Source organism: Thamnophis elegans, chromosome 10 (genome assembly GCF_009769535.1).
Source record: "Thamnophis elegans isolate rThaEle1 chromosome 10, rThaEle1.pri, whole genome shotgun sequence".
NCBI lineage: Eukaryota > Metazoa > Chordata > Lepidosauria > Squamata > Colubridae > Thamnophis > Thamnophis elegans.
The window spans coordinates 584802-656890 of record NC_045550.1 but is presented as its reverse complement, the minus strand read 5'-3'; the positions used below and the strand labels follow the sequence as shown (position 1 = coordinate 656890).

The 72089-nt window shown below is 40.9% G+C and overlaps 2 protein-coding genes across 2 annotated transcripts; one reads left to right on the top strand and one right to left on the bottom strand.

Moving 5' to 3' along the window:
• The first annotated feature begins 18598 nt into the window (after positions 1-18598).
• Positions 18599-51913, top strand: PPP2R2D (protein phosphatase 2 regulatory subunit Bdelta). The gene is made up of 10 exons (XM_032225281.1): positions 18599-19119; positions 19285-19398; positions 36633-36730; positions 37318-37483; positions 39811-39923; positions 41601-41778; positions 43544-43708; positions 47545-47714; positions 47803-47894; positions 49807-51913. Exons 1-10 carry the CDS (start codon positions 19113-19115, stop codon positions 50084-50086), a joined length of 1383 nt encoding a protein of 460 aa, XP_032081172.1. The 5' UTR covers positions 18599-19112; the 3' UTR covers positions 50087-51913.
• A 2601-nt stretch (positions 51914-54514) lies between these two features.
• BNIP3 (BCL2 interacting protein 3) lies at positions 54515-69923 on the bottom strand. Its single transcript, XM_032225010.1, has 6 exons — positions 69682-69923; positions 63616-63793; positions 59823-59907; positions 58264-58370; positions 57999-58148; positions 54515-56260 (listed from the first exon to the last, which is right to left on the bottom strand). The coding sequence occupies exons 1-6, from the start codon at positions 69707-69709 to the stop codon at positions 56209-56211; spliced, it is 600 nt and encodes a 199-aa protein (XP_032080901.1). The 5' UTR covers positions 69710-69923; the 3' UTR covers positions 54515-56208.
• Between the last annotated feature and the right edge of the window lie 2166 nt (positions 69924-72089).

The following is a 72089-nucleotide window of genomic DNA, read 5'->3' as shown; positions in this document are numbered from 1 at the left end:
TTTTTAAAATGAAGTTTTTAAATTGAGATCACTTTAATAATTTCTTTTTCTTACTAGCCAGTTATCTCATTGGTGGAATAAAATACGGCTGCTGGAACCCACCCCTGATCGTCACCCAATTCCAGGGGAAGGATACTGTAAAATCTCCCTTCCCTCCCCACTCCAGGGGAAGGTTACTGCAAAATGCTTCTTCCCTCTCGATCAGCTGGGACTCGGGAGGCAGAGAAGAGATGGGGGCAGAGCCAATCAGAGGTGGTATTTACCGGTTCTCTGAACTACTCAAAATTTCCGCTATCGGTTCTCCAGAACTGGTCAGAACCTGCTGAATCCCACCTCTGCTTGTGTTTTATGCCAATGCTCATTGGCTCTGGATCCAATCCAGAAGTACCAATCGCCTGGGCATCTGATCACTGCCCTAACACTTGACCTAGCAATGACACAGTAATCAAAGAATATTTAATATTGAAGAATGCAATAAGGCAAAAAGGAAGGAAGGAAGGAAGGAAGGAAGGAAGGAAGGAAGGAAGGAAGGAAGGAAGGAAGGAAGGAAGAAAGAAAGAAAGAAAGAAAGAAAGAAAGAAAGAAAGAAAGAAAGAAAGAGAAAGGCTTTAGGTCTCTTCTGTCAGTCAGAGAATTCTGAAGAGATTACAGCAAGTGGATTTTCTTTCTTTTTTTTCGTTTCTGACTAACTTGACTAGGCTCCTAACCACCATTACTCACAGCCCTTTTTGAAGGCCTCGTCACCCCCTGGAGTTTCCCAAGGACAAACTAATCTTATGCGCCTGGAATGCTCTGTCCAGTTCTACCAAAAGAGAGAGAGAGAGCAGAAGAAATATTAAAAGTTAAGAAACATTTGTTTTGGTCAGATAGCAATAAAATCATTTCAAGGTTAAGAAATGTTTGTTTCCCAAGGTTTGGGAATGGATAATAAGAAACATCATCCTACTCTACACAGATGTCCCATCGAGGACAGAGCAAAAAAAAGTGTAATCCAGGAATAGCCCTTTAGTATCTTAAATAAATGTTTGCTTAATTCTGTATTACCATATTTTTGGAGTATAAGACGCACCGGAGTATAAGACCCACCAGGATTTTGAAAAGGCAAATAAAAAAAAGTTTTTGCACTCTGCAGACCTCCCAAAAATGGCCGTGTTTCTGTGATTTCCATGGAAGCAGGCCCATTTTTGTCAAAAAAAAATTAGCATGCATAGCCTTTAGGGGGTTTTAGGAGGCTTTTCACTCATTTCTGCCCTCCCCAGCCCCCAGGAGCACTCTGGAAGCCCCCTAAAGGCTATGCACAACGATTTTGATGAAGAGGGCGGGGTTTTGGGAGGCTAACAATGCTGTATTCAGTGTATAAAGCACACCCAGATTTTCAGCCTCTTTTTTGGTTGGAAAAGGTGCGTCTTATACTCCGAAAAATACAGTGCATACTAAACTGCATGAAAATATAAAGTTCTCTGTCCATTGCTTTAAAAGAAAATAAATATATACCACCATCTAATTTCTTCTCATAAGTCTTCCAGTAAAACTACAGGTAGTCCTTGACTTAAAACAGTTCATTATGTGAACCATTCAAAGTTACAACGCCACTGAACAAAGTAATTTATAACCATTTTTCACACTTATGGCCGTTGCAGCATCCCCATGGTCACATGATCAAAATATAGACACTTGGCAACTGGTTCTTCTTTAGGAAGTTTGCAGTGTCCTGACTGATGAAACCAATCAAACAGGGAGACGTGAAACTTTCCGGTCTCTTTCTATTCAAGACTATTGGATACATCATATTGGCACAAATCGAAGCAACACACAACTCTAATTAATCCCCAGGGGTTTTGCATAGTTAAAGAATCAAATTCCCCTCCCCTCATTAGTTCGAATCATATTGTCCAATTAGCAGTCCAAATTGTATTTGTATTTAATGAATTTATAGGCCACCCAATCCCGGAGGAATATTGTTTTAGCATCGGTCCGGACCTTCGTAACACAGATGGCTGACAGACCTTGGTTCCCAAAAAACTGGCTTCTTGTTGTTGTCTACTATCTGGAACCGGCCTTCTACAGGTAGCTCCCCTCTCCCCCCCCCCCCGGTCTCTTTGGCGATGGAGAAGCAGCAACATTTGCTCATCAGCACCATTTTGCTTTGAAGCTGACAGATTCCCTTAACAGCTGCGGCAAGAAAGGTCGTCAAATGGGGCAAAACCTATTAAATAAGGGTCTTGCTTAGCAACAAAAATTTCTGACTTTCTGACAGTGAAAACAATCAACCGATGGAACAGCTTGACGTCGGAAGTTGTGGGAGCTTCATCACTTGAGACTTTCAAGAAGAGATTGGACTGCCATGTCAGAAATGGTGTAGGGTCTCCTGCTTGAGCGGGAGGTTGGAATAGATGATCTATAAGGTCCCCTTCAACTCCATTAATCTGTCGATCTTCTGGGGGGAGAGACAAATTGCAAAGATGCCATGGCAATGCATCTTTGTTTGGGCAGCATGATTCCACACACACGCATGAAGGAACTAGTGCTCATTAGGACTAAGTTGCAGGAGCCTGCAAAACAAGCACGCCATCGTAATGCAAACTCCGCCCCTTTAAAATATTGTGTCGGCACATATATCTACAAAAGGAGCAGAGCTTGCACCACATTGGTGCAATTGCCATGCTGTCATTTCGATGAACTAGCACATTCAGTGTCGGGACTCATGGGAAATAGAAATGGCATCGTGTGGTTTCAACCCATAGCTTTGTAAGTATTTCCAAGCATCTATTAAAAAGGACAAACTGTCTTCTTCTGTTGGGAGAGAACAATCTGTTGTGAATGAAGTTCTACTGAGAGCATTTTGCATCAGTTTGCTTTCTAATCAATAATTGTTTGAGATTGATCTCAGATACACAATTCGCCAGAGACTAAAATCCTGTTTGCCCTACTCTTACAGACTCAGTTCCCACACTCTCAATGTTGTCTAAACATGGCTTCCCATTTATAACCATGTTAACCCCAAAATGAGGAAATGGGCTATAAGACAACATAACGCAAGCTAACACCTTAGTGTACCTCCATCATATTTGGAATGAATGGAGTACTGTAACATTATATCTTTTGCCATTGGCTCCTTCCTATGCTCTCCCCAACCACCCCTCCACCATGGATGCATATGTGCCTGATTTCATGCTTTCACATCGATGCATTCTAGCGATGGGTTAGGGACTAGAGTGAGAGAGAGAGATGGATGTAGAAGGAATTCTATTTTTTTTTAATGATTTGCTGAAAAGAATCCCTGGGGTGGAATAATTTATGGGTCTATGTGACAGCCTCCGTGGTAGATAAACACCAACCTCTAGAGAGGAACCAACTACTGATATCAGATTGTAGTGGGTCATTGGTGTTCTGCACTGAGATAAGGCAAGAGCTACTGGGATACGTAATATAAATAAATAAAATAAACATTCAACATTCAACATATAGAAGTTGGTCACAAATGTAGAGCCTGTTATATATTGGCAAAGGATTTAGCAAAGAAGGAATTTCTTTATAACTGATAAGAAAGCAAGATAAACACACAGGAAAAGCAGCTGTGAAAACATTGCAGACATATTCCTAGAATGGCAACACACTGTAGTATCTTTGATATACAACTGGTGCCAAGCCTCTAATTGATATTCTGACAAATAGTCCATGAACTCCACTGCAAAGAGAGATAAGGAAGCATAGCAGTACATATATTGCATCTTCTCAAGGCATGAACTGCGTAATCAATTGGTCACTAACAAAACTGGCACAGCAAGAAACTGCATTTGCAAAAGTGTTTCATGAGAGATGCAGAAGTCTCATACGAATGCAATATTTGTACAAGGAAACACCTGATTGCATAATTACTTCACCTGAGTTCAAATTCCAACTCTCCACAACGATCCAAAATGCATTCACACGTGTAAGTGCACACCTCTTCCAAATGTCCTCTTTAGTCATTCGCATTTTGGTCATTTAGTCCAGTGTTTCTCAACCTTGGTGACTTTAAGTCCTGTGGACTTCAACTCCCAGAATTCCCCAGCCAGCTATGCTATGCTGGCTGGGGGATTCTGGGAGTTGAAGTCCACAGGACTTAAAGTCACCAAGGTTGAGAAACACTGATTTAGTCACTTCCAACTCTTCCTCTAGAGAAGAAGCCTCAGGGACACCAGATCCTCAGGGCCGCCTGTGAGTTACGGCTGCCTCGGGTTCAGGTAAGCATGTGCTTGTCTTTTTTGATGTGCCTCTCTTTGCTTAAAACCTTTCTTTGTTTTCCATAATCGTTTTAAACAAATAGCTTGATAGTATCTTTGCCGTATTATTTAGATATGATTCTTTGTCTCCTTGTGCTCTTCTCCAGAGCTCATATTTATATAGGCCAGTGTTTCCCAACCTTGGCAATCTGAAGATGTCCGGACTTCAACTCCCAGAATTCCCCAGCCAGCATTCTCTGGCTGGGGAATTCTGGGAGTTGAAGTCCGGACATCTTCAAGTTGCCAAGGTTGAGAAACACTGTTCTAGTGTCTACATCGGTAGACAGCAGATGGCACTATTATACATTTTAAATAAATGCTATCTCTACAACCGCCTCGATGTCTGCAGTTGACTTTCAGCGTTTCAGAAGGTAGGCGAGAATGGGCTGGCCAAGGTCCTTTTAGTTCAAGAATGTCCCTGGGGAAATTTCAAGGCGCCGGAGATGATCTCACTGCAGTGCACACCAGAGGAAGCTAGATGGTGAGCTTCCTCAGATAAGAGAATTATAACTTCTGTCCCACTGCAATTCCACGACTCCGTATTACGGTGTTTCTATCTCCTATATCGTATCATCCACATATGTAGGTGTGCCTGTGTCTTTGAGTATGTTTTATTTAAACTAAATTTGTATATCAGTGATTGCAGGACCTCTGTAGAAGCCATAGGCTGAATAAATAAATAAATCCTTACACCTTTTCATCATCTATGTTTGCAACATCGGAAGAACCCACTAAATCTGTGCAGATGCCTTTAACACAAAAAGTGGAACCAGTCCCTTATTTAAAGCCCAACTGCACTGGATTCCTTCCTTCTGCTCCCTTAACAACAGTGGTGAAATTCAAAAATTTTCCCTACCGGTTCTGTGGGCATGGCTTGGTAGGGATGTCTTGTGACTTTGTGGGCGTGGCCAACTCGACATCACCTTTGATGAGTTGAGCGGGCAAGGTGACTGGCGACGCGATTAGCTGGGTCATGTGGTGAAGGCAACCAATATAGGAGCGGCCAGAAAGGGTGAGCAAACAGCCAGGAGGGGTGAGTGGTGACGGGACCAACCAGGGGTGATTTCTACCAGTTCAGCCACCTGATTCAAATCACCCCTACCGGTTCGCCCGAACTGGTCCAAACTGGTCGGATTTCACCCCTGCTTAACAATGTCATTCAACACACCTGGAGAAGGGATCCTTGGTGCTCTCTGAGCTTGGCTGTTTTCTTGCAGATGTTCCATTAGCCAAAGCACCAAAGGCCCTTCATTTCAACCCTACAAATGTCTTCCTTTATTGACACCTGGAAAAGTTTGTAAACTTCCCCACTTCTCATGCTTATTCTCTCAATTATCAACTCCTTAAGGCAAGATTTCATCCCAGGTGCTCATCCCTTTAGAATCCTAGTAGTTCCTAACTCTTGAGTCTCAATTTATACACACACAAAAATCTCTTCCATAACTTTTAGACTGTATTAGAGAGCTCCAATCTCTCTCTCTCTCTCTCTCTCTCTCTCTCTCTCTCTCACACACACACACACACACACACACACACACTTCTTGCATTTTGTGGGCAGCAGCTTTTGGGGGAACCAAAGTACAGAAACCTGCCTTCATATTCCTAAGAGATACGGCTCCAAACACTCTCCTCCTTTGCTCAGAGGTTAGTGTGAGGCTGATCTAATCAGGCAGGAAAGCAAGGTTTGAATATGCTTCTATCCATATGCCATCTGTACCTTTGAAATATGAAAGCCAAAAGGACAGACAAGGCAAGAGTCTGGTCCAATTGCTAATAGTGATATAGTTTAGGTTATACACCACCCCATAAGGCACAGCACTCTCTAGGTTTATAAATGTCAGCATATTGCCCTCAACTATCTGGGTCCTCATTTTATCTACCTTGGAAGGAAGGAAGGCTGAATCAATCTTGAGCTGATCAGAATCAAACTCCTGGCAGTGAGCAGTGACTTATATTTCAGTGGTAGGATTCAATTTTTTTTGCTACCGGTTCTGGGGGGGGTGGCTTGGAGGGCGTGGCTTGGTGGGCGTGGTAGGAGAAGGATACTGCAAAATGTCCATTCCCACCCTACTCCAGGGGAAGGTTACTGCAAAATCCCCATTCCTTCCCGATCAGCTGGGACTCGGGAGGCTGAGAATAGATGGGGGCGGGGCCAGCCAGAGGTGGTATTTACCGGTTCTCCGAACTACTCAAAATTTCCGCTACCGGTTCTTCAGAGGTGGTCAGAACCTGCTGAATACCCACCTCTGTTATGCTGCATTCTAACCACTGCACCACAAGGCAGTGCAATTTGTTCAGGGTGCACCGGTGATTGTTCCGACTTCTTCATCCCAATGTGCTGGTAGGGTGATTCCATTCAGTGCAGAGGCAATGTGGCCCAGAGAGGAAAACTCCCTATGGGCTGCCTCTTCTGATATAAAACAATTCAACAGAGCCTCACTCTAAGGGCAATCTAATTTGGCCTGGGAGTTTTTCTACATGGGCTCCAGCTGACGTCTCTGCTTCAGAGTTCTGGGTTTTCTTGTAAATCAAGGGACAGTTTGATTTTATTAGAACGTAAAGGGATCTTGGGCGCAGGAGTATTGATCACTCAGCCTGACTCAACATTCCACTGCTTCATAAAATATGGACTGCATTACCAACAAATGATGTGGGAAATTTCTCAGGCTCACTCAACAAATCATCTGGATCCATCCAACATCTACGTCCATTTTAGTTTACCCTCTGCCCCTTCCTTTGTCTAAAACTAATTTCACTGACTTTTTACTTGTGTTTTATTTTATGGTTTGGACGTTTCTATTTCCGTTTTGTGCACCATCCAGATTAGCAGCTACAAAACAGATGGCTCTATAGATCCTTTAAATTCTATTGATCTAAAACTTCAGAATGAGTGATAGGTCTATGACAACACAATTTTTTTTTTATTGCATTTATATGCCGCCCTTCTCCCAAGGACTCAGAGCAGCAACATTAAAAAAAACACACATATTACAAAAGTTTTTTAAAAATCGATAGAATATCCAAAAAACAAACCCAATTAAGATTAACAATAACATTTTTAAAAAATTGATTAAAATTAACAATGATCAATAATTTATTTTGTTTTGTTCAGGCCAGGCTGGCTTGCTGGAACTTTTTAGGACGTCGGAAGGACCGGAGGTCGGGGATTATACTAAGATCTGGGGGGGGGCAGCTCATTCCAGAGGGAAGGCGCTCCCACAGAGAAGGCTCTCCTCCCCCTGGGGGTCGCTAGCCGACACTGTCTGGCCGACGGCACCCTGAGGGGGCCCACTCTGTGGGATCGCACTGGACGGTGGGAGGCTACCGGTGGCAGTAGGTGGTCTCGCAGGTACCCTGGGCCTAAGCCATGGAGCGCTTTAAAGGTCATAATTAGTACCTTGAATCGCACCCGGAAGACAACCGGCAACCAGTGCAGGCCGCCTAAAAGGGGTGTAACATGGGAGCACCTAGGTACCCCTATGATAACCCACGCAGCCGCATTCTGGACCAGCTGAAGCCTCTGGGTGCTCTTCAAGGGCAGCCCCATGTAGAGAGTGTTGCAGTAGTCCAGGCAAGAAAGGATGAGGGCATGAGTGACTGTGCACAGAGCATCCCGATCCAGGAAGGGGCTTCCACTAGGGCTTCGGTCGAGTTGTGAGCAAGGGATTCAGGAAAAGTCCCAAGCTCCATCAGGAACCTTTTAGGGTCCATCAGGTCCGTGGGGCAGAACCATGTAGTCGGTTCCGCCTCCCTGCGGTGAGGGGTAGCAGTTTGGAAGTCAAGCCTGATGAGGAAATGATCCGACCATGACAAGGGTTGGGTAGAAATATCCCCTAAATCTAGATCATTCATCCACTGCCCAGAGACAAAAATCAGGTTGAGCGTGTGTCCCCCATTATGGGTGGGGTCTTGAATTAACTGAGTTAGGTCCATAGCCGTCATGGAAGCCATGAACTCCCAAGCTGACTCGGATGTCTCACCAATGGAAGGAAGATTGAAATCCCCCAGGATCAAAAGCCTGGGGAAATCAACCGCCAATCCAGCTAACACATTTAGCAGCTCCGGCAGGGCCGATGAAACGTAGCAGGGAGACAGGTATGTAACAAAAAGGCCCACCTGAACTCCAAGGCCCCATTTACACAAAAAGGGACTCACACCCGCCTATCTGAGGCACAGTGGCCTCCTGGGATGCCAGACTTTCCCTACAATCACAGATCCCTCTAATTTCAGAACATCAGGGAGCCCTTTTGCCACCAAATGTTAGCATAGCATTTCATTTGTGTGTGTTAAGTGTGGAATTGGGAGAAACTTGCCTTTTAGAGACCTCTTATTTCCATTCCCACCATTAGTTGGTGAGGGGGGAGGAGACTTAAAATTAAATGAGAAAAACCTATTTTGCTGCTAAGTAGAATACGCTTAAAACTCAGTCATTTCCAAAGCTCTCCTCACCAGGATGAAGTCAATCGATTATGTTTCCAAATTTCTTTCCTAGGTTTTTTTTTTTTTTAGCTTTTACAGGATATCCATTTTGGCCTTCAAAGAGAAGAGGATTTTTTCCCCCTCTCTCCTACTATATGCATCCTATACATAAATCTGTGGGTTCTAATAACAACCCGATGATGATGGAAGTGAGTCATTGTGTAAAATCTTCAAATGCCTCCTATTTCCCTTCCAGCTGATATTCATTCTTTGTACATTAAGTCCTTCCCACACCTTTTCTCATTATTCTCTCCACATCTTTTCTTCCTATAACTTAATTTCCTTAGTCACTTTCCCAAGACGTGTATTTTCTGTTGGGGGAAAATATCACCATGATTGGATGACCTCATCAAAATCCTAAACATCTCTAGCTTGAATCTGCTAATACCCAAACTCTTCCCAGAATCAAAAATACAAAAGGGGAATGCGAAGTCAGAACTAAAATACTATTTGTCTGAGCTTGCTTGTTTTCTTGCAAGTATTTTATTACCCAAACTACAGTAGTAACATGATGTTGTTACATAGTTGGGTGTTGTGACTCAGCAGATGTCTGCTGTGAGTCTTTTCGGGATACAAGATTCATTATGCAGCTGGGGCTTGTTAGGGGCAGGTTTGGAGATAAAAGGACGGATGCTGCCATGCCCTAGTCGCAGGAGTCAACGTTCCTTGGTTCGTACAACATTGCTTGATACACTTGGATAAGTGCTTTGTGTTTCCTGTAACCCTGATTCAAGGCTACACTTGGATAAGTGCACTGCTTGTAAGAGTTGTTTTGTTTTCATTCCGTTATCTGGCCAGAGACTGTATTTATGTTATTTTTGGGCTCGAAGCCAGTCTGAGCCGAGAACTGATAAAGGAAGTTCCTTTTAAGTTTGTCTGCTCGCCGTTTGTTAACGAGCCGTGAAGAGGGGACAGAACAGTTGGGTAATGAAACATCGGCAAGAAAATAACCAAGCTGAGAGATCACCAAGGACTCCACACTTCAGCCCTGAGCTACAATTATTCTTCTTTATTGGAACTATTTGTCTGTCTGTGCCTTCATCAGAGGAAGTACTTGTGACTACGCCTTTTGATTCTGTCAAATTAAATGCAATAAAGATAACAGGAAATATTTTTTTCCATAACAACCACCCTGTGAAGTAAATTATCGGGAGGGAGAAAGATTGGTCCATGGTCAAAGTAATATGCAGGGGACTAGGAATTTTGAAAATGATTCACTTTAATAAAGCATAAATAGTAATAGACAAAACAAAAATGAAAAGAGTGGAGTCTTTCTACACCCAAGGCCAGAGATAAGTGATGCAATATAGAAGCTTCTTGCTACAGCAGAGGTGAAAAACGTAGCATTTATTTATACAGATATATGCTAAATCTTTTCTGGGTAAACACCCTTTTATTTGGAATTCTGGGACTTGAAGTCCGGACATCTTCAAGTTGCCAAGGTTGAGAAACACTGCTGTAATTATTAGTGATGACTGATTTTTCATTACATCATTCTTGAGCTCAGCAAATGTACACTATCGTACTGTCTCAGGCCTTGGGAAATTTCATACTAACAGAAAGGTGCAATAATAAATGGAAATCAAAATGCAATAGGAGGCTTTCAAAGCATTCTGCAGATTCGGCATATGTTGGCCCTCTCCATGTGTCAACTAAGAGAACACAGGTATTAGATCATTATGAAGCTGTAACTGTAACCAATTGTAGAAATGCATTTATCTGAAATACAACATAAATGGGGCTGTGCCCTTCTGGCATGTTGGAATCAGGTCATCAGCTAGAAAACAAGACAAGTACTTTGCAAATCTCAAAGAAGGTGTAGTCCTCTAAATAGACAACTCATGAGATCAAAATAGCCTTGCCAAGATCTTATTCATCTCAACTTTGCCAAAAGGTTTTTAAACCTTTCCAAATATCACGTGCTTTGGAAATCATAGATCAAAATCACTCACAGAAAATTTTCAATTTCTAAATTTATCAGCCAGCTTTTTGTTCTGCCTACGTCATCCTACTAGTTCAGTAGTCAAAACTATTATAATTCCAAAGTCCTGATTTCTTTTAGATTTTTCACCTCTCTTTTCTTTGTTTTTTTTCCCCCTTTGTTACTACTGAGTGCTCTCCGCCCATCTTTGACTCAGCACCAAACAATGCCAGCCTAAAATCTGCCAATCCCCATCCTATCCCTATTGCCCATGTTTTGCATTATTGTATCTGGATTTGCAAATGTGCTGGTTGTTACAGGTAAAGCGACTGGTTTCTCCACTGGCTAAGCTGCTATTGCGAATTGGCTATGCATTTGTAGGTGGAAAGAAATTGCGCAGTGATGCGCTTGGAAAACAGTTTGCACCAACACGAGTACAGGACCCCGGTCACTTCTCACATGCACAAAGACACGGTGTAACTCTCTATCTGGTTCCAACTCACTGAAAAGGCAACTTTTCCCCACTGCTTCTGGCTACACATGTAGTGTCTTCTGACAGGCACAAGCAATTGTGTCCAGTTGGCCCAGTGTGCTTCATTTCATTGCAAAAAATCCATCTCTAGGCCAACTGGTTATTCCATACTGTGGTTATGTTGTCCTCAAAGCCACTTTCGTTTCTATGAATTTCACAGTTCACCAGTATGGTGGCATTTAATTTAAGAAAAATGTAGCATGCAAATAAACAAATACCTGATACCTATTGTTCTCATGAACATCAGTTATACCTGACAGGTTTAAGTAGTAGCTTATTTTCTACAATAGGGAGTTTCTAAGATCCTCTTACATAAAATGAACGATGAGATTTTATGAATAAGCTCAGACTCAAGAAACAAGAGCTGTAACATTTTGAGAAAGTCCTTATTATACCAAGTAAATCCCAAATATACTACGTCACTACAGCATATATATTGCTGGAATGCTGAACGAAGGTATTTCAGGTGACACTGAATCATAAGCAATATTTAAACAGCAGTAGAGAAGACTTTACAGCATACCTGATCACTTTAATGCCAGCCGTCGCCCTAGGAAAATGAACTTGGTTAAAAAATTCTTTTTAAATTGTTGTGCTTCTAGCACCATCTCATAACCTTTGAAGAATTCCTGGTAACAATTAGTCAGTAATGATGCCCTCACCTTTTATCTACTGTAGTGAGACAACTATATCAAATCTCGTAATTTATTTTATAGCAAATGTTATGTTTTCTTGATATATTAGCGGTGGGCTTTATACACAGAGCTTTGGCATAACAATGAATATGAGTTATACAGCCACCATTATATAAGCCTCACCACTAGGGAGAGGAAGGGAATGCCTGGGGCAGCTTCACACAAGCTATTTATAATGCCAGCGCGACAGCAAGCAGGGAAAATTGGGGTTTGATTTTATGCTTGCACCTATCTATTAGTGTACAGGAGACAATTTTCCTCCACGATAATACATTATATTTTAAACAGGAGCATGCTCTGTCACATTCATGTACATTTTATTACCCTTGAGACACTATTAAAAATCTCCTGATCCAAGCAGGTCTATGATAGACTAATGAATATCATTTTCACCGAACATCAAGGGTTACCCTTCATTACATTAAAAGAAATGGTCTTGGTGTATAAGAATACATCCTAAATATCTCTCTACTCGGTTCTTTCTACCACAAGGCACTTCACTAGGGATAGAGGTACTATTACGGGATTTTAAAAGGGCAACACTTTTATGGAAAAGTGCTATGGTTTAAATCCATTTGAGAGCTGTAACATCTGATCCACCTGAGAAGCCCTAATACTTCTGAACAGGTTCTTTGTACATGCTCTGGAGTTATTCTTACTCCTACTAATATCTCCATAATTTCAAATAATATGACCTGCGTTAAATCTCATTGTTTTCAATAGTTGGTTTGCTTAAGTTACAGCAAGAGTGGGGAACCGAGGCCCTGTAAACCCCCCCCCCCCCCAAAAAAAAAGGCCATGCTGATTACGGCTGACGAGAATGAAAATGCAGTAGCAACTGGAAGCCAACTCATCTCTATCCTTAGGCTACAATCTCAGCCTCATACAGTTCTTAGGGCACTGGAAACATATTTCCATGACATGCTGAAGCACAATCAAGGAAAACTTGTTTTCAGCTTAGTCCCATTGTGCAAATTCAGTCCGTAAAGTTCATTCGTGGTTCAACAAGTTGGGCAAAACCAGAAAATGAGGTTGCTTAAACCGTGGGTGTGGTGGTATAGAAACATGTTTCTAATGTACCTCGGAGTCCCATCCGGAAAACGGAATATTTATTAATTCAAAGAGGAAACTTTCTCAAAAAAAAAAAAAGGTAATTTTATTTATTTCCCGCTTTTTAGTATTTTAACAAATAACTCAAGGCAGCCAACATACCTAATAATTCTGCCTCCTCCTATTTTCTCCACAAGAACAACGTGAGGTAGATTGGGCTGAGAGACAGCGACTAGATCAGTGTTTCTCAACCTTGGCCACTTGAAGATGTCCGGACTTCAACTCCCAGAATTCCCCAGCCAGCATTCGCTGGCTGGGGAATTCTGGGAGTTGAAGTCTGGACATCTTCAAGTTGCCACGTTTGAGAAACACTGATTTAGGCTATAGCAATGTGTATTTATACTCTATATAACTGTCATTGGCTAACTGGGAGTTGAAGTCCGGACATCTTCAAGTTGCCAAGGTTGAGAAACACTGGACTAGATCAAAGTCATGGCGTTCATGGCGGAATTAGAACTCAGCATCCCACCTTGTTCAGGATAATTCCAATTCTGTGTGTCTAATAGCCTTTACCGTACAACTTTGCTTTTGCCTAATGCACCTCCCCCGCAACCCAAAATTAATTTCTGGTTTTAAAACCTGTAAACAGGAGGTGGAAATTTTGATTCTCCTCATAGCATCTCTCAGTACTAACTGGGTATTATATCCAGCCATATTGAGGAGGACGTAGTTATTCAGTTTTGCTTTCTTCTCTCTTCTTAACCAGGAACCATTAAGTGTTAAACAAGAAGCAGATCTAGGTTATAGCTGGGTTTTTTTTAAAAAAAATGAGGGATGATGCCAGTCTTTGTCCCTTTTGCTTCGTAATCCAGGATGTCATCTCACAACTATGACTAATTTATAAAAAAGATTCATCTTCATGACAAACTACAGAATTTATTGGCATAACATCTGGTCTACTTCTCTTTTCATTGGCATAGAACAGTGTTTCTCAACCTTGTCAACTTGAAGATGTCTGGACTTCAACTCCCAGAATTCCCCAGCCAGCGATGCTGGCTGGGGAATTCTGGGAGTTGAAGTCCGGACATCTTCAAGTTGACAAGGTTGAGAAACACTGGCATAGAACTGAGTTGACCTTGAAAAAGCTAAGGTATAATCATCACCTTTACATCATCGTGTCTTTTAAATACCTTGCAACACTTCAAATGTTGAAATAAGGAGGCAGGCATGGAGGTTTTGGTCCGGAAATCCATATTTAGTTTCAGATTATCTCTTTAGCAATAGAACTAGCCACTAATTGCTAGTGGACGTTACCAACGTGGAAGAAAACTTCAGAGGAAAAAAAATGTTTAAATGGACTGCCGATTGACTTTGGGATAATAGGATATAGTCAGGTTAAAACTTCCATAAAAGAATGCAAAATGAACAGAGATTGATCAGAGGCCCAAACTGTTTTAAGAGTGTGAGTTGTAGATTTATAATAGTGTCTGCTTTCTAGCTAACCTTTTTTGGGGGGGTGTGAGTGGTGGGGAGGTGAGTCAGTCTTGACTACAGATACAATTTGTCCCTACAGTTTTCTTAGCAGCATTTTTTACAAGCAGTTAACCTCCTTTCTTGAGCTGAGAAAAAGTGACAGGCTGAAAGTCAACTATCTGGTTTTGTGGTTAAGGCAGGATTAGAATTACGGTTTCCTATAAACACCACACTAAAACTTACTGCAAAAGGGCCTGGATGCCAACACGTTTTAATGCCAACTTCTGAACAGGGACTTTCCCATTACCCACCAGGCAACTAAGTTCTTTGAAGCAGCATATAAAATACAGAGGAACTAATAGCCAGGAACAATTACCATATTTTTCGAATTACAAGACGCTCCGGACTATAAGACGGACCTAGCTTTTGGGGAGGAAAACAAGAAAAAAAAATCTGCCTCCTTGGAGCAAAGAGCAAACAGCCTAGTCAGCTTCAGCACAGCCTGATTTAGCATGAGCAGCTGATTGACGGCTGGATCGGCCTCCCAGAATACCGCCTATCAGCTATTACAGGTTGCGCGGATCTGCGCTATCTCCACTGGGTTTGAAAACAGGCAGTACCAAAACTGGTAGAAACCCGTGAGAGGCATAACAGAGAGCCGAGGTGGCGCAGTGGTTAAATGCAGCACTGCAGGCTACTTCAGCTGACTGTTATCTGCAGTTCGGCTGTTCAAATCTCACCGGCTCAGGGTTGACTCAGCCTTCCATCCTTCCGAGGTGGGTGAAATGAGGACCCCGACTGTGGGGGCGATATGCTGACTCTGTAAACCGCTTAGAGAGGGCTGGAAGCCCTATGAAGTGGTATGTAAGTCTAACTGCTATTGCTATTGCTATAACAGAATAACACCCACAGTTACTATAACAATGGACTTCCAACGTCCCCATCATGCTAGGTTCTGCTTCTCTAGACTGGGCCTGCAGAGGCACCTCCTTGTCAGATAAACTGCACAATAATGTGTGTCTTTCAAACCCAAAGGACTAACATATAGAGTTATAGACCTATTTAGACAGATAGTCCTTGACTTACAACAGTTAACTTGTAAACAACAGCACTGAAAAAAACCTGACTAATGACCATTTTTCACACAACCATTGCCACTTCCCCATGATCAAAACTGAGGTAACTGGTTCATATTTATGACGATTGCAGCGTCCCCGGGTCACCTTCTGAGAAGCAAAGTCAATGGGAAGCCAGACTCACTTAACAACCATGTTACTAACTTATCTACTGCAGTGATTCACATAATTGTGGCGAGAAAGATCATAAAATGGAGCAAAACTCACTTAACATTTGTCTCACTTTGCAAAATAAATTTTGAGCTCAGTTATGTTTGTACATCAAGGACTACCTGAATATAGTTAGTTTTATAGCGGTATAGATGAACTTATCTGTAACTCTTAATTTTATCAACTTTAAGCACATGGCTATTTTATAATATAAATTTAATTAATAAGTCTATTAATATTAAATACTGTTTTTTTAGTTTACAGCTCTTAATGTCAGACATTTTCTGGTAAAGGCATTATGTATACCTCGTATTTACTTCACAAATCTTAACCTACGATGTTTTGTAGCAAATGCTTAGCTCAGTTATTAGGAATGCCATTTTATAATAAAGAAATATAATTTTGTGATTAATTTTCCATTTTCAGCTTATGCTGCTCCAATGCTAAAGCAAGGTTGATTGAAATGTCTAAGCACTTGGATCCTAGAAGAATGCCAAAGCACTTCTGAACACTGTTGTCAAGAAGCCACATGGACTTGCCTGCACAATTCATGGACTAATTTGAAGACACACACATAGACAAAAGAAAAGATGTACAAGTAATAAAAAGAAATGCCACAAAACCCTTTCATATTATTGCCCAAGAAAACCCCACAGATGCAGCCCTGTGAAATCCCCGAGAACGGCAGCATTCAGATTGAAAGGATTACCTTTGAAGATCTTGCATTTTGCTTCTCCCAAAGGTGCTTTTTTCAAAAGGCAACTAGACTTTCTTGTTTTTTTCTTTGAAGGTGCATCTTCAGCTCTGATGGGATGGTGAAGAATAGGAGGATTTATCCTCCTTGCAGACTGCTGGTCATTTGCATCCTTTTAGAGTCGTGGGGGGGTTTACCTGTGTCCTCGGGATCACCTGAATAGTTCAAATGGGTGTGGAGCCTTCTTGGAACTGTTGAAAAGAAAGACTGCATTGTACACTGGAAATAGACGATGTTGTATCCCTCCTCTGGACGGGGAGATTCTATTAGCAACAAGCAAAATGTCTATGAAGATTTTCTCGGTCATCCAGGTCATCATCGTCTGTGCTGTGGTCTGTCCCCATCTTTGGGACAACTGTGACCTAAATGACCGAGTCTCTCTGGAGACATTTCTATTTTGTTTGTTGCTTTTTTAAGAAAGGCAGCCTCAGCAGATGGCAGCACCTGGCAAGCTTTAGTCCCAGGAGGAGAGCAAAATCAGAGATGATGGAAGAGATGCAGGGAACCATCAGGTTTTAGGCTGGGCTGGGAAGTTGGGGAAGGAAACATCCACAATCCAAGAGGTGTTTTTTTTCCCCCCAGGAGGCAATTGGGCTTCCTTGGGTTTTTTTTCCTGAAGATGTTTCGCTTCTCACGCCAGAAGCTTCTTCAGCTCCGACTGGAGGGTGGGGGGAATGGAAGGAGGGTTTATACCCCTTGCAGGCAGCTGAGCATTTGCATTCTCTTTAAGGCCCCTTTGAGGTTTATCTGGAGATTCGAACCCTCACCACCCTCCAGGCCTTCCGCAAAGCCCTCAAAACCTGGTTGTTCCGACAGGCCTGGGGCTAAAGAGCTGTTGCCCCCGTCTCGAATGGTATGACTGTTGTGAGTTTTAAATTATATATTGTTATGCTGTTGTTTTAAAATTTCTTGTCTGTATCCCCCTCCCCGGTTCGAGTTGTGAGCCGCCCTGAGTCCCTTCGGGGGAAAAGGGTGGCATATAAATTTAATAAATCTAATCTAATCTAATCTAATCTGCGTGGTCAGGGCCACCTGAGCAGTACAAATGGGCACGGAGCCTTCTTGGAACCGTTGAAAAGACCCTGTTGGGGATTGGAGGGAGATGATTTGACCCCTTTTTCAAACCTCTCTGTCCAAAATAAGGACAGAGAGGTCCAGGGTTGCTAGGGAGAGGGAGGGGTTCGTGAAGTTACTTGGAATCGACTCATAAAGGCCATTCTCCAGCTCGGGGCGAGGCGATTTGTTCCCTCCCGGCAGCTTAGAAAGCCGAAGCCGCCTGTTGAACAGGGGAAAAGAAAGGGAGGGGGGGGGACGCGGCTAATCCATAACAACAGACGACCCTCCCCCCCTCCCCTCCGCCTCTTACGTAAGGTGACCAGACGTCCCGATTTCGGCAGGACAGCCACAATTTATAACAATTTGTCCCGTGTTCTGGTGGTACAGTGACCAAAGTTACAACGGCATTGAAAAAAGTGACTGATGACCATTTTTCACACTTAGTGACCATTTTCACACTTAGCGACCGTTGCAGCATCCTCATGGTCATGCGATCAAAATTTTGATGTTTGGCAACAGATTCGTATTTATGATGGTTTCAGTGTCCTGGGGTCATGTAACTGCCTCTTTTGTGACCTTTTGACAAAGTCAAATGGGGAAACCAGATTCACTTATGCTACTAACTTATCAGCTGCAGTTATTCACTTAAGAACTGTGGCAAGAAAGGTGGTATAATGGGCTTAGTGACCAAAGTTACAATGGCATTGAAAAAAGTGACTGATGGCCATTTTTTCACACTTAGCGACCATTTTCACACTTAGCGACCGTTGCAACATCCTCATGGTCACCAGATGAAAATTTTGATGCTTGGCAACAATTTATATTTGTAAATTGTAGTTATGTTGAAATAGAAAAAAAATATTGCAATGCTATTTTTGCATTGTATTAAAACATTTTGTTGCTCCGTATAAAATCTTTAATCAACCCCCCCCCCTTCAAAGGTCTCCCCCTGTACTGAGAATCTGGTCACCTGACTCTGACGGCGGCGAGACCCTGGTTGAGCTCCAGGGGGCGGGGCCAGAAGGAAGCCCCGCCCCGCCCTCCCCGCCCGATCCCAAGTCCCGCGGGCTCTCGCGGGCGGGCGGGCGAGATTTGCGGGCGTGAGTTCGGCGTCCTCGAGGTTTGGCGAAAGGGCGCCTCAGCTTCCTTCCGTGGCTCCGCGGGGAAAACCCCCCCTCAGCCCGCGCGGGACGGCAAGGCCGGCGGCCCCGGAGCCCCGAGCGCCTCTCCCGCCGCCCCCCCCTTCGCCCGCCAGCCGCCCATCGAGGCCGGCCGGAGCCTCCCGGAGAGCGCGTCGCCCCGGGGCGCGTCGTCCTTTCCCGGCCGGCGGAGGCTGGCAGGAGGATGACGTCACCGGATCAGGCTGACCGGCAATGGGCGCCATTTTGAAACCCCCGAACCTCCGGCGGCCTCGGCGGCAGCGGCGGCGGCGCTGGCTGTGGCGGCGGCCGCTCCTCCACCCGCGGCTCCACCGGCAGCACCGGCAGCGGCGGCTCCCCCGAAGGAGGCGCTTGTAGCGGGTTTCCCCTCCGTCCCCGTTGGCCCTTCCGCTCCGCGGGCTTTTGCAGCCGGCGGTCTCCGCCAGCCTCACGCCGCGCAACATGGCAGGTAAGGGACACGAGTGGCGGAGGGCGGAGGGAGGCCCGGGGCCCGCAGGGGCGGCCTTTGGAGGGGGGCCGAGCGGTTCCGAGGCCGGGCCGGCATCCGGGCCTCCTGGGCGGGCGGAGAGGCTGAGCTTTGGCCGGCGCTGACGGCGCTTCTCATCCCCCGCAGGGGTGGCCGGCGGCGGCGGCGGAGGGAGCGTCGCCGGCAGCGGCGGCAGCGGCAACGATTTCCAGTGGTGCTTCTCGCAGGTGAAGGGGGCGATCGACGAGGACGTGGCGGAAGGTAAGAAGCGGCGGCGCCGCGAACGACCCCCCGGCCTTGGCTTCCCTTCTTCCCCCTCCGCCTCCCGCAGGATTTTCGGTCTGAAATAGCTTTTTTTAACCAACCCCCGAATCCCTTTTCCTTCCTTCCTTCCTTCCCCCTTTGGGCTTTAATCCCAGGGCACGTGACGGGGCTGAACGGTTCCTCCTTTCTCCAGCAAGCCAGAAAGACGCTTAAGCAGCACTGATTATGTTACCTAGTTGGGTAATGAGACGTCTGCAAGGAAGCGAGTCAGCTGGGAGGATCCCCTCCTGTCATTTCCACCCCCCCCCCAAGCTGCAAATACTCTCCCTTTATTAAGTATTGTTTGTATTTATTTATTAAGTATTTATTTATTAAGTATTTATTAAGTACTGCTTGTCAAGTGTGAAGATGCAGAAAGTCTTGGCTTTGATGGCTGGGTGCCTTTAGGAACAGTGTTTCTCAACCTTGGCCACTTGAAGATGTCTGGACTTCAACTCCCAGAATTCCCCAGCCAGCGAATGCTGGCTGGGGAATTCTGGGAGTTGAAGTCCGGACATCTTCAAGTGGCCAAGGTTGAGAAACACTGCTTTAAGGACGAATGCAGCCTGATTTATTACAACCCTAGTTGCAATAAAAGAAAATAAATCACACCCAAGACATTTGCAGGGTATCGAGACCCCCGTTTTTCTCAATTACGAAGCCGGCAGGGATAATGAATGGGTGATGCTCTCCAGTAGCTTCCGTGATTTAGGTTGGAGGCCATGAAGTTTTCAAAGGTCGCTTTAAGAAAACTTTTATCAATCTGTCAGTACAGGTGTGCCTGCTTATTTTTTGTGTAATTCTTTCCCCCCCATATCTCTGGTCCTTGGGGAAAGAGTGGGGGGGGGGTGCAGGGTCTGGCTGAGCTGCTTGCCGTCTCTCTTCAAAAGAAAGCTTTTTTTTAATGTTCTGGAGAAACGACACTAGAATTGGATAATGGTAAGAAAGGGATGCAGGAATGATTAGAATAATAGCTGTCAGTATGCCTGGTTCTAACTGATAATGCAGCTCTTTGGTTTTAATATAAACAATTAAAACACGAGACTGTCTTTCTGGCATTGCAGATTTTTTTACTCTTTAATATGTTGATTAAGCCGATCAGTTTAGAGCAACAAAAACCTTTACCAGTATTAATAGTTTAGCCTCTAACATAATTGAGACACATAAACTAAATTCACTGGTATTTATTACCTGACAAATTTACTTAGAATAGCAGGCAAATTACCTCCTTAGGTTCACAATTGCTGATTTGCTTTCTTTGCATCACTTCTTGGAACTGTAATAGTTCAGGTTATCTTTATGATATATTCAAATGTATTTTTGAAAACAGGCAGCTTCTAAAATTATATTGTCTGAAAGATGTTGATTTTACTTGTACTTTGCTGGAGTTTAGACCTATTGCAGGAAAAAAGAGAATAATGCAGGGTGTGGTCTGGATGAAGTACTAGAATAACTTTAAATACTAACAATGAAAATAGTGTCCTTTTCAAATTACTGTATTTGATTTTTATCAAATAGAATTGAATTATTTAGTATTTATAAACAGGTATGTAGGGGTTTCCCTACTTCGTTGAACACTTACGCTTTGCAAAAGTGACCAGTTGTCCAGGAAAGTTTATTTGAACAATGCTTGATTTTTTTTTTCTTATTGTTTATGCATAATTTAAAACCTTGTTTCTATGAATCATAAGGGTGTGCATACTTCAATGGTGGTAAGTGTAGAAGAACTGTTCCCATTATCTATCTCTTGAGAGAGCTTCATAGGAAAGTAATACAGCATTCCTATACAGGTATTGCTTTTAGACACTACAATGTCGTTTGATAGTCTTCACACAGTTCTGTAATTGAATAGCAGGTAGCCATGTAATGCTAGTAACAAGCTGTCTGCATGCTTTCCTATTGAGCATAGCTAATATTTATGTGGAGAGTAGTATTTGGAGTTCTATTTATAGCGGAAAAAAGCCCCACCCATATTTGTTCAATTCCAGCTATGTTGCATAAGAGGTCAGAATTACATGTATAATCACCTGGTCTTATTGTACTAGGAAGCCATACTATTGAGAATGTTAAGTGCTGTTGTGTTTTGTGTAGTAGTGGGGCCACAGAACCTGCTCTCTCTCCAGTTGTTCCTTGCATTTAAAGAAAGAGTCTAGCCTATTGAAACACACTGGGTTTTGAAGGTGGGTTGGAGAGAAGATGGTCAGCATTTTGAAGGTCCCCCTCCCCCCGGATTTGCTAATATTTCTGATTTATGGGCACTAGTTATGGGTTAAATGATAATAGATTGCAATGTAGGCTGTCTTTATGATATTCAGAATTGCACGTTTGGAAAGAAGTAACTTTTTACACTTTGCCTTGGGTGATGATTATGTAATTTTGAGGGAATATATTAAAAGTGATTGGTGCTTCTGTATACTATATTAGACTTAGGTTCGTGTGTGGTGCCTCTTGCTTATACATCTGGGAAGCAATAGACCTGCTTTCAGAATATACGGAGGTGCAGTTAAAGAGGCAAGCTGCAACTTGCAGTAAGAGGTGCGATTTGAACAAAAATGGCCTGTTGTGCATTTAATTGGAGTTTTAATCCCAAATTGTTCATATTTGAAAACATACAGTACAGATTGTCATCGACTTTAAACAGTTCATTTAGCGACCATTCGAAGTTACAATGGCACGACCATTTTTCACAGTTATAACTTTTGTAGCATCCCCATGGTCATGTGATCAAGGTTGAGGTGCTGGTTCATACTTAAGACGGTTGCTGTGTCCCAAGGTCATGTGATCATCTTTTGCAACCTTTTGACAAAGAAAATCAGTGGGGAAGCCAGATTCATTTAACAACTGGATTAATAATTTATCAATTGCAGTGATTCATTTAACAAATGTGGCAAGAAAGGTAGTAATTAAATTATATATGGATACTTATGAAATTACTCTTTTGTTTTATTTCTGATTTGTGGATCACACCCAAGCTTCCTTATTCACACTGAAGTGCTGTGCTTCTTAAAGGAGTTTACACTGAAGTAGTAGGAGTGTTGAACTGCAGTTAATCTTGGGCTGTAGGAATGTAAGGACATTATGCATGTTCGGACTGCAATAAATCCAGATGAGTCCTAAGTGAAATTACAATAAGAATATAGAATAGTATCCTATAAAATATAAAATGTTTTAAAGCGGGTCTTTACAAAATAGTTTATATTAGCTTTAACTGTTTTCATGAAACATAACTTCTGCTAAGCAGCCTACGGTGCTACCTCTATGCCATAAATGCATGGTGTATTGAAAATTGCCCACTTGCTTAGTCTTGCTCTACTTATTTAATTGGTTTCACTTATTTAGGCGTATGTAGTTTCCCAAGAATTTATCTTTCAAAAAATGTTAGCTTTTTTTCTGAAGTTTGTAATCTTCCATCTCTACTAAGTTTTGAATTTTTTTAATTTGTCTTTCCCATAAAGTGAGTTTGCAGTGGAATCTGTATGTATCTGATTCAGACTCCATGTAGGTGTTCTAATGTGGGAAAGAGAGGACAGCGACCACAAAGGCAAGTTTCAGTATGTCCACCAGGATTATTTTGCTTCTGCCAAACTAAGACGGACTTCCTTGACCTCTGGTTGCTGTTCTATTATTTGAAGACATGCAACATTTGTTAGAGGGCAAAGAAGTCCTGTTATATTCTGCAGCAGAAATTCTCAGACGGTTTCCCCAACAGGTCAAAAGCCACTTAGAAAGATGTCAAAATGTTCATTACCTGTTCAGACTTGTGCAGGTAAAGTTCAAGCACTGTTAAAACTCCCTATGGGCTTTGGCTGTGCAATCCGGGTGCGTGTTTGCCCAACCAGAACAGGGACAAGTTTTGACAACGCTCCTCCCTTGCAGGGCAAGCAGAGCTAGAGCCTTGTCAAAAGTCACTTTGATCTTTGGCTGTCATTTTGTTTGTGCGAGCCTGCAAGGGACAGTTGCATTTTAAAGTATGATAATCTCATGGTATATAGACTAAAATAAAAAAATAAAATTTTGCCCAATCCCAACACTACTATGATCAATGATTTCATTTATTGAAGTAGTCATAAGAACTCAATTTCCATTTTAGGGTATTGCAGAGCTGCAAAGTTTAAGAGCCACTGTCTTATATACACTAATGATGCTATATTGTAATCTGCATGTGGAATGAGATTGGTGGCTGTGTCAGGTGTACATATGTTAGAAAATATTGGCCACATGTTCATGTTGGTATTTTATCTATTGTGCAAATATTGTTTAACATAAACTATAAACCTTCCTATCAAATATGGAGCTATCATTATGATGGATACACAGGATAAGATAGTAAGACATTTTAGGCCACCTAGTGAAATGCCCTGTCCTGCTGTCACTTTACACTCTATAAATGTAAAGCTCGCTTGCTTTTGTGTATCTACCGATAGAAAGGAAAGAAGCAACTTATTCTAAGCAAACAACAGGTCTAATAATTATTTATATAAGTATATCATCTCTTACATAAAAATGCCCCATTATGAAATATTTTCTGATTAAAAAAATCTCATTCCTTTGGTAACAAAAGGTTCTCTAAGTTCTGTACCTCAGTTTATAGTTTATAAGAATTATTCATCTTCCATTCCGTTATAAAGAAGCTTCCCAAATGCTTGGCAATCCATTATCTGGTTCACAGTCCAGCAGATTTTTAATGCTGAAGGGCTCCATTTGCTCCCCCCACATCCACACGGAGGATGGTTGCTGCGTGCATTCCAGTATCCTCACGTGGGGGTTGGGGGGTTAGGGGCTTTGGGGAACATACATGTATGGCTTTGCCTACCCATGGCCTGAACAGAAATGACTTACTAGCAAGACATTGTTTATTCTAAGCAGTGCATCTTCTTCTGTATTTTGACAAACGGGCATCTAGGAGAAAACCGCTTTTGTTTATCAAGCTGCTGAATAATTGAGTGCTTTGGGACGGGAATTTTTATTTTGCCACATATCTTTCTCATCTAGGGCCTACTTATCTAATGTGCTAATTGATTTCAACATATGCATTCAAAATAGATTTTATTGTATGTTTCTTTAAGTACCAGTAGCAGGGTGGTTATTTTGTTAAGTATCTATTGTACTGACTCACACACTTAACTTTACTTGAAATTAAAAATTCTAATAATTAAATTAGAATGCTCCAAAGTGCCATCTCAAGAATGCCCGTGGGTCCTACATAACCCCCGAGGAGATTAATAAAAATAAAACCAAGTGTGCTTACTTGCCAGGAAATGCATAGATAAAACTGAAAGAATCCTGTGAATTTAGGAAAATATGTTAATTAATTTACCTAGTGTGTTTAGTTAGAACCATCATGCAGCCATTTTGTGAATATGTCACTCCTATAATAACCCTGATGTATCAATGTTCTCAACATTTCCTCAATATCCCAAGTGTGCCCACAAGCCCAAACAACTTACCTGCCTGCAATTTAGGACACAGAAATTTCAAACTAATAACTAGGCAGCACATTATACAAATAAATAAAATGTTACTAATGGGGTATAAATCTCTCTCGGACTCACAGGATAACAATACAAAAGTATATAACATCAGAAAAAGCCACCAATAGTAAAAAGACATCCTTTGCAAAGCTAAACAGCCACAATAATCCTGTTAAAACATTTGCAAGAAATAATAAAAAAAATAAGGCTAGTACTGGTGGCCTAAGCTGTTTACTATTCAGCATAGTGGTATGTGTTCTATTTAAATGAAAGGGAGGGTTAGACTAAAGAACAGCATTGAAGCACTGATCCTAGCAGCACAAGAACAGGCACAACGTACCAGGTCCATAGAAACAATCCTACCACATTAGTCACATCGAAGGTACAGACTGCAGGCCTCAGAGACAGTCCAATACATAGTGGCAGGGTGTAAGATACAGGCAGGAGCCACATATACTAAAAGACACAAGCAGTAGTTGGCATTGTTGATAGGAACAGCTGCACAGAATATGCACTAGATACTCCTTCGTCAGACAGGAGGTCCCACAGAAGGTGGTGTAGAATAGGAAAGCTAAGATCCTGTGGAACTTCCAGGTACAGGCAGACAAGCAGGTACTGGCCAATCAGCCAGACATCATAGTAGTTGACCATAATACCGTGTGGGTGATAGATGTAGCAGTGGCAAACGGCAGAGCATCAAGAAGAGGGGGTAAGAAACTGGAGAAGTGCCAGAGCCTGAAGGAGGAACTGGGAAGGATGTGGAAAATAAAAGGTGAAAGTGATCCCCAGTGGTTATAGGAGCACTTGGGTCTGTGGCTCCGGCAGATCCCAGGGACTCAATCAGAGCTCTGTCCAGAAGAGTGCTGTGCTGGGAACAGCTAATCCCAGGCCTCTGGGGGAGCACCCGAGATTGAGGAACACACACACACACAAATGTATTTTTAAAACTTCACTTAAGGGCTTTACAAAGATAACAATAAAACAGACAACTGAAATTCAACACTATTGAATTGGTTTCTTTGAGACTAATGCAATAAGAGAAGATGCATGCTATCTACAGAAATCCATAGTATGTAATTGCCATGTTATTACCCGCCTCTGTGCTTCTGTTGCTAGCCACTCCAATCCCTCATCCAGATGAAAGAGCTTCATCCACACCCTGAACTCCCCACCATCCTATCAGGTTGGTTCTTTTTGGACCCTTCCACCTACCAGTCAGTGCCCAAACTTAACAAGTAGCCGCTTCATCCATCTATCAAAAGCCACACTATACAACCACCACTGTCCTTCCAGGTCTCCCCATGGTGGACAGAGATAAAATGAAGTAATTTTCAGGGAAACTAGAGGAAGCTTCCTTCTCCCTTTTACTGGGGGCAGGGGAGAAAGTAAGCACCACCGCAGAAAATCCCAGACCAACAACACTTGTCTACCAAAGTCAAAACTGAGCATAAATCCACTGTTTTCATCTCCATCTCTTGCTAACAGAGTTAATAAAAGCATCCTATGAAAAGGTAAGGTATCAATTTGGCATCTCAGATTATTTACGTTTATTAAATATTACGATTAAAAGGATAAAAACTAATACAAGCTAAAAGGTGAACTATATTAGTCAAATTTTGATTGAAATTAAATTAAATCTTTAATTAGAAACGAAAATTTTGGTTCTTTCTGGTTCCTTCTAGCGTCCAGCTTCCCAAGTCCATTCAATATTTTTTAAGAATTCCAAACAACAGCGTTTTCTCATACAAAGAATTCTTATAATTACTTTCTAAATCTTATTTCAACTCCATCTGGATCTTTAATCCATTTATGACTTTCCAAACATATCCTAATCATCCTGTTTAATCCAGACAAAGACATTTATAAGTCGTTAAACTTGTATTTGCAACTTCTTTTTTGCCAAGGATTGACAAAAGGTCACCCAGTTTTGTCAATCCAAAAATCGTCAATAGCTAAAATCAGTTAAGTACCGTATTTATCGGCGTATAAGACACACCTTTTTTCTTCAAAAAAGAGGCTGAAAATCTGGGTGCATCTTATACATCAAATACAGCGTTTTTTGCCTCCTGAAGCCCTGCTCCTTCACCAAAATGGCCGTGCATAGCCTTATGGAGGCTTTCAGAGTGCTCTTGGGGGCCGGCGGGGGTAGAAATGGGCCGGGTTTTGCCCCAGTCCCCAGCAGCACTCTATAAGCCTCCATAAGGCTATGCATCCATATTTTTTTTGCCAAAAAAACGGGCTCGTTTTTGCCCCCCCCCCCCAAGCACTCTGCAAGGCCTCCCCCCCCCCAGGCTATTCATGCCTTTTTAAAAAAAAAATGGGCTCGTTTTCATGAAAAACAGGCCATTTTTTAGAAGGTTTGCAGTGCAAACCTTTTTGCCCCTTTTGGAAAGCTCTTTAACTGATTGATGGGAATTACATTGATCAAATGCTGTGCCAGCAGGAACAAAGTCTTGGGTGCTGCAGATTGTCAGCGATTTCCTTCTCCAGCACATGGATAAATACACCTGGAAACATCTACCTACCTACCTACTCTCTCTCCCTACCTGCCTACCTACTGTATTTTTCTCTCTCCCTCAATATACCTACATACCTACTCTCTCTCTCCCTACTTATCTACTGTATTTCTCTATTTGTCTCTATCCCTCTACCTACCACCTACCTCCTCTCTCTTTCTCTCCCTACCTATCTACTGTATTTCTTTATCTCTCTCTATTTCTCTATCTACCTACTTTTTTAAAAAAAAATGCTCCTCTAAAACCTTGGTGCGTCTTGTACTCCGATGCGTCTTATATTCCAAAAAATATGGTAATCAAAAGTGATTAGTGAAGGAAATAGGCAAACCTAGTGTCCTTTTTAAAGGTGCTGACTATGATTTCAGCAAGATGGTTTTTCCTAATCTCTTAAGAATTCTAAACTTGCCAAGGACCACCCTCTGGCGGTCTCTTCATGAGGACCAACTGTCTGGAGCACTTGTGGGCGATCACAAGCCCTCTCCTTCTCTGGAGAGGAATTACGAAGACCCATTCTGCTTTGCTTTCATTCTACAACAATCAGCTCTGCTTTTAGCAGAGCCATTTTCAGTTTACCATTTCTTCCCTGGAAGTTCGGTATCTCAGATTATTCATAGAATAAATCTTAAATATAAGGAAACTACTAAGTAAACTTAACAAACTGAAAAGATTGTGCATTACCTAGCTTGGTAATGAAACGTCTGCGAAAAAACAGCCAAGCCCAGAGAGCACCAAGGACTCACAAATCGAAAAGAACTGTATTTGAAGAGCATACAGATAGTCGTCAAATGTAAATGATCATTGGAACTGGAATTTCCATTGGTAAGTGATGCAGTCACAAAGCATGGCATTACATCATCGCTTAGCAACTGCAACCATAGCAGCGTCCATTCTTCTTGTTAACTGAATCCTGCCAGTTGTTAGTCTTCTGAAGCTTCTGAATCCTACGACTTAACAGGCATTTCTTGGGCTTTGCGAAGCATTGTGAGAAACGGTATACGCAGTTTGGAGAATGGTGGGAGTGGCCTTCTTGCAAAGTTTCCGGAGGCCTCTGAAGCTTTATGAAACATCGCGGAAACGGAGTGCGGTATTTGGAGAACAATGTGAGGAGCATCGAGAAGGAAGGCTGACATGGTCAGCAGTTGGCTCACGTAGGGCCAGGCTGGGCACACCTTTTCAGTGGGATGGAGGAGACAGTGAAGGTCAGCTGGGCATAGTGGCGCTTGTGGAGTTTGACACTGTGGAATTGGGATGGATGGATGGATGCCACAGAGCTGATGGTGATGCTGTGCGATGGCCCTGAGGCGGCAGGAATAGAGAGGTCTGGCAGCCATGACGGCTGGATGAGACTGCTGAAAACACTGGGCCTCTGGTTCAGTGCCACTGCTGCTAAGGAGTGCCAGTATGCAGGGCACCAAAAAAAGGGGGGGGAGTGGGTGGGTGTAGCCAGTTGAAGCATCCCTGCGGTAGGTAAGTGCAAGCAGGCTGCCAAGCGCCCAAATTTTAAGCATGTGGCCATGGCACTGCAACAGCTGTAACGGAGGCCCAGGTGTTAGTGCCGTTTGTTAAGCACCATAGCTTCAAATGGTTACTAGTTAATTTGCCATTGGAGTGCAACCTGTTTTTCTTAGTGCCTCACTGAACTTAGGCCAAAAGTACAGGTAATCCTCGACTTACAACAGTCCATTTATTGACCGTTCAAATTTACAACCGCACTGAAAAAAAGTGACTTAGGAGTATCTTTCACACTTATGACCATTGCAGCATCCCGATGGTCATGATCAAAATTCAGATGCAGCCGGCTTATATTTATGACAGTGGTAATGTCCCGGGGTCTCGTGATCCCCTTTTGTGACCTTCTGACAAGCAAAGTCCGTAGCAAGAAAGCTCATAAAAGGCGGCAAAATTCACTTAACAAATGTTTCACTTAGCAATAGAAATAAATGTTGGGCTCATTTGTGGTTGTAAGTTGAGGACTGCTTGTAGTTTGCATAACCTGCAGTGGAAGAATATACTTAAAGACGCAGTTTAAAAATATATTTCCTAAAGCATGTTTCTAATTACATCTTACTTTTGGTCTAATTTATAAACAATGTGAAGATATTTAGTAATCAAAGTAACGTAAACTGCTATCTTTAGTATTACATCTAATGATGATTTTAGTTAATACTTATGGATAAAATTATTAATAGAATCTCTGAAGTATAGAAAGTATACTGTACTTTCAAGTACAGTTCAACCATGTTAAGACATCTCAGAGACAAATCTTACCTGCTTGCCCATCACCTGTAGCAATTATTTTCACAATTTCTTGGCACATTTTATATTTTCTTACAAATATCCTAGAAGCAAATTCATTCATACACAGAATTAGTTTTAAAATAAAATACCAAACAGTATTCATAAATCTTTAAGGCTTGATATAGGCATTTTGGTGACAAGCATCATTCATCATCACTACAATTAAAAGTGCATCTTTAACATACCAGTTAGGGCCCCCCCTCCCCCTTTGGAACAACAGTATTACAGCTTTAAAGGTCATAGCTAGAATTAGATCTAGAATTTCACCTGGAAATGAATTGTAAAGCAGATCACCAGGCATTGAAATGATACTTGACTGGTAGCTGTCAAATTTTAGAATTAGTATTGTTGGTGGGGGGAAATGCAAGCATTCTGGGATTTTGAAATTTTTAATAATGGACAAAATGTGTACCACATAATATAGACAAAAATATACTTTAAAAATGATAGTTTTTAATATATAAAATCATAGTTCTTAATATATCAGTAGCATAAATTACATAGCTCTTAAATATCAACATACAGTGAAACAGGTATAAATCCTTTAAAAGTCTGCCCTTTATGAGGTAATTCTGCCAATCAAAATTCTTGTCAAATTATATTTACTGATTGCATTTATATTCTACCTGTTTCTGTGACTTAAAAAGCCACAGGCCCCTATAATTTTAGTCTCATGGCCATAACTCTTATTGAAAGAAGATTGTTAACCCTTTGAAACTATCTGTAATCCTGCTGCAATTTACAATATGACCAGAGTTTCATTTAAGTGTTATTAATAGATATTGAAATTCTGATTAAATGGACAATACTCAAAAGATACGAGTCACATTGATTCAACACTTACCGCTTTTTATGGGAAAAAATGTAAGGCCTCAAGAGTAATCAGCTCTCTCATATTTCAAGCATTGAGATAGATCAGTGATGGCAAAAAGGTTGTGCGGAAATGTCGCACGTGTGCGCATTCATTGGGTCCATGCTCCGGAAAAGCCAAACTTCCGGGTTCTAGTATGTAGGCATGCCCAATGATCAACTGGTTATCACATGACCCTGGGACATGGCATCTGCCATAAATAATAAACTCAATACCAGGAAAGATTCTGGAAAAGATAATCAAGCAACAAATTAGCAAACACCTAGAAGTAAACAAAGTAATAGCCAAAAGCCAACATGGGTTTGTCAAAAACAGATCATGCCAGACTAATCTTATTGCATTCTTTGATAAAGTGATAAAATTAGTGGACTAGAGGAATGCCGTCGATATAATTTACTTGGACTTCAGTAAGGCATTTGATAAGGTATACCATAACCTACTACTAGACAAAGTAGAAGAATGTGGGTTTAGACAGCATCACCACCAGATGGATTCGTAACTGGCTGACCAAACCGCACTCAACATGTAGTCCTCAATGGAACTCCATCTACATGGAGGAATGTATGCAGTGGAATACCCCAATGCTCTGTTTTAGGCCCAGTACTCAATGATTTGGATGAAGGGATAAATGGGGAACTCATCAAATTTGCAAATAATACCAAGCTGGCAGGAATAGCCAACACTCCAGAAGACAGGCTTAAGAAGGATCTTGACAAACTTGAACATTGGGCACTATCTAATAAAATTAAATTCAATGGTGAAAAGAGTAAGGTTCTACATTTAGGCAAGAAAAATGAAATGCACAGGTACAATATAGGTGGTACCTTGCTCAATAGTAGTAACTGTAAGGGGGGCCTTGGAGTCCTAGTGGACAACCATTTAAATATGAGCCAGCTGTGTGCAGCAGCTGCCAAAAAAGCCAATACAGTTCTAGGCTGCATAAACAGAGGGAGAGAATCAAGATCACGTGAAGTGTTAATACCACTTTATAATGCCTTGGTAAGGCCACACTTGGTATACTGCATTCAGTTTTGGTCACCATTATGTAGAATAGCAATAGCAGTTAGACTTATATACCGCTTCAAAGGGCTTTCAGCCCTCTCTAAGTGGTTTACAGAGTCAGCATATCGCCCCCAGAAAAGATGTGGAGACTCTAGAAAGAGTGCAGAGAAGAGCAACAAAGATGATTAGGGGACTGGAGACTAAAACATATGAAGAACGGTTGCAGGAACTGGGTATGTCTAGTTTAATGAAAAGAAGGACTAGGGGAGACATGATAGCAGTGTTCCAATATCTCAGGGGTTGCCACAAAGAAGAGGGAGTCCCAACTATTCTCCAAGGCACCTGAGGGTAGAACAAGAAGCAATGGGTGGAAACTAATCAAGGAGAGAAGCAACTTAGAACTGAGGAGAAATTTCCTGACAGTTAGAACAATTAATCAGTGGAACAGAAGTTGCCTCCAGACGTTGTGAATGTTCCACTACTGGAAGTCTTTAAGAAGATGTTGGATAGCCATTTGTCTGAAATAGTATAGGGTTTCCTGCCTAGGCAGGGGGTTGGACTAGAAGACCTCCCAGGTCCCTTCCAACTCTGCTATTGTATTATTGTATAAATATGAACCAGTTTTCAAGCATCTGAATGTAAACCATGTAACCATGGGGATGGTGCAACAGTTTAAGTGTGAAAAATGATTATGTCACTTTTTGGGTGCCGTTGTAACTTCAAATGTTCACTAAACGAACTGTTGTAAGTCAAGGACTGCCTGTACTCTGACTGATTTGGTCTAGAGAAAAAAACAAAGCCTATTTTGAGAAACTGGAAACCTGGATTTTTGTTGATAGAAGAATAGATCAAATTGGACGTTTTAGAAGTTAAAAGAATGAAGAGAATGGGGAAAAGATAAAGATCGTATCGTAGTTACTTGATAGAAAGAAGGGGGAAGGTAAATTGTATGTTTTTCCCACTTTTTCTTTACGTTCTGTTTTTTGTATGTTTGGTTTGGTTTGGTCTACTTTTACTGTACCCTGAGGAATAATTAGTGTGATCTTCTTCAAGGCGTCCTATTCAAGTCCATTTCAATTTTCAGATGCCTAAGACTTTAATGTGTAGTCCATTCATTTTAACTTTCTAGTTTGTTATATACAGGAGTTGAAAATTGTCTTAATGAAAGTTGATTTAAGCTTTAGCTCTTTCCACCAGCGTTATCCTGTTCTTAGCAATTTTTCCCATTCCTTCGTTTACGAATCATTTATTCTATTGGGAGAGTGATCGATCAGTACTTTTTAACCTAGGACACACACGCTCACTTCCTGAAGTCTTTCTAATATGCAGACCACAAATATGGAGCAAGGAGGCAGAAATCGTATCCCGTCTTTATCCTATGAGGATGCAAAAAAAAAGTATAATAAAGAAAAACGTTATAGAGATAGTTGCAGATATCCACCACAAAAAAACCCATACACCAGGGGAGTCAAACTCTGTTTCATTGAGGACTGCATCAGGATTGTGTTTGACCTGCAGGGGCGTGGGCAGGGCAGGGCGTGGCCAGCTCGACGTCACTCATGTTGGGGGCACCTGTGGTGATCAAGTGCAAAGGCAGGACTTCCCTCAGATCCTCCATCCCTCTTATTATGATCTTCCTTCCTTCCTTTTCTTCTTTTTCCTTTCTTCTTCCTCCCCCCCCCCTTTCCTTATGTTTCCTTCCTTGCTGTCTTCCCATCTTTTTCTTTGTCTTTCCCTTTCTCCTTTCCTGTCTGAACTTGCATGCTCAAATGCAAAGGGCGAGAAACATTTCTCCTTTTGTTTTTGGTTTGTTTTGGTAAGTACCCTGCGGGCTGAATCTGGCCCTCAGGCCTTGAGTTTGACAGCCCTGCCATATACCGTTAACACTAAAAAAGGGTTAAAGAAAATGGAGGTAATTTTGATATATCAACATATTTACTGATTAGGTTGGATACTTACAGAAATATGTCCACAGAAGTTAAAACTGAAGGAGAGTGCTCTCTCTCTCCATCTCCTTCTCTTGTCTTTCTAAACAAGTTATTATTTGGTTGGCTGTCTACATATTATACGAATAAAGTCACTGAATAAACGTTGGTTTCTGTTAAGGTCATAAGCCACAATATAAAAACATGATTGTTTGTTAAATTACTGATTGGAAGCATGACTTAGCAAACGGGAAGTGGGTTTTTTTGTTTCTGGTGTATTGTGGTTAGTGTTTCTGCTCTATCCAAACCTTAATCAGAATTTCTCATTTGGGGCGGGAAATTCTGGGAGGAGTTAAAAGTCCACAGATCTTAAATTGACAAGATTGGGAAACATTGGTCTAAACATCCCCAGAAAAATAAGCCTCTTGATTTCTTGCCATAATTTGGTTTTGGTTTTTTAAGGCATAGGACATACTGATTCTCTTTTGTTTTGCTGTTTGTTTGTTTGTTATCCAGAGTCATATGATCTGGGTGACTTATAAATATTGTTAACTAAACACCTGGATAAGATGGGTAAGAAAAGAGAAATAGTGTCTGAATAAGCTGTCTGTCAAATATGAAGAGCTAATCATTAACTGAAGCTAGTGAAGCAGCAAAGATGTGAATAGCATACTCTGAATCAAATCTGAGAGCCTGTTAGGCGAAACACAGACCCAATGGAGAAATGCTTTTCATGTGTTTAGCATTTGCTGGGGGAACCTGGGTAACAGTTCTGTAATAATGATACCCCTCAGGGACATCGTTTCCCCCTTAATTAAGAGGCTACTTTATCTGGGCTGCCAAAATTCAGGTAACTGAGATGGTCGCAAGTTTTGCTCCCCAGATGTTGTATTGGTTGTTTTGATTGCTATTTAAAAGAAAGTCAGATATCTAAAGATAGAAACTCTGAGGGGAAGGGAAGATTTTCTTTCTTTCTTGCAATCCTTTATCTTTTATTATTTATATTCAATATAAGCACCTTAGTGTATCTAAGAGGTAGCTGTCTAGATCCCTGCTATAGGTACAACATGATGATTTATGATTGGCAGAAATTTGGGCAAACTATTAACTATATCTGCAGTTAACATTGCTGTTTTTCTGAAACAATCAAGCATTTATTTCACAAATCCAGTATGTCTAGGTAGAATTTCAGTACTTTTGATACTAAGTCTTTCTTGGATTGAGTTGTCATTGGAAAATGCTTTTCTTATTGTTGCTGTGCTTTTCTTTGTGATAATAAAGCGTAGCATTTTCTGTGAAATAGAAGATTTTGCATTTTGAGTATGCTAGTTTTGACCTTACTTTATCTGAGAGGTAATAAAACATAGGTTAAGGAGGAGCGGAAATTGACTATGCAGAAGGAAAAAATTCAAGGCCAATCAGGAAGCAAAATCATAACTATAAAATCCTTGAACATTATCTAATCTCTGTGTATAATCCCTTCCTCTACCTCTCACCCTATTTCTTTATTATATTCTGTTAGATAAATAGGATCACTGTTATACTGACAGTTCCAATATTACTAGCCTTTTAGCTAAAAATATTAAAGAATAATGGGTTAATAATAATCAACAAACCTTAAATGCTAGGGCAACAGCAGAATGATTAGAAATTGAGAATAGTTTTATTTTTCCTTGAAAATCTTTGTACATGAAGATTTTAGAGGATTTAAACAAAGCACCAGTCAAACAAGAAAAAAAATTGTAAGTGCTTTTAATTTTTTTCCCTTATACCGGTAAAATAATGTTACATTATCATTTCTTTTAATTCCCTTAATCTAGTGTTTCTCAATCTTGTTGACTTTAAGTCCTGTGGACTTCAACTCCTAGAATTCCCCAGCCAGCACAGCTGGGGGATTCTGGGAGTTGAAGTTCACAGGATTTAAAATTGCCATGGTTGAGAAACACTGTCTTAATCTGATTATATGTGCTGTCTACCTAAATTATAAAAATAATGTAAGCATCTTTGTGATGCTGCCATCTGTGTGTATATGGGTTCCCCCCCCCCTTCATTTTGTTCACTCTATAACACTCAAAGCATTAAGTTCATCAAGGTCTTTTCTGCTGCAATTCTTTCTCAATGAACATTAAAGAATTTTTTTCTAAGCATTCAGTGTTGTAACAACATTACAATTCTAGTGAAACTGTTAATCCTTAAATCCATTCTTCTATAGCATTCAGTGTGTAGAATCACTGCAATGATCCAGTTGGGAATTTTATTTATTTATTTAGTGTATGGCATCTGCGGAAGTCATGCAAACACTGGTATATAAATTATATAAATACATAAAGGTATGTGAAGAATACCATCTAGGAGATAAAATATTAAATTAAGATAAAACTATAATAAAACCACCATAGAATTGCAATGGGATAAATGTTATTATTGGATATCTAAGGAAGTTAGCCATCTAACTGGTTCTGGTGTGACAGCAATTAGATCATCCCAGGTGCCTTGACATTTCCTGAGGAGACATTCTTGAGCTAGGTGTGTTGTGGTTTGTTCTGGAGCACCACAGTCACTTTACGGGCTGTCCGTCATTCTCCACTTAAAGAGGTTTGCCTTAGTTCTGGCACGGCCCGTATGATTCAATTCAGGTGGCTCCATATTTTTCAGGGCAACTAAAAATGAAAGTGGTTTTGTTGGAACTACTTTCTAAAAACCACAAACGGAAAGTGGTTTTGTTGGATCTGTGTGATCTGTTCAGTTGTGGTTATTAAAAGTTGTCCATCTTAACAGAGCAGTTAAAAGTCGCTACGCACGGCAACTGAATTGGATATTGCATGCCTCATTGTCAAAACCTACAAAGGCAGCTATTAGGCTACAGCAGTAAAACTCATTGACAAAAAATATTTAACCCCAATTGGCACTGACTAAAGATGAATGTAGAGAACATAGAAACTTCAGAGTCACCAAGAAGTCTGTCTATGACAAGGGACTGGAATAACAAGAAAATCAGAGTTTGAAAAAAGTTAAGAAAATCATTGATTTTCTTTCAAAACAATGTAGAAAGGTTATGATATATTAGTTTGTCCTCAATTATAAAATGATCTATATTTTATTTTTACAGCTGATATTATCTCAACGGTTGAATTTAGTTACTCTGGAGATCTTCTGGCAACAGGAGACAAAGGTGGCAGAGTGGTTATATTTCAAAGGGAACCAGAGGTCAGTGAAAAAGTGGTGTTTCAAACTTCTATAATGTAAAGATGTTACATCATAATCAAATGTCATTGTTTATGCTGACACATATCTTTAAGAATTTTAAAGGTATTTTTATTTAAAATTTAACTTGATAATGAACTAGGCAAACCAGTAACATTTTTTCTATGGATATCGTTTATACATGTTATAAAGAATAAGCACGCACAATGGTTTTCTATAATGTCATATGATTGTGACATTTATTATGTGTGCATTTGCCTTTGCCTCTATGTCATACAAGAAAACTTTCCTTTGCACATCACTGGAGCCAGAGGTGTGCAGTAACATTCAAGATACATCTTTATTACAGGATAAAAAAAATATCTGGTCATCCAGATGTGCTGCTGAAATATTGTTTTGACAGTATTTGCAATCACTACAGACTGTGGTGATATTGTTATAACTAGAAAAGCTTCAGTTCCGCATCCCCAATTTATCTATTTATAACATGGAAATTAAGAATTAGAGGTTTTGTTCCATCTGATTCATTAGAATGTTTAATTCATTAGAATGTATACTTTTTTTACGTCCATACACTTCTTTCCTTGCAGAATAAAAGCCGTCCTCATTCGAGGGGAGAATATAATGTTTACAGTACCTTTCAGAGTCATGAACCTGAGTTTGACTACTTGAAAAGTCTAGAAATTGAGGAAAAAATTAATAAAATTAGGTGGTTGCCACAACAGAATGCTGCTCACTTCTTATTATCTACAAATGGTAAATATATTCTATTTACACAATAGTGTTCTAGATACTTTAATTGCATGTGATAACTTCCATATTAGTCGTTACCATATTCCTTTGTGGGCTGTTCTTGATTGCTTTTATTTTTTCTCCTTAGTGGTTCATGAAGTCTCTTGCTCCCAGTCAAATTTCCACATGTGCTTAAATTGTTCTGATGGCTACGTTGTTTTGGTTTTGTGCCCTTCCCAAGCCATGGAATTTGAAAGAAAGCAACTAAAAAACTTACTTCAAGCTAATCTATTGTATTCTTTTTCTCGGAAGCCCCTTGTCCCTGGTAACAGTTTCATTTCCATACCAAATAGCATCGCCTCAGCAAAAGCAGAAGGGAATATCTGAATTTGAAATTTGCTAAGTCAGATATTTGGTAGTAGAAAAGCACAAAGTCTGTAAGTTCCCTTTATTCCCAAATCCACACCTAAGGAAACACCTCACGAGGAAACCCATTGATACGTTTCACAGAAAAAGTCATGGCGTACAAAATCATTAAGGAAATCTAAAACCATCTGCCTCACGTGTAAAACAGATTACAAGCATATCTTTAAAAAGCTTCTGCCGTTAAACAAAGCACGACAGCATTAATGGAATACATGCTTCTACAAATAACACAAACCAAAGCATTCTTTATAGCTGCTAGTATATTTTTATCGTCATTTGAGTACTGCAGGAGAAAAGATGAGTTTGACCAAACCTTTATTATTTATGTTTTTTGTAATCTAATACCCCTCCATCCATAAAGTTTAGGTGCAAAGAAAAAGTCTTTGTGAGGGCAGGGGTTACCACGGCCTCACCTCTGGCTTCCTGATTTTGTATGGTGCTAGAGAGTCCAGTTTGTGCCACCTGCAGCCGTACCTACAGTGGGGGGAGGGAGCCAGAGAGTTGGTTGTGTCACTCAGTCCCTTGACCATGACTTGCCCTCTTCTCTTCACCCTATATGAGCACCCTTGACTGATGCTAACATTCTTCTCATACTGCTGTTACTGGAGCAGCCCAGTCTGAGGTGGAGTAGGCCATGTACTCCACTTGTAACTTGCTCTAATGCTCCTATGGCTTCTCTGATGCTTCTTGGTTCCAACCCTCTTTTGTACGATGATTCTGTTTCATGTTTACGACTACTGCTGTTTTGTGCTTCTCTGTTGCATCAAAATTCTTCACCTTATACTATTGCAGAATAGTTATCGTTTAATTGGCGTGGTACTGGAGATTCTAGCTGCACATCACTTGCAACTAATTCTGGAACGCCTGACATCTCTCTGTTGTTTGTGGTTGCCAGTTCATCAACATAATTTCCATTCCTAGGGCAGCCAGGAACCCACCTGGTTTTGCAAAGCTTCTAACGCATTAGCTTCGCGAATGCTGGCTGGGGAATTCTGGGAGTTGAAGTCCAGACATCTTCAAGTTGCCAAGCTTGAGAAACACTGTTCTAACAGTTTGCTATCACTTGCTGATTACCCTGTCACTGGCCTGTATGGTTTAATTCCCCATTGTTAACTCCCCTTTTACTCTGATAGAGGCATTCTTCCCCCTCATCCTCTTTAGCCACAAAATGGAAATGGTGTATATACTATTCCTGTCTGCGTAAAGCTCTCTTTTGTCTATAATCTTCAATTGAATGAAATAATGCATCACAGGCCAGCAAATGGTAAAAAGTCGAGGATTACCTGAAGTCCTTTTCCCCGGTTGTTCTCTGGCAGCTGTCCTTTAAGTTAGATTGTTTGTGCAGAGATTAGTGCCTATTGATAGCCCAGTTTTCCAGGAATCGTTTGTCCCTGCTGCATTTGAAATTGTATGTATGTTGCCAATCCCTATCTAATTTATCAAACTAAACTGTTTAGTTATTTTATTTAGCCAATATCGTATGCAATAATCTTGGACAAAAGCAGAGTTACAGATTTCACTCATCAAATAAACAACTTCTATAGCTATACCTATATATCTATATAGCTATAAACATGTGCTTGCAAACGTATGATTAATCACTGTTGAAATACAGTTATGCACAGATTGTAAGCAAAGCTTCAATGTCCTCTATTTTTATAAAATCTAAAATAAATGTTGGACTGGAATCCAAACACACTCAGGTTTGCAATAGAAAGCCCTGCCCAACACCACCAACACCCCCCCCCCCAAGTTCTCAAAGAGGGCAACGCATATGTGGCAGTCCTGCAGAAAAGGAAACATCTCGCCCCTAAATTTGGGGAAGAGGCAAGAGGCACTTGCTCCAGATTGCAAAATACTGTGTTATTTGTAAGAAGAGATATTTTTAGTAATGTATTATTAGCTTGAAATCTTTCTCCTTTCAGATAAAACTATTAAATTATGGAAAATCAGTGAAAGGGATAAAAGAGCTGAAGGTTATAACTTGAAAGATGAAGATGGACGACTTCGGGATCCATTTAGAATCACAGCGCTACGGGTATTTCTTTAGCATTAGTAATAAAATCTGAATAATGTCCGAACCTGTCATGTTGCATTTAAGCCATGAAATAATCATTTCTGAGCTACAGTGCTATAATACTTTTTTTTAAATTTATTTCTGTGGCAGCTTTTTCTTAATATATTGTAAATGGTCACAGAATCAGTGCCCACAAACATAAATGTAAGAAAGCTGCTGTTTGGAGAATCATTATCAAGAAAATCAGCCATAGGCATTTTAAGCTCTCTGAGCTACACTTGACCCTTAAATCCTATCATACGGCCCTTTCCAACCAGAGGTAGAAATTGGCAGCAGTTCTGTTCCTTTGGGTGGAAAACAAATGAAAGCATAAATCCTAAATCAGATTTAATAGTTTAAAAAGAAAATTCCACCATCCCCTCTCTCAACCTAGCTTCTCATTATTGCCTTGTCTGTCCCCCAATCCCTGTATTATTACATACATACACCCTGTGGTTACTAACAGGTTGCCACTGCCTAGTATAGACGATCCTAATCTGGATGGTCTGGTTTTGTTTTTCTATATCCCTTTAATGTAGAGCTTCTGAAATTCACTATCCTGCTGCATAAAAAGACTAAAGAAAAACAGAATTTGAAATAGTTGATCTTCTATATTGAATAACATCATCTGCTTGATGCAGAACATTTAAATGCTATGTGAAGGTTAAGTTTCATTTTAGTTGTGAGTAGTGTATGTCAGTTAATGTAATTATTTTGGAAGATTTTTACTGCGTCAGCTAATTTTTCAACCATAAAGAAGTAAGCTATCACTATACTTTTTGCAGGATAGTTCCCTCCCTCCCTCCCTATTTTATGAAGCCCATCTCACCCATAAGGTGGTTCTGGGTGCCTTTCATTGTCAGGATATATTCTTATATGGTCTCTATCTGAAATAGCTCTGTCACCCCCACCCCACCCCAACAATTTACCTGTAAAGTGATAGGGATGTCTGGGATTCCCTGACAAGGTAAAGCAGGGGTGTCAAACTTTGCAACAAGGAGATAGTGAGGTAGATCATCTTAAATTCAGGATTGTCTTCTATTTATTATATCCCACAATGTTTTTGAGATGATGACACTTGTAATATTACACCAACTTGGATGCAAGATGTTGAGCACATGAAAAGCCCAGATGATGCAGTTTTACAAAGCATATTAATGTAATTACACACAGTTATCTTTATAATTTTTAAAAATCACAACAAGCAGATACACTTTTTAGCAGAGTGTGTTAGCATGCTTGCTTCTTTCTAAATCCTATTGATACTTCAGACACTTGTTATTTGTTAATAAGAGGTTAACATGAGGCATTTTATTCTGAAACTTCTCTAGAATGTTAGCATTTGCTACTAGAACTCAGTGTTACACCAGGTAACCAGAATTTGCCCCCCCCCCAAAAAAAAAAATAACGATTATAATACGAATAAGGCAGCAGTAGTTTGTGGCAGTATCACCTTTGTAATCATAACCCAGGTTAAAATTGGATACTCACTTCCCTTGAAGTAATTCCATTGAATTTATTTCCATGGGGACATAGATTGGGCAGTTTGAGCAAGCTGCCTTGTAATTAAAACTTTTTAAATGGTTTTTGAAAAAAATGCTTTAAATGCTATCGGACTAATTTGAAGTTTTAAATTAATATCTTTTTCTCAATTTTTAGGTGCCAATATTGAAACCCATGGATCTCATGGTAGAAGCAAGTCCCCGAAGGATATTTGCAAATGCACACACATATCACATAAACTCTATTTCAGTCAATAGTGATCATGAAACATACCTTTCTGCAGATGACCTAAGAATCAACCTGTGGCATTTAGAAATCACAGATAGAAGTTTTAGTATCCTTTTTATGTAAGAAAAAAATGTATAAATATAGTAGAGTGAAATAGTTACTGTTTAATACTTGGTTAAGTCTCAGTAGATGGCAGCACCTGACTGATCTAAGTAGAACTGGTTAGAATTTAACTTAAATTAGACCACCAAAGAATCCGGATCCGTAGACTAGAGCAGAAAATTGAAGTACATCCTAAAAGGCAGTGGCATATCTTTTTCATGACCCTGGCAAGAAAAGTGACAATTCTTATTGGCTTTGCTGGGTGTATTGCGTTTGTTTACAGCTGATGCACACTGGATCACTGGAAAAGCCAAAGAATACCAAGGAGAAGTCAGTATTTGCCTCATTGGTTTTAGAAAGGCTTCAATTGTATCAGTCATGTCAAGCTGTGGGATGTGCTTAGAAGAATGGAAATCTTGGGAGATCTTCTGGTCCTCCTGAAAAAACTATGAACCGAGCATGTTGAAACAGCTTAAGGTTTGGCAAAGGAGTGAAACGAGGCTATATACTTTCCCCTGATCTTTTCAGCCTTTAGGCTGACTGTCCATTGAAGAAATTTGAATTAAAAGAAGATTAAAAGAACACGGTGGTTTTAAAATTGGAGAAAGAAACATCAGTAGCCTGCATTGTGCTTATGTCCTCCTCTGATAGCCGAAAATGCAAAGGACCTACAAGTTCTAGTAATGTCCAGGAATTTAATGAAAAAGATGGGACTAAAATTAAATATAAAAAAGACCAAACTTGACAGTGGCTACAAAAACTAACCTTACAGTTGACAATGAAGATATCAAAATGTTAGGAATCTTCTGCCTTTTGGGGTTATTTGTAAAGGAAAAAATGAAGGATTGGGCCACTAACTAGAACTTGGTATAGCAACCGTGAAGGCCTTGGAAAAGTTATTCAGATGATGTGATGTTTTATACTTAAGAAAGATCAGAATTGTGCAGGATTTCCTGTGACACTAGGGAAACTAAAGTTGGACTTTGAAGACAAAGGTTATTCATAGTTATGGAATTTGGAGAAGACTCACATGGATGCCACAGAGAGCGAAGAAAACGTGGATCATCAAACTAATCAATCTTGAGTTCTCACTTGAACATGACACACATGGCCAGAATTGAATCATCCTTTGACCATATCATGCCAAGACTTTCTGAGAAGGTTCTAATGTTGGAAGAAAAAAGAAGAGGATGACAAAAGCAAGATGGTTGGACTCAGGTACAGTAGCAACAAGTGGAAGGACCAGGAAGACCTGAAGGACCAGATTAGAGAGACATTGTGGTGAAATTAGTCTTTCTTTGTGATTGCTAATGGAGTCAACACTGACTGACAGCACATAATCAGGACTCTTTAAATGTGTTAATTCAATGGCTTGACTACATTCAAAGATAGTATGAATTCTTCTGACCCCTTGAATATACAGTGCCTGTTGGCTTGTTCATAAATTAGAAGCCTCATATAAAGTGCTAACTTCATTTAACGTAATTGTACAGCGAAAGTGAAATTACAAAACACCATAGTTTTGTTATGTTCTTGAATCCTACATATCTGAAATGCTAAACAGTTAAAATTATGTCAATAAATGGTAAACATTTTCATAAAGCTGTTCTGAAATTTAAGTGACTGTTTTAGAAACCATTAAATGCCACAGATAAAGGTTCTGAATGTTGCAACAGAATTTTATTTAAAGATTTTGTAACATTTCTCCTGTATAAAGTTGGATTTTTGGGATAACCAAATCGGTATTAACCTTTACAAGCAACTTTCAGATATCGTAGACATAAAGCCTGCTAATATGGAGGAATTAACAGAGGTGATAACTGCAGCAGAATTTCATCCTCATCATTGTAACGTGTTTGTCTACAGCAGTAGCAAAGGAACTATTCGGCTCTGTGACATGCGTTCTTCTGCCCTTTGTGATAGGCATTCAAAATGTAAGTAGTTAGGCTTTATAAAGCACATTCGGAAATGGGTATGTTCATTTTTGTGAATTACTAAACAAATTGCCAGTAAAGGACTTTTCAATATCATTCCTACGGTGAAAGAATTGCATTTTAAAGAATAGAAAATCAACCTATTGTTTTAGATCAGGGGTGTCAAAACTGGCGGCCCACAGGCCGGATGTATCACATGCAGGCCACACCCACCCCAGCTCAGCAAATGGGAAAAACGTTGCAAAATGTCACGTGACAGTTACGTGACACGGAGAGTTTGACACCCGTGTTTTAGATAGTTCTTAAGCAAGGATAACGTGTGAGACGTAACTAATATAATTTAATTTGCCCATTTATAAAATATAGCTGCTCGGTTTTTGGCAATCCTATCTTAACTAGTTGGTTTTTTAAAAAAAAAACTTTTAAAAAGTTTCAGTATATTTTTGCTATATCAGTTGGGTTGGTAGAACATAATCTCTGTTAATAATGGCTATAATTTATGTTGACAGAACAAAACCATCTATTACAAATCTCTTTTTTAATGTGTTGGATTTGAAATAGTATGTAAACATTTCTAAACTCAAACATCCCACATTCTGAAGGGTTGTCTCAAGGTCATGGTCTTAGTTTTGAGTCTGCTAATTTTTTTTAAAAAAAATATTCAATTGGAACTCCCCCTAATATATTTTTTAAAAGAATTCAATTGTTAAAGCTGTAATTGTAGTTAAGTTTGAGAAATACTAATACTCTGTTGCAATTTGTAGTTAGATATTGAGAGAAAAAATAATTGTGATAGCCATTAGTTTTGAGGTTGGACTTTTTTTTCCCCCAGCTTAATGCTTATGCATAGTAAGTATTGTTGCTCCTAATCTGGTGCCATTTAAAAAATGGAAATAGGCTCCTGAGAAGCTTGTACAAATATAGAACCATGAAGTAGCTTAATATGCATTCATCTCCCCCCCCTCCCCCTCCCCAGGAACAGTACTCAAAGTGGCTAGGAATAAAATGCAAATTAAATTACAAAGCTGTTAACAATTAGGATGTAAAATTATTTGACCCGTGAACAGCCTGAGAAATTAGAAAAGGTTATCTATCTTTGGGATGATTTAGGCCAAATTCCGTGGTTTCATGGATGGGTAAAGGGAGATTTTGCACTAACCTTCCATTGACCTGTCATGAATGGTATATGTCATGGCGGCTTCTGCCGTAGGTTCTGGGGGAGTGTTAGGGCTGGGCTGGGGAAGGCTTTGGATCCGATTGTGATCCAAATTCCCTACATTTTCCAGGCATACTTCTGGAGTGAATGGGAAACTCTTTATCAGCCCCTGGAGCTGAGGTCATTACTTGCTTTCCCTTGGGGAATGTAATGGGAAGAGGTGGGTTTTTTTAAATAAATAAAAAAAAGACCAATTGGCGAGATAATATTCTTACAAAGGTAAAAGCTGCAACCCTCTCTTCTGCCCTAGCTGGCATGAGCACAGCAGAACTCAGGAAGTGGAGGATCCTCCGGGAAAGGTTCTCTTTCCCCCACCTTATTGGATTGGTTTGCCAGGTAGTATCTCCAAGCCTTTTAAACTCTTTTCTTATTATTAGATAACTCTGCTTATGAAAGCCTGAAATGACTGCTTTCATAAATAAATAAATAGAAAGCTAGACTTCTCCTCAACCTGTGGTTCAATGTAGTTTCCAGAAATAAAATATTTCATGATTATACGTTGATCATTTTTAATAGGACTTTACCACTTAAAACGTTTAGGAGCTCACGTTTTGAAAATAATTTGTTTTCTGATTACAACTGTTTCAGAATAAATGATGTGAGCAAACAGGAGGAGCTCTTAGGGTTTTATGCAGTTTCCCTGATTCTACTAGTTGATTTTCAGGTCCAAGATGCTTACATTGTACAAAGACTTTTGTACACTGATTGCTAGAATTTTCCTTCCCATAAACTATACCCTGAGCTATTAGATTGTTAGCAGAGGAATTCTTGCAGATCCCACCTTGTATATGTTTAATATCAAGAACTGTTAGTTTTCAAAATCATGGGGAATTATGATATGGAACAACATTTTAAATTAAATGTAAGCCCTTTTCTAGTTTAGAAAGGGACTTAAAATTTATAATTTTATCCAATCTATTTAGACCTGTATTTCTGTTTCTATTTATATGGCTACCACCTCAACCTTGTGATTTAGGGTGGCAAACAACAATTTAAAAGAAAAAAATAATATCACTGTTTTGTATTTATATTTGGTGAAATGTGTTTTACTGTTGATTACTTTTACATTGTTCAAGAGCCTGAAGCCATTGATTGGGGAGAATATTGTTTGTTGAATATTTAACTATAAAGTTTATAAATTGAAGATCAGCGGAGATTAGCAAAAGCAACATTATTTCTGTATGACTAAGGAAATGCTGATAAAACTCGGAGGTTAAGCTGCGTTAGCAAGGAGAAAATTAAAACTTCAATTTCTTTACTTTTGTTGAGCACAAATAGTTGTTCATAAGGGCCTGCTGTGGTACCTGCAGAGCCCCCTCCAAGTTGGTTGGTTTGGTGGTTTTAGGTTAATAAAATCAATAAACAAGAAACTGGAACATTGCAGATAATCAGATCTTTTATCTTTGAAGTATTTTTTCTGGTCTTAATACACATTGTTAGAAAACAGAGATTTGGAAGAAGAGTGCCATCCTACTCAGAGGTTATGCCAGTCAACTTGTTATGATAGAGAGCAACCCATAGAGCAAGCCCCCCCCGCCCCCAATGCTGTGGCTTGTTCAAAACCAGGCCGTGCAAGTGGCGAGTAAGTGTGTGTGTGTGTGTGTTTGTGTGTAGCACCACTTTCGTGGGCAGGGGGCACTCATTAAGCTCCATTTGCACATGCACAACAGAACCTCTTTCCCCCGCCCCTCTGTCAGACAAGCCAGAAAGGTTATCTTAGGACTCTTTGCCACTTTAAAAAATTATGGTAGATACAAAAGAGGTTTTGTTTCTACAGGTTACATTTTTCTATATATATATTATATTAAAAATTAAAATTGACACGGTTGCTGCTGCCACTTCTCACAATTATTTGATAGGATTTCAATATTGTATTATGTTTCCACTTAATATTAATATTCATTTCATGAAACCCAGAGAGAGTCTTGAGGTACCCCCAGGATCTTAGGACCACATTTAAGGAATATTAATGTAGAGCAACGTGTAAGTGTATATGTGTATCCAAAGTCACCTTGGTACCCATTCTAACAGGCAGAGAAGAGACATTTCTTTAATTTATTAAACGTATATGCCACCGATCTCATTGTGAAGCTACTCTGGGCTTTCAAGCTCTATTTCAGTAACTCTCAAGGCATACTGTCTGGAAATACAGGTAGTCCTCGACTTATGACCACAATTGAATCCAAAATTTATGTTGTTAAGTGAGGTTTGCCCTGTTTACGACTTTTCTTGGCACGGTTGTTAAATGAATCACTGCGGTTATTAAGTTAGTAATCCGGTTGTTAAGCGAATCTGGCTTTCCCATTGACTTTGCTTGTCAGTAGGTCACAAAAGGGGATCGCATGACCTTGGGACACTACAAGAGTCATAAATATGAAGCAGTTGCCAAACATCTGAATTTTGATCACCTGACCATGGGGAAGCTGCAAAGGCCGTAACTCTGAAAAACAGTTACCTTGAACAGTAACCGTTCAACGGTAACAATGAACGGACGCTAAGTGAACTATTGTAAGTCAAGGACTACCTGTAGCTGCTTTAGCTAAGGTTAAATTTATTGAAAAGGTAACAATGTTCATCTACATAATTATTAACCGTTTTCATCCTATCTTGTAATTCTCAGTCTTTGAGGAGCCTGAAGATCCCAGCAGCAGATCATTCTTTTCAGAAATAATATCTTCAATATCTGATGTAAAATTCAGTCACAGTGGTCGATACATGATGACCCGAGACTATCTTTCAGTTAAAGTATGGGATCTAAATATGGAAAACAGGCCAGTAGAGACCTATCAGGTATAGTCTTCATGCTTTAAAAAAAGGGAAAACAGGCACTCTGCAGTGGAAAACCTCCTCACACTCTTCTGCACTTGTATATTTTAAGGTTCATGAATATCTCCGGAGCAAACTCTGTTCGCTGTATGAGAATGACTGCATCTTTGACAAATTTGAATGCTGCTGGAATGGTTCGGATAGGTAAGTCTGCTTTATATAATTGAAAAGTTTTCCTGAATATTGGAAATGGTGATATTGTCTTAACTGCGGCTAAAATAAAGAGGTACGGTTCACTTTAACATATTTGCAGTATAATAGTGGATTATCCAGAATTTGCTAGTCCGTTGAAAAGGCCAACATTTGCAAACCCTCCTCTGCCGCTAAATGGTGACAGGTGGTAGCAGGCATAATAGATTAATAAAGGTTCCCCCAGATGTGTATTCATAACTATGATCCACTTTGAAATTTTCATACCATTTGATTGGATCTGAATTCACCCTTTGAATTTGGAGGAGCCGAGGTGGCGCAGTGGTTAGGGTGCAGTACTGCAGGCCACTTCAGCTGACTGCAGTTCTGCAGTTCAGCAGTTCTAATCTCACCGGCTCAAGGTTGACTCAGCCTTCCATCCTTCCGAGGTGGGTGAAATGAGGACCCGGATTGTTGTTGGGGGCGATATGCTGACTCTGTAAACCGCTTAGAGAGGGCTGGAAGCCCTATGAAGGATATTTAAAGGATATTCAATTTTATGCCTGTGTTTTCTTCAGTTTAAAATGGATTTTATGCAATTACCTAGATGCTGTCAATCCATAACATATCACTGCCATATTTCCTGCTGTCTTCAATTTATAGGTCATTTTACATGACAGCATTTTTTGATAATGTAGGCCAAAGAGTCCGGAGTCGACATTACAGTCATCTGATCTTCATTTTGAATGGATGGTGGTAGGTCTTAAAAAACTAAAATAATGTCCAGAATCCCTTTAAAGGCTTATCGTTATTTTTCTTTATAAAACAGATCTGAGAAATCATGCCAGTTATCTAATGGTCTACTGTGGCATTTTTATAGTGCCAGTTTGGGTGTTGAGGCATTAAATGTATCTAGAATAGGGTGTTTAAAATGGAATGCATTGAATAAATGCTGTCATGTAAAATGGCCTATAAATTGAAGACAGCAGGAAATATGGCAGTGATATATTAAGGATTGACAGCATCTAGGTAATTGCATAAAATCCATTTTAAACTGAAGAAAACACAGGCATAAAATTGAATATCCTTTAAAAACAAGAGCGGAATGTTTAAAGATTACAGCAGTATGGCAAAACAGCTGATTTTGAGAGATAGAGAGAGTTCAGTTTACATTAAATCTCCCTGGAACTGGCATTCTACACTTAGGACCATGGGGGTCATCAGAGGGGCTACTGCTAGCCAGAACTGCATTTTGAGGGGAGGGGAAAGGATACCCTCAACTTATTCTATCTCAAGACACAGGTGAATGTTGCTAATCTTTCTAATCCTGAGGTCTGTACCCATAAAATGCTCTTAAGAAGTTGTAATTAGCATAATTAGCTATGTTGATAGTATAAAGACTTACAGACTTCAACTGTACATTTGGTGACACAAATGATGAGTGAATAACACCAATCTACAAATCTGATCTTTGAGTCAACAGTCCATTTCTACAGCAGATGCAATAATGCTTAGCTGAATAATTGAGCCAATCTTAATAAAGTCCAACCCATTACAATAGTCAGGCACATTTTCATTGTCATTCCTGGATTTTGTGATATTCTATAAAATATTTGCAGGTACGCTATTATTATAGTGCATTCATTAGCAAATTAGTGACTATTAAGTATGAAATAAAAGATGTATTATTTTCTCTTAGCTTGTATATTGTTTGTGATTCTCTTGTAATTGCTTTAACAATTTATTTAAAGAGTTCTATTACGTATGTATATTTTTTTAAAAAGTTCTTGTTTAAAAATAAGGTTAAAAGTGTCAGTCCTGTAGTTCCTGTTTTCTGAAATTGGGTGATTATTTAGGGGGGCCTTACGGTCCTTGTTTTCATCCGAGACAAGAGAGTAAAAGGTGGTTCTTTCTTCCTTCCCTGCAGTGCCATTATGACTGGCTCCTATAACAACTTCTTTCGGATGTTTGATCGGAATACCCGGAGAGATCTTACACTAGAGGCCTCCAGAGAAAGTAGCAAACCTCGAGCGATCTTAAAGCCCCGGAAAGTCTGTACGGGTGGCAAAAGAAAGAAAGATGAAATAAGTGTTGACAGTTTGGACTTCAATAAGAAGATCCTCCACACTGCCTGGCACCCAGCGGAGAACATCATCGCTGTAGCTGCAACCAATAACTTGTATATATTCCAAGACAAAATTAATTAAAGACGGCTCATTTGAGGACAGAGTTGTCGTCTTGAATAGTTAAGCTCTGTTGTTTATCTGTCAGAGACGGCCGTGTTGTCCTTCCCGTAAAGAACATGGATGCACTTATTCCCCCTTATAGGCAAAGGAGAGAAACCGGCCTGGACTTGAGTTCGTGGGGTATTTCTGCCTTCAGTGAGGGGGGGGGGGGACATGGAATTGGTTTTTGTAAACAAGGAAAGCCCACTGGAAGCAGAATTGATGGACAATACTTAATAAAAGTCACTATTAAAAATGTATTTATTTAAGTCTGAGCCTTCCTTTCCAGTTGATAGACCAAAAATCTAACACCCAAGAAACAAATTGTCATAAAAATGTAATTTCTATCTCACATGCTCTTTATCTGCTGTAATATTTGGGCCTTTCAGAACATATATATTTGTGCTTTATGCCTGTGAACGCTCTTTCTCTGGCCTTCATCTAAGCTTTAGGTGTTTCTACCTTTGAGCATATAGGTAAGTCTGGAGTCGGGTGTGTAGACAGGTTTTTCATGTATATTTACTCACCAACTGTATCTATAACCACACCTTCTGGTGTAAACCACTTAATAAAAATAACAAACTATAAAAAAAAGTGTTTTTAAATCTGAAAGTATGTATTCAGTCTTTTTTATTGCATGTATTGAGATTGTGCAAGATACCCGATGGAAAGATTTGAAAAGTTGTCCCCTCAAAAATATTTATTATACAAAAAGAGCAGTTTTGGGTGGTGTCCTGCTGCTTCAAACTCTAAATTGAAATTTGTATCCAGCTGTCGTCTTTCCCTTCGTTTGTATATTGCTTTTCTATGTTCAAAAGAAGATATACGGTCTGCACACAAGAGGTGATGTGAAAAACAGCCCCTTTACTTACATGTAGCCTTAAACACATAATGGGCCATGTACATCAGAACTTTCAATAATCATTGTTTTGGTTAATAGTAAATATGCTTTACAATTAATGGTAATGTGCATGCATTAATGTGCATTACATTTTTTTTACCCTAGTTCAATGTTTTCAAGAAGATTTTTTTAAAATACTAAACTAGGCATAAGCAGACGCAAGCATATTGCCCCTGAAGCTCAACCTTGTATGTTATTAAAATTAATTATGCCAAACAGGAGCACATTTAGATGTATTTCAACTCTTAATCTGGGCCTGTGACACCAGGAGAGACCGACACCTGGCTGTCTGAAGGCTGATGTGGAAATGTATTTATACAATGCTAAATTTCCACTAGGAATGGGGGCAAAGAAAAATGCATCTCTTTGATGATATTTTTTTTCATAGAAGTAGGAATAACTCCCAGTATTTCACCATAAACATCCCTGGGAGTAAAACTCAGAAATCGCAGTGGGCACAATTTTGATAGATGACTTATCTTCCACTTTCTGCAAAGTTAACTGCTGAATGTGCCTATGAAATCCCCCTTAAAGTGCAGGCCCTCTGAGCTTCCTGGAGATAAGATAGGGTGATTTGTTAAAGCTCTAAATTAAATGAAGGTTTAATATGATTATTCAAAGTATGAGTAGGCAAGAGGAATGTGTCTCTGATCTTATCCTGTCAATGTTCACGGAGTGCCACTCATCCTCAGAATCTAACACCAATTGGGTGGATCTGAAAATAAAAACCATATACTGTATATCAGTTGTGACACTATTTGCAAATCTTGAAATGTGGAACCGATCGGTCACTTAACCCTTAGATTGACTTTGTTCCCTCCCTGCCTTCCTGCAAAACAAATACAATGGGTTTGTATATAATTGTTCTATTATTTTGATCAAAAAGTTTAATAAATTTTAAATGTTTACCTGAATTTGTACTGTGTACTTTAAAACTTTTTCAATGTTCTTTCCCTAAATTTGCATTAAATGCCTTTGAAATATATATATTTAATACTCATTGTGCAGTACTGTGCTAGTTGATAGCAGATGGTGGTCAAAAATAAGTTAAATTTGATTCTTCCTAGACCTGGTTCTCATTTGTATTTTGGGAATGCAAGTTCTGCTTTTTCCTCTTGTACCCTTGATTTTAAATCCTATTTTTAACATGTTTACGTGATTGTGCATATGAGATGTGTTCCATCCTAACAAAGATCATACATTTACAACGTTGATATTGCTTATATTCGATTGTTAATTATAAATTAGCAAATCAAAACTGCAGAGATGTTAATATTTTCAGTCTGAATGACTCCATCAATTTCTTCTATAGACATCAGTATTTAAGGAGTTCAATGGATGAAAATTAAGCATTTACTATTGTATCGCAGCCATCCTCCCCCCTTTCTTAAAGAAAGGCCTTTTTTGACATTGTTTGTAAAACGGAGCAGGTATTGCTGCCTTCTGCACGTCTGATTGGATTAATTTTAACTATCTGGCTCCTCATTATTTATGATACATTTTCTGCTCATGAGTATTCATAGCCTATGGAGACTTCGTGATTGCTTTTCCTCATTGCAAGTTTCAATTTATGTTCCCAGAAATTAAATTAAGGAATTGGATACTCTATAAAGCAAAATATCTTACCATCAACCCCCACCCCTCACCATCACTTTATCAGTGAGATAGGTAGCATATATATTTAATAAATACAAATAAAACTCTAGGGCTATAGATGTTTATAGGGTGAAAAATCAGGATTTTGGATGTGTACTCTGCTTACTAGGGAAAAAAAATATGGTAAAAATCTGGAGAGAGATGCAACAAGCATCTTTCATTTGTTTAAAGGGTTTTGTTATTGGCTGCAGCTAACTCCCTATTTTTGCCAGGACAGTCTCTCTTATCGGCCAATCATATAAAGTACCTTAAAAACTAAAAATTTGAATTTGAAAATTGTTTGCTTAGGCTTCAACCCTTTATTTTCTAAGATGGGCACATATGACTTCAATTTCCAAAGAGGACATTTGAAAACAACCCCAGAATAACATTTTATTTAGTTTCATCATACATTAGTGCACTAGAGAATTCAAAAGCAACATATAAGTTTACTTACTGCTTTTATTATTTTAGCACAGTAGCAACAAAAACATGTTTGACGTTTGATGCACTATTTCACAGCTTACTGATTTGATAAAAAGCTGGAAAATAACCACTTTATATGCTCACCATTTATCCGACATGATGGCCAGTAGTGACATTGTCGTAGAACTATTGTACACGCTTTTTGATTCATTTTTAAAAAAAGTTAAATCAGCAGTACAAATGTGATCACACAGTAGCTAATTGAAGAACAAACAATTTTCGAATAATATTGACTAGCTTACTAGATCAAGGCAAATCCCCATTTCACAAGTCTATGAAGGCTTCCAGTAAATGAAAATTAAAAAGAACCAAGTTTCTCTCATCAGATGATGGTGTATTTATTTAATTTGCAATCATCAAGATAATGGTCTACTAAACTATGGTCTTAAAAAAAAACGAACCGGTCTCTGAACCTGTTAAGTCAACCCATCTACACAGCTAACTATTTGAGCCTATGTGTCCTTTTTTCCCCAATCGAAGTGAATAAAGAATCTGTTCAAGACAAAACTTGTGGTGCTTCCACCGTTATAAATATATAGCAACTATATTAACGGCAAAATAAAGCCAAATTATTCAGTTGATCAAATAGCATTTACTACAAATGATGCAAGCTTGTGAAATATGTGGGCTTCGTTTCCCAGAATTCCCCAGCCAGTCATGCATTCTGGAAATTGAAGGACACACATTTAAAGTTGCCAAAGTTGAGAAGCATTGCAACAGGATGATTTACGGGGCACAGTATCAGTTATTCATTCCAGTTCTAACTTGAGCATAAAATAAATCATGTACCAAATAAGATCAAAATTGGTGCAAGAAAAATATATATACCAATACTACAGAAAGAATAAAGGTAGATCCTAATCATGCCTTCTAGGCATCCTGTGCCCCTCCCTCCCCCCCCCCAAAAAGGAGCAAAACAAACTCTGGATTCTAGAATGGCAGAATATTCAGGGGGTCAAAAATTAAAAAAAAATACAGCTGCTGCCATTGCGTGACTGAAATCCCAGCTCCTTAATGTAGCGCAGATAAAAAGGGGGTGAGGCCTCGTTTTGATGGGTAACAAGGCAGCCACCATCTTGACTTTTTAACTGATATTCTACCCCCTCAAACACTTTCCAACATGAAGGTTTAAATTAAGCCCTCTTGAGAGACTAGCTATGAGAGTATTAAATCAAGCCAGCCTTTTTCCAATGCTATGCGTGCTGTAGCCCAGAGGCTGCCTTCACACAGAAAGCTAAGGCAGCTATTATTTTTAACGACACTTTATTTGAACAAGTTGCATCGTGTTAATTGCTGAGCGAATTCTCATCCTTTATTGTGACCGATGAACAATAAGACCTTTAAATAAAAGCAACAGAGGCCACAATGCATTGTTTTCATTTATGTACGAGTAAATCTCGAGTCTTACTAGGTCAGAAGCCAGGCAACTAAAATGTGTAACCAGAGCCCTTAAAACTATTGTGGCCTTTGCTCAAAGCTTTCAGCGCAAGAATATTCTCCCTTAAAATATCATTTTCTTTTAGGGATTATTGAAACTCTGTCCAGAACCTCTAGCACAAAAGCCCTGCTCATTTAACTCCCCTTTTTTTGTAGCCCGCAAGGAATGGGGAAGCCTGCCTGGGCCACACACCCCACTCCTGCTTTGCACGCCCTCCTGATGAACAGAACATGAAAATCACAGAAGACCCTTTTCAGACTAGAAATGAACCTTCCTTAACTTTTCTGCCAGATAATACGATGAAGACGTGGAAAGAATGTGTGGGTAACATCAGAGCTCTATGCCTGGCCATTATGCTCATTGTGCTTCCATTCCTTATAACAGGGACCTGGCCTGCTGCACATCTAGAGTAACACAGCAATGTGCAGGAGAGAGGAAAAGCCATGCTCTCTCTCTCTCTATTCCCAGCTCCTTACACATCCACAGCAGAGAGAGAGAGAGAGAGAAAGAAAGAAAGAGAAAGAAAGAAAGAAAGAAAGAAAGAAAGAAAGAAAGAAAGAAAGAAAGAAAGAAAGAAAGAACCAACATGGAAAAGGTAAGACAGCACCTGACAAACAGCTATTTCTTTGGTAACTGCGGCCGTTCACCCTGAGTACCTTCCTATATATTCACACAGACCGGACCAATGGCCAACAGCTGCAGCGTTTGTGATTAAAAAGGCAGACCCACTATGACTCACTGGGGATGGCCTAGGACAGGAAGCAATGCCTTGCAAGTCAGAGATGAGAGATTTCTATTCACCAGTCAGAGGGGAAAATGGAATGGCTTAATGCTATTTTCCCACAAGGAGCTTCTTGGAAGAAATTCCTTTCTTACAAGTTTTCTGACTTTGAGAAAAATCAGATTACGTATTTACTAAAACCGTTGTCTCAACAGCTGCATACAAACTTTTGCTGGAAAGAGAAAGAAAAGGTTCCATATTAAGACATACATATATCAAAACACTCTACTGATTCATTTTTTATATTTCAAAGCATCTCAGTAATTCATTTCATCTCAAATAGCATAAACGTATTCTTAAGAAATTTAAGGCCATTCTACTTTTGTTGACCATAGCTTTCTTTCAAAAAAAAAGTGGTGTCTTTTCCACAACTAATCATTACGAATCTTTTCAAAACTGGACAAAAACAAATTGTACATGGATCCCTCCCCAGATGTTCACAGTTCACAGAATATTTTCGTGTTTTTTTTTTGTTTGCTACACTGTTCATTCTTGCAATAATAGCAACAAAGAAAAATTTGTCAAGCAGGGATAATGAAATGTGGGCCACTGCACATGCTGAACAAAATCTCCCCAACGTCCTTTGCGACTGGCCCAAAGTTGGAGCTTCCTGGAAGTTTTGGTTCCTCACTCCTGATCTAAGCTACGCTATATCTTAAATTGTGCAAATCAGAATTTATATATAAGAGCAGTTGGGGTAATTGGGTAATCCTCCTTTTCTTTTGCAAGATCCCTTTACGCAATAAAACACACATTGTCATATTATGATTATACATTTGGAGGTTTCTTCTGTTCGGTTCACCACTTTATAATGCCTGGATGAAGTGAGTCGTGATTTGCAAAAGAGATGAATTCATTTCGTTTTACAAGGAGCTGCTGGAAGCTGTGATTGTCAGCCGTTTCCCAATATAGATCCTGAAACACAAAAACCGCCAGTAAGAGTTCTGCATTTTCAACCTCACCTCTTTTCTCATGAATGCAAGTCAGTTTATCAGGCACAAATCACTCAAAAGTGGACTACAATATTTTTTTCAATTTTGGTAGCTTTAAGATGTGTGGATTTCAACTGTCAGAATTTCAACTGGCATTCCCAGACTCTAGATCAGTGTTTCTCAACCTTGGCAACTTGAAGATGTCCGGACTTCAACTCCCAGAATTCCCCAGCCAGCATTCGCTGGCTGGGGAATTCTGGGAGTTGAAGTCCAGACATCTTCAAGTTGCCAAGGTTGAGAAACACTGCTCTAGATGTTATTTTCGAATGTAATTGTTCAAACATTTTCTTGACGTACATTAGAATCCATATCAGCCCAGATAACACTAAAGGTATTCCTTGACTTATGACTGGTCACTTAGTGATGATAGATCCCCCCCAAAAGGTACACGTGACTTGGTTTAGAAGTTCTGATGGCCTCAGTCACATCATCCCATTTTGGATGCTGGGCTCCTGGCCTGCCTTTGCAGCCATTTGCAGTGCCTACTGGTCACATCCCTGCAATGCATGGTTTTTAGCAGAAACAAGCATTTCTTTGTGTTTCCAGAAAAAAAAATGCCCCTTCGGTACAATGGGTTTGCTTAACAAGCATTGCATTTGTTAGTGATTGTGATGTCTGTTTAACAACCGTAGCAAAAAGATCACAAAAGCAGGCATGGTCAGTCACATGGTGACCCGCTCAGCAACCTGCATGACTTACTATAAGGTGCAATTATGGTTGTAAGTCGAGGATTACTTGTACTGAAACATGTTTTCCACCGATTTCACATTCATCTCTATAATCTATCACAGGACCATTCCATTAGCCTGTAGTTTAATTATATAACAAATTAGATTGTTTCATAAACCTGTGGATTTATGAGTAATAACCACTGTTTGCAAAACTGCAACAGTGTAATGGGGAAAAAAACCCAATGATTTGGTCTTATGAACAATAACAGACACACCTGTGAAGTTGTACAATGCAGAAAATGATGTGGTTGATATCTGAGAGGAGTCACTAGGAAGACTCGGAGTGGATTCTCAACAGACTTGAAGCTATCATGTAGTTAGGTTTTATGAACTTAAGACTACCTGTACATATGGAGTACATATGCAAAGCAGGGTATGGATTAGCTGCCAGCTAAATATTTTCTGCACATTAACACTTATAAAAGCAGGGTGTTTTTATAAAATACTTTTTAAAAAGGGGGAAGGCAATATGCTGCAAAATTACAATACCAATATGTGGTCTACTCAGAAGCAGGCACCTGATGACTTCAGATGTTGAGTACAATTCCCAGCCTCCTTCATCATCAATTTGGCTTCCTGTGGATGCTTGAAGTTGCATTTCAGCAACATCTGGACTACCAACCATGGAATCCTAAACCGGATTCCCCTCTTTTGGTCCACTCTGTAAACTACGGAATTTTAGTGACTGAGTTCCCAAATGACCTCGTGGCTTCGAGCTTTCCAGGATTGTGAACAGCAGCTTTTTCACTCCTACCTGGAATCGTCACGGAGTGAACACCGCATCTTTTGTAACACCTAAGTAACGTGTTGTGCTAGTGAGCAGTGGTCTCTCCCTGTCTCCGAGAGTCCTATGAGGAGTCCAGGAGGCGTTGCCGATACAGCCCACAAGATTTCTGGCTGTCAGAATAGAGGACCCGAGTGAATCCTTACCCTAATCCAATGGCGAGCAGATGGGAGAGCAGCAGAGATGGCAAGAAAATCTTCAAGAATTCTGCAGAAAATATGCCTCCCTTCTTCATGACGCTTGTGTTTCTCATGCTGAGTGTACCTGCGCGCTTAGGGTGTTTAAAGAGAAATTCCCTGGTTTAGGAGAAGACAAAAACATTTTTAATCCATAACTGTTTGCGGTCCCATTTATGTATTTATAATAATGGAAAGAAACAAATCTGCATTGTCCATTATCAAGATCACTCACTTGGGGGGAATATTCTCCGGCCTGCTCGACCAGTCCCACATCCAATCTGAATTTTTCTTCAAGAGCCGTTCAACTTCTCTCCTCCTTTCCAGAAAATCTTCCTCAGACTAAAACGAAGATAGGTAGAATCAAGTGAGCTGGCTCCCTTCTCAGAACAGAGGTCTATAAGTGGACAAGGGGACTTTGGATCCAGGATAGACAACCATTTGGCTGTTCCTTAAAGGTGTTGTGGCTTTTCCTAGAGTTTCATAGTAGAAATACAAGTACAGAGTTTGAATAAAGAAGGTATTAAACAGGCACAAAGTCTCAAAAGAGAAGCAGCTGGAGAAGCCACAAATAAATAATAAAGAGTGCGCCACATGAATCCATCCATCCACCCACCCAGTCTGTCTGTCTATAATATCATCTATCTTCTATATCATCTATCTATCATCTATCTACTGCAAGGGTGTCAAACTTACATTGTCACAGCTGCATCACGTGATGTATCAGGACTTTTTTCTCCTTCGCTAAACCGGGAGTGGGCGTGGCCAGTGCATGGCGCATCCAGCCTGCAGGCTGGGAGTTTGACAGCCCTGATCTACAGCATCATCTATCAGTCTATTGATCTATCATATGTCTTTCATCTATTTATCCCTTTCTATCATCTACCTAAGAGACACGGTGGGGCAGTGGTTAGAGTGCAGTACTGAAGGCTACTTCTGCTGATCACCGGCTGCCAGCAGTTTGGCAGATCGAATCTCACCAGGCTCAGGGTTGACTCAGCCTTCCATCCTTCCGAGGTGGGTGAAAGGAGGACCCAGATTGTTGGGGGCAAGAGGCTGACTCTCTGTAAACCGCTTAGAGAGGGCTGTAAAGCAATATATAAGTCTAGGTGCTATTGCTATCTTCTATCATCTATCTAATATCTTTCTCTTATCTATACAGACCTTCTCATCCATGCAATGAGCTCACATTTTATATCTGATGTTAAATCATCATGAACTTGGAAGCCTGATTTCACAATCTGACAATACTCTACTGCTCTATAAAATTCAAATCAAGGCAAGCTAATTCAACCAAGTCTGAGGACAGATGAGGACAGATCTTGACAAGAGAGATTCTCTGGTGTCTGAATGAGGTAGTCACAACTGAGAAATAGCCAAAGCCACCTCACAAATGGAAAGTTTTTCCAGCATGAAAGATTCCTCGTTAAAGAGGATCAATTGGCTTCCTACATGCTAACTGGATCTCTCACAGCAACAGAAACGCTGCAGAGAAGCTCAAAGGGTATCGGGAGCAAATTTTGCTAAGCCGGAGTTACGGGCTTGGAGCAAACAAAATTCCAGCAGCTGCATTTTCCTCCGAGTAGCATCAGTGTGTAGATAGTTCCCAATATGACTGTGTCGTTCATGCAGTGATTTTCCAAACTGTGTGCCAAAACTCTCTGCTAAAAACTACCAAGCACATTTCCCAGCTATAAATGAGACTCTGCAGAAAATGCAATCGCCCAGGAAGAAGGGATTTTCTTCAAAGAACATCACGACACACACCAAAACCCATTTTTATTTAGACTTTACCTGAGAACTGTTCTTTTCTCCGCTGGCACGACTCTCCGCTTCTGAAGTCCTGTGAACATCCTGAGGTGTCTGGGAACGTGGTGGGCTTGGGGGGGGGGGGCGAGGAGGAAAAATGAAAATAACCAAGAAACAAGATTTACTGATTCATGTTTTACCAGGATAACTTCACATCCCAATAAAGTTTAAAAGGCTGCCTAAAATCTTGCAGTCTAACCTGCCTTTTTATTGTGATAAGAACAGTAATAGGAATAAGGATGTTATACATTCTGGAGCACCTTGGAAAAAGGGACAGATTTTTTTTTTTTAAAAAGGGACATCTTCCCAAGGTAAATGGGTAGCAATTCTGGTTTTGTGAAAAAGCAGTAGTTTTTCCCCCAAATCTTTAGTGTGTTCAATCTATACAAAGGGAGTCTGATTGAGCAAATACCACAAGTGGTTTGGTAATTGCTTGTTTCTTCCCTAAATAAAGTCATCTAAAATGCAAAAAATAATAATAATTAGTACTTAATTGTTCCTGGAATCCCTCATAGTGTCAATTGAGAATAGGTAGCTCCCACTTTCATCATATTACATAGAAAAGGCTTAAGCTTTCCCTTCACAATTATCAGTCCCTATTATGCAATAATCCTGTTTTGACTTGAAATGCATTTTAATTTACATGTAACTTTTAATCTATAAAAAGGCACTTCTGTTAAGTTTAGTCTGGTCCAGTTCTCTAATCCTGAATAGCTCCATCTTTTTGCGGCTGTGTTTGCAAAACACACAAACCAGCTAATCACCTTTAAACGTAACGCACTGTGGAAATTCAATCCCTGGGTTATTTTATGGTTCTGGGTGTTGAGCAATCCCACTGCACCCAATTAACTTACACCAGAGTCCAATTAACCATGGATAAGTATCTTGCCCCATGGCAGATAAGTGGCCAGGTACATCACCACTACTGTTTATAGTGGTTGTGTGGTTAAATCTACGCTTCTACTCACAAGCTTTGGAATGCAAAGAGTTGTTTATCTGGGCTCCCTCTTTTTGAGAGCCGAGATGGCGCAGTGGTTAAATGCAGCACTGCAGGCTACTTCAGCTGACTGCAGTTCTGCAGTTCGGCTGTTCAAATCTCACCGGCTCAAGGTTGACTCAGCCTTCCATCCTTCCGAGTTGGGTAAAATAGGATTGTTGTTGGGGGCGATATGCTGACTCTGTAAACCGCTTAGAGAGGGCTGATACCCTATGAAGCGGTATATAAGTCTAACTGCTATTGCTATTGCTATTGTTAATTTATTTCAAGCACTTTTATGTGGCTAGAAAGGCACCAAAAGCAACTCATGACTGACAGGCTACACTTTAGATCAGGGATGGCGAACCTTTTTGGCACCGAGTCCCCAAACCAGAATGTCTGTGTGTGCTTGCACACCTGCGTGCCAGAGCCCTGGAAACCTAAAGAACAGCTGGCCAGTGTGCATGCACACGCCGGCCACCTGGCTTCTGGTACATGCATGTGTGCTGGCCAGGTGGTTTTCCCATGCGCCAGAGCACCGGAAATCCAAAGACCAGGTGACCAGCATGCGCACACACACCAGCCAGCTGGTCTTGGGGGTTCACAGGGCTCTGGCATGTGCGAAGGCCAGCTGGCAAGCATGCAAGTTGCTATGATGGAAGTATAAAGTATAAAAGTATAAAGAAAAATATGGGACACCTCCAAAGGCTTCTTAACCATTGTACTACTGTTCCTCTGTTATGCTTAACATTCCCTAGCAGTTGTGAAGACAAAATGAGAGCTTATAGGGAGAAGTTTTGCAACTTGGTATCCCCCCCCACCCCCCTGATAAGCATGGCCATAGTGTATGGGCTGGATTGAGGTGGAGGCAGATTAGTCCCAGCCAATATCTAGCCCCCTCTTTGATGGGGATCGAGATGAGAGTAAAAACTGGTTGCAGCTCAGGAAATGGAGCAAGACTCAAATTCCTATGAACGCTCACAAAAGTTTCCCAAAAGAAGCTTTCTTTAAAGTTTTTCTCAAAAGCCAACAACATCCCCAATGTAATCAGGTCTGGAGCTGGTCCCAAAGAGGCAGACAGCCACCTAATCTAACATTTGCTTAGTTTCACAATATCCCTTCGTTCTCCGCAGCCGTGTCCCTGGTTAGCTTTGGAATCTCTCACTTAATAAGCGACCCCAGTTTTGTTTAAATAAAAAGTTGAACCTAAAAAGGGAAAAGTGGGCAAGATAACCTTGCCTCCAATCAGGAGGAAGGGCATCAGCTGCAAGACCAGGGACCATTTCATCATCACCCTGACCAGACTTGTAACAGAGCCATTTAGAAGACTTTCCCCCCCAGACAAATCAAATCAAAAGTTGGCCTTGCTTAAATTAAGACCCCACGGCTTTCAAGAACCTAAATAGGCCGAGCAGAACCTCAGGCCATACATTCACTTCCCCAGCCCGGTACCTTTCCGTTTTTTTAGACTACAACTCCCATTATCCTTGATAAGACTCATGGAGAAGCATTGCCTATGACTGGTAAAAACACAATTGAAATATCTAGAGCAGTGTTTCTCAACCTTGGCCACTTGAAGATGTCCGGACTTCAACTCCCAGAATTCCCCAGCCAGCGAATGCTCTGGGAGTTGAAGTCCGGACATCTTCAAGTGGCCAAGGTTGAGAAACACTGCTCTAGAGGTTAGCCAGAAGGTTAAGGTAGTCCTCAACTTACAACAGTTCATTTAATGACCGTTCAAAGTTACAACGGCACTGGGAAAAGTGACTTATGGCTGTTTTTCACACTTAGGGCAAATGCAGCATCCCTAGGGTCACATGACCAGAATCCAGACACTTGGCAACTGACTCGCATTTATGACGGTTGCAGTGTCCTGGAGGTCATGTGACCACCGTTTGGCAACCTTCTGGCAAGCAAAGTCAATTGCTAGATTCACTTAACAACCGTGTTACTAACTTAGCAGCTGCAGGGATTCACTTAACAATGGTGGCAAGAAGCTGAGTTCAATGTAGAGATATTTTAGACTGTGATTGTCAAAAAGTTATACCGTGTACGGGCTCTGGGAAGTCGGGGGGAGGGAAGGGAGGTGGGGATCTAGGGGGAGGGGGGGAGGGGGGAAACATAATATGTGTTAAACTTTAAGGTACATGGTTGCACTTGTATACTGTGGCTTTTTAATGTTAGTGTTAAAACAGAACAAACCGAATATATTGGAAGGTAATAGAAGTACACCAAAGGGAGGAGCTGAGTGAAAGAAGAAGGAGGGTGGAGAGGGTGAGAGAGAGGAGGAGGAGGAGGAAGGGAGGGAATGGATTAAGAGAGGGAGTGATAGGGTCAGGGTTAGATAGAGGGGGAGGGGAAGTAGGTAGTAGAGGGGTATGAGAGAAGGAAGAATGAAAGTTGGAGGGGGATGAAAGAGGGCGTATGGTGGGCCGAGGTGGTATATTGGGTTTGTATTGTAGGGGGCATTTTCTGTATAAGTGAGGGCTGTGTCTATTACTCAATGTTATATGCCCCGGTTATGCACAGTAAACATCTGATTGTATAGAATGAAATGGAAATAAAAATATTATGCAAAAAAAAAAAAAAAACCGTAAACTTGGAAATGCAAATTTAAATAAAGTAAAAAAATATGCAAATGAACAACGGTGGCAAGAAAGGTCTCAAAAGGGGGCGAAACTCATTTAACGAGTTTAAATGAGCTGAAATTTTGGGCTCAACTGTGGCCGTAGGTGGAGGACTACCTGTGCCTTCAGCCGAAAGGAGAGAGGATGCGCTGTGAGCAGGCTGTGTTCGGAGTACCTGTCGCAGTGAGAGCTCTCTCGCGAGCTGCTTCTTCCAGACTCATGCTGGGCATCCAGAAGGATCTTCTCCATGTCACCGTTATAAATAGAAACCGAAGCAGGAACTTGCTCCTGGCTGGCCGGCTGCCCACCGCCACCGTTCCCATTGCTGCTGAAGTGCAGTTCTACCCAGGACCCTGCTTGGTAAACATTGAGAAAGAACAAGAGCCACGAGGGTTTGTTAGGAAACCAAGCACTTTCCGTTGTTGACTTTCCACTTCGTGCCCGACTTCACGGCCTCCTTCGCTGGCATTTTCAGCAGGTACAAAGAATGCCCAGCTTGTTGCCTGTTAATAATAAAACTCTGTTGCAATGATGTGTGGTGACTCCCTGCATAAGTATTTTATATCCATCTCGTGCAATGCTGTGTTGCTCAGAACAAAAGCTGTGCTTCTATATTTACAACACAAGCACTCTAATGGCTATACGGTATAAAATCTTTCTTTAAAGATTTTTTAACCTGCCTTTATTGCTTTTATAAATAACTCGAAGGAAGGGAACGTATCTGACGCTTTCCCCCTCTATTTTCCCCACAACCAAACCCCCGTGAGGTGAGGTGAGTTGGGTTGAGAGGGGCTGCCTGGCCCAAGGTCACTCAGAACTCACACGCCTGGTTTCTAACTCTGCAAAATAAACAGGTGATCCTTTTAATGTACAGCAAGCTGATTTCACAAGATGCGACCATTCTCATTTTAAATCTTTTCAAGTTTACTTAAAATGCTTGTGCGTTTTTAAAAGGCGGGATGGAACCACAACAGACTGGTATTAATTATCATTGTGAACAGTAATTGGCTATGCCACTAGTAGAAAAATCTGTATGGAACAGACCACACTTTTAGTTGCTGGAAGCGTAACAATGATTTAAATGAGAATAAGCTAACTTTAAGGCAAGTGGGGCGAAATCACGCTGGAAAACGGGGTTTGTGGAACCATAATGAAATGACAAACTGAACTATCAGAAAACATTCTTACATCCAAACATCTGTCTTCCTTTTTTTTTTTTTTTTTTTTTTTGATGGACAGCTTTCTGTCCCAACTGTATATTTTACAGTTCTGTTCATTGGCCTATTTCTGTGGATTGCAATTCTCAGGATGCTCAGGAACAGAAGGGGAAAACAGGAAGTCAGATGGGCAGAAAGAAAGGAGAAGAGACCAGACAGCATGGAGCATCTTTGTTATCAGATCTTAAGATATAGATTGCATTCACACAACATATCCCATTTAATTTACTGCAGAACGTTAACCAAAAAAAAATTCCTCCCTAGGCCAACCTGAAAAATAAACAGTCTCGGGAAACATTTCCTCACAAAATTCAACCGACATTATAAAAAGCTTCAGTTCAGCTCTTGCTCACAATGCTCAGGCAAATAAAAGCTACCCAGAACTTTGATCTAAATGTGGCAGGCTGCAAATTAACAGACAATGCTTTTTTCACTGGCATAATTTTGAGAAAAGCCACAGGCGCTGAATTTCTCTTCCAGCCTATTTTTGGAGCCTTAGGAGGAATTAGCTAACAAAACTGCAAGAGAGGAGAATGGAAAGTCAAGTACGGTATATCTATCCACTTAACTTGGAATAAGGAAATTGGAAAAGAGGATAATACATGCTCTTTGAATAACAGCATTCATTAAAAAAGAGATAATCCTTAAAAGCCAGATTCGGGCCTTATCTACTCTGTACACCAAAAAAACAAGGCTGAAACTGCATACTTCACAAAATATAAAGTATGCCATGTGGTGGCAAAAAGTACTAGATTTTACATCTTATATAAACTCTGCATGTATAATTAATTTATTCTCTCATTTAAGTTTCTCTGGAGAATATACATTTGTTTCTATAGTCTTAAGTGTCCAGTAGCAAAGATTCAATTTAAATTTCTTTTAGTGGGAAGGGAGGGTGACATTGTGTGGATGTATCGTATCTAGTGTGCGTGTGTGCTCCCTGTATCCTTCCTGTGGAATACACATCAACCTGCCAATACATTGTACCTGCCTATTCAAAAGTTCCAACCAAAATCCATTAGAATGATTCCCAAGGAAGTCTTTGTATCAAGTGACAGTAAGCAGCACCAAATATTTGGTGTTAAAATAGAATGGAAACCTGAAGGTTTTTTTTATTAGGAATAATGACTGTGAAATATAAAAAAATAAATTCAGTATTTAATATTACATATAATTATGGCAGCAAGGATTGCCTTTGCCCAGAAATGGAAAAACAAATTAATTCCAAACAAAGAGGAAATAAGAAGAAAGGTTATGGACTATGCTGAAATGGACAAATTAACAAAAGGAATCCAGGGAAAAGGAGAAACAGAAAACTACCAGATATGGGATAAATGGTGTAGGTGGATGGAGGAAAGAAACAAGGATCAATGAAGGGAGGCAACAAAGCCCCAAAATAGTAGTTAAGGAGAATTAACACACATATAGATGTATCCAAGTGGTTTAAACTTACTAGAGGTAATAATCAGCCAATATAGCAGACAGGGGAGTAAGATAAGAGGGTTAAGAACAAATGAAATATAATAGAAGGGGAAACAATATAAAGTGAGCTATATCGATTGGCAATTGCTATTAGAAAGAAGGAAGGAATCTCCTGTTCGTATTGTATTGTGTAAATGTGGTATACATCTAAGTTTTGTGTGTGTGTATTTTACATGTTTGTAAATAAAATTTAAAAATATGAAAAAATACATTTGGAAAGCTCAAGAAAACTTCTCTCAAGTTGGACAATAGCCTGATACTTTCCTTCACAAACAATGGCAATAAAAGGTGAAAACAATAATAATAATAATAAAAACAATAATTCTGTGCTGACTTTTCCTTTGGCACATTAAGTGACCAAACCCCAGGAGAAGATAACCTCTAACATTGTTTACAAACATCATCTAAAAATGGGGAAAAGTCCCTTAGGGTATGTTGCAATCTACTTCCACGTTTATTCTACGTGGGGCTGTAAATCCCATGAAGTCAGCTCTGAACCAGCCCAGATGTGTCAATAAGTTCCAAGGCCAATTATTTACAACTCTGAAAGTGATTAGGAAAGGGCTGAGTCACACACCCAGGGATCCCGTGGCACACAGCCACAGAGTTACAACCACAGGTCTGCCTTCTCTCCCCTTCCAATAAACTCCGGCTGTTTTAAAACCTTCCTCCCTTGCTGGCTTCCCAGCTGGCCCAGGCAAAAGCCAACTACTCAAAGGCAAGAAAAACTCCCCCAAATCCAGAGTTTGGGAGCTCCGAGAAACAGAGGAAATCCTGAATGACACAAAGGCAACTCCGGGGCATTCGGTATTTCCTTTGTTTCTCCTGCCCTCCAGAAACAATCCTAGGGAAATGTTAATTGTAGGTAGTCCTCGACTTATGACCACAAGGGAGCCCACAATTTATGCTGCCAAGCGAGGCATTCGTTAAGTGAGTTTTGACCCATTTTACGAGCCGCTTTCTTGCCCTGCTGTTAACTCAACCCCTGCAGTCGTTATATATTAGTCACACGACGGTCGCTCAATGAATCCGGTTTCCTCCCCATTGACTTTGTTCACCCAAAAGTTGCGCAAGGGGGAAATCGCGGGATCCCGGGAAACGACGGCCGTCCTGAAAACGAATCAGCGGTCAAAGCACCCAAATCTAAATCACCTGAGCCATGGGGATGCTGCCACCGTCTTTAAGTATGGAAAACGGCCGTAAGTCCCCCATTTTTGGTCGTAAGTGTGAAAAATGGCCGTAAGCCCCCTTTTTTGGTCGTAAGTGTGGGAAACTGCCATAAGTCCCCTTGTTTGGTTTTAAGTGTGGAAAACTGCCATAAGTCCCTTTTTTGGTCATAAGTGTGGAAAACAGCCGTAAGCCCCCTTTTTTTGGTTGTAAGTGTGGAAAACGGCCGTAAGTCCCCTTTTTTGGTTGTAAGTGTGGAAAACTGCCATAAGTCCCCTTTTTTGGTCGTAAGTGTGGAAAACTGCCATAAGTCCCTTTTTTGGTCATAAGTGTGGAAAACGGCCGTAGGTCCCCTTGTTTGGTTTTAAGTGTGGAAAACTGCCATAAGTCCCTTTTTTGGTCATAAGTGTGGAAAACAGCCGTAAGCCCCCTTTTTTTGGTCGTAAGTGTGGAAAACTGCCATAAGTCCCTTTTTTGGTCATAAGTGTGGAAAACAGCCGTAAGCCCCCTTTTTTTGGTCGTAAGTGTGGAAAACGGCCGTAAGTCCCCTTTTTTGGTTGTAAGTGTGGAAAACTGCCATAAGTCCCCTTTTTTGGTCGTAAGTGTGGAAAACTGCCATAAGTCCCTTTTTTGGTCATAAGTGTGGAAAACGGCCGTAGGTCCCCTTGTTTGGTTTTAAGTGTGGAAAACTGCCATAAGTCCCTTTTTTGGTCATAAGTGTGGAAAACAGCCGTAAGCCCCCTTTTTTTGGTCGTAAGTGTGGAAAACTGCCATAAGTCCCTTTTTTGGTCATAAGTGTGGAAAACAGCCGTAAGCCCCCTTTTTTTGGTCGTAAGTGTGGAAAACGGCCGTAAGTCCCCTTTTTTGGTTGTAAGTGTGGAAAACTGCCATAAGTCCCTTTTTTGGTCATAAGTGTGGAAAACGACCGTAAGTCCCCTTTTTTGGTCGTAAGTGTGGAAAACAGCCGTAAGCCCCCTTTTTTTGGTCGTAAGTGTGGAAAACTGCCATAAGTCCCTTTTTTGGTCATAAGTGTGGAAAACTGCCATAAGTCCCTTTTTTGGTCATAAGTGTGGAAAACGGCCGTAGGTCCCCTTGTTTGGTTTTAAGTGTGGAAAACTGCCATAAGTCCCTTTTTTGGTCATAAGTGTGGAAAACAGCCGTAAGCCCCCTTTTTTTGGTCGTAAGTGTGGAAAACGGCCGTAAGTCCCCTTTTTTGGTTGTAAGTGTGGAAAACTGCCATAAGTCCCTTTTTTGGTCATAAGTGTGGAAAACGACCGTAAGTCCCCTTTTTTGGTCGTAAGTGTGGAAAACAGCCGTAAGCCCCCTTTTTTTGGTCGTAAGTGTGGAAAACTGCCATAAGTCCCTTTTTTGGTCATAAGTGTGGAAAACTGCCATAAGTCCCTTTTTTGGTTGTAAGTGTGGAAAACGACCGTAAGTCCCCTTTTTTGGTCGTAAGTGTGGAAAACTGCCATAAGTCCCTTTTTTGGTCATAAGTGTGGAAAACTGCCATAAGTCCCTTTTTTGGTCATAAGTGTGGAAAACGACCGTAAGTCCCCTTTTTTGGTCGTAAGTGTGGAAAACAGCCGTAAGCCCCCTTTTTTTGGTCGTAAGTGTGGAAAACTGCCATAAGTCCCTTTTTTGGTCATAAGTGTGGAAAACTGCCATAAGTCCCTTTTTTGGTCATAAGTGTGGAAAACTGCCATAAGTCCCTTTTTTGGTCATAAGTGTGGAAAACGACCGTAAGTCCCCTTTTTTGGTCGTAAGTGTGGAAAACTGCCATAAGTCCCTTTTTTGGTCGTAAGTGTGGAAAACTGCCATAAGTCCCTTTTTTGGTCATAAGTGTGGAAAACTGCCATAAGTCCCTTTTTTGGTCATAAGTGTGGAAAACGACCGTAAGTCCCCTTTTTTGGTCGTAAGTGTGGAAAACTGCCATAAGTCCCTTTTTTGGTCATAAGTGTGGGAAACGGCCGTAGGTCCCCTTTTTTTGGTCGTAAGTGTGGGAAACGGCCGTAGGTCCCCTTTTTTTGGTCGTAAGTGTGAAAAACGGCCGTAAGTCCCCCTTTTTTGGTCATAAGTGTGGAAAACGGCCGTAGGTCCCCTTTTTTGGTCGTAAGTGTGGGAAACGGCCGTAGGTCCCCTTTTTTTGGTCGTAAGCGTGGGAAACGGCCGTAAGCCCCCCTTATTTTCAGTGCCGTGGGGAGCGGTCACTAACCGAGACGTTGTAAGTCGAGGACCACCTGTCCTGGGGGGAATATTAGCATTGATCCGGGGGGGGGGAAGGGCTGGGGGAGCCTGGGGAAGAATAACTTCTGAGAGGTCCCTCTGCGGAGGGTCCGGGAGGGGAGGGGAGGGGAGGGGACGGGGGTCTCTCTCACCCTGCAGGTTCTCCTCCCCCGAGGACATCGCTGGCGGCAGCAGAGGCGCTTCTATTCCGGGCTCTCTTCTTCTCCTCCTCCTCCCAAGTTGCTCTCCGGCTCCGGCCAGCGGCGAGCGGTCCCGCCGGAGACGCTCCGGGGGCTCTTTTGGCGGCTGGCTCCGCTCGAGGCTCCTCCGCTCGGCCGCTCCTCGATCCTCGCTCTCCGCCGTGGCTCTGGGGGTTCTGACGTCAGAGGGGAACGGGGCGCCCCGATTGGCTGCCGGAACCACTCTCCGCCACGCCCCCTCCCCCTCCCCTCCCCGGGGTGGGCGGGGCGTCTTCTGAAGAGGCTGCGGAGGCCGGCCGCCGCTCGGAACGATCGATCGGTATATCCGCGATCGAGCCCCGGGAAGGATCGCGGTCTCTAGAAAGCAGCGGGACTTTCTCCGCCCCCGCCACGCATTTAAAGTCGTTCGGTGTGTGTCTGTGGGGGAGGGGGGAGGGGAGGGGAGGGACCTCAGCTGAGGGAATCTAACGAAAACAAAGAAGGGCCCGCCCACCACGCTGTTGTTCAGCGTCTTCTCGCTTCCCTCCGGATTGGCTGAAGTGGGGGGGGGGTTGGCGAAGGGGCGGGATTGGTCGGCGGTGGGTGGGTGAGCCGCCCTCGATTGGACGGAGGCTGAAAGGGATCCCGCCTCGCCTCTGGCTAAACTTTGACTGTGTGTTCCACGTCTCCCTCCCGCGCGCTGCTCTTTTCGGGCGGGCGCCTCACTTGTTTATCCGCTTTGGCTCCCAAGGAACTTTTAACCCTTTGTGAACTGCGGGCCCGCCTCCCCCTTTTTTTGGGGGGGGGGGGCGTTGATTGACAGGCCAAGCAGACTTTGCCCTGATCCAAGATCTCTCGTGAAGCTTCTGAATTTGGAGTCAGCGCTGGTATTTGCGGAGAGGGCGTACCAGATATGATATAATAATTATAACAATAATAATAATAACAATATATTTTATCCAATGTGCATTTCCCCCCCCTGAAACTGGAACTAAACCCTGGAAATGAGCAAAAAGGACTAAAAATTGCATCGTGTTTTTGGAAGAAACTTTTCTTCAGCTCCAAGTGGGGAAAAAGAGACTGGAGACATGGAGGCTGCTTGGAAAGATGGTTTAATGGTGGACAGGATCACGTGGCTTGAGCCCCTGAACAGAAAAGGGGGGGGGAGGGTCACATGCTTCCAGATGTTGGGTAAAGAAGAAGAAAAAGTGAGATGCTGAAAGTTCCTGGCTTTATACTCTCTCTGCCGTGTGGTGAGTTTCTGTGGAAGGCTAATCCTATCTTTGTTATGTAGAGTAGCTTAGGGCCCCTAGTGGCCCATTGAGAAAGGTGGGGGCTGTTAAGAGTGAGTCCATTTCCTGCCTTAAAAACAGGTTTCTCCATTTCTGACCCAGGGGAAATATAATATTCTGCCTTTTCAATATTTCCCAGGATGTTTCATTTTTCTAAGGGAGGGGGGTGGTGCTGATTTCCTACAGTGTAACCACAGAATGTTGCCAAGGCCATAAAGTTAAAAACAAACAATGGGCTCCTATTTTTTGTGATGGTTGCAGTGTGGTGATCACCTTCTGTGAACTTCTGACAAGCAAAGTCGATGGGGAAGCGAGACTCACTTAACAACCGTGTTACTAACTTAACAACTTCAGTGATTCCCTTAACTCAGTGTTTCTCAACCTTGGCAACTTGAAGATGTCTGGACCTCAACTCCCAGAATTCCCCAGCCAGCGAATGCTGGCTGGGGAATTCTGGGAGTTGAGGTCCAGACATCTTCAAGTTGCCAAGGTTGAGAAACACTGCTTTAACTGGTGTAAAACGGGGCAAAATTCACTTAACACAACAAAACATTGGGCTCAATTGTGGTTGTTACGTTGAGGCCTATGTGTACTGCCTAGCACAGTGATGGCTAACACACTATCACGCACACATGCCCACCCACCTATGCATGCACAAGCGCCCCCACCCTGCGTATGCACGAGTGCCCCCCGCCCCTGTGCAGGGGGTTAATTTTTGCCCTCCCCAGGCTCCAGAGGATTTCTTGAAACCTGGGCAGGGCGAAAACGGCCTTTCCCCGGCCCTCCGGAAGGCTGAAAATCAGCCGATCGGCTGCCGTTCATATGGCACATGTGGCTCTGTGTGCCACCTGTGGCAGGCATTCCATAGGTCCGCCATCATGGGCCTAGCATGTTGGAGTTTTTTTAAAAATATTTTCTATTTATTTCTTTACACTTTGGCTGAATTTTAAGAAAGTTTTTCCCATGCGAAAACAGAAAATGCCACTCATTGGTGGCCCACATATAAACAATCAGCTGCAGGGACAAAGCTTTCTGTCCGTCATTAGCACCACCGGAGAGTGAGTCACAGACCCTTGAAGATTTCCCAAT

What these genes read in the sequence shown, in the direction of transcription:
- PPP2R2D (XM_032225281.1), top strand. An exon ending in CGACGAGGACGTGGCGGAAG is followed by an intron (nt 19,399 to 36,632) that starts GTAAGAAGCGGC and finishes TTATTTTTACAG; the next exon opens with CTGATATTATCTCAACGGTT. An exon ending in TTGTGATAGGCATTCAAAAT is followed by an intron (nt 43,709 to 47,544) that starts GTAAGTAGTTAG and finishes TGTAATTCTCAG; the next exon opens with TCTTTGAGGAGCCTGAAGAT.
- BNIP3 (XM_032225010.1), bottom strand. Translation starts at nt 69,709, where the DNA reads ATGTCCTCGGGGGAGGAGAACCTGCAGG. An exon ending in GAGAGCTCTCACTGCGACAG is followed by an intron (nt 59,908 to 63,615) that starts GTACTCCGAACA and finishes CCCCCCCCCAAG; the next exon opens with CCCACCACGTTCCCAGACAC. An exon ending in CCGGAGAATATTCCCCCCAA is followed by an intron (nt 58,149 to 58,263) that starts GTGAGTGATCTT and finishes CTCCTAAACCAG; the next exon opens with GGAATTTCTCTTTAAACACC.